Source organism: Mirounga angustirostris, unplaced genomic scaffold, assembly GCF_029215605.1.
Source record: "Mirounga angustirostris isolate CCGP_5_RB_7025 unplaced genomic scaffold, mMirAng1.0.hap1 SCAF_13, whole genome shotgun sequence".
In the NCBI taxonomy this organism is placed as follows: Eukaryota; Metazoa; Chordata; class Mammalia; order Carnivora; family Phocidae; genus Mirounga; species Mirounga angustirostris.
In genome coordinates this window covers 11,746,926-11,810,309 of record NW_026991721.1, presented here as the reverse complement: position 1 = coordinate 11,810,309, position 63,384 = coordinate 11,746,926, and the positions used below count along the sequence as shown (strand labels likewise).

Below are 63,384 nucleotides of genomic sequence, written 5' to 3'. Positions count from 1 at the left end.
CATGGAATAGGGAATTTGATTTTACTCTAGAAGCTGTGTTCCTCCCTGCATCAGCTTCACTGACCAGCAGAGGGCAGTGCAGACAGCGACATCATTGATCTGTGGTTTGTGCCCTGAAGGGACTTAAAAAAAAATTTTTTATCCCGATTGTGGTTAAAAAAAACAAAACAAACAAAACAAAAAACAAAACAAAACAAAACCCACACATAACATAAAATTTACCATTGTAACCATTTCTAATTGTATAGTTCATTAGTGTTAAGTCTATTCACATTGTTGTGCAAATAACCTCCAGAACTTTTTTAACTTACAGAACCGAAGCTGCATACCCCTTTAAGCCACTACTCCCCATTCTCTCCTCTCCACAGCTCCTGGCAAACCACCATTCTCCTTTCTGTCTCTGGGAATTTGACTGCTCTAGGTACCTTGGATAAGTGGAATCATCCAGTGCTTGTCTTGTTGACCGGCTCATTTCACTTAGGATGATATCTTCAAGGTTCGTCAACAGTGTGGTGAGTGTTGGGCTTTCCTTCCTTTTTGAAATGATTATTTTTGCCTTTTGCACAATATGCAAATGTCACAAATCTCCTCTTGCTTGATTTGAACTCTTCCTGGTATGTCATGTATCTGGAAATGGGGCATCAGTGTCCCCCTTCAAGTCCTGCCTGTGCCAGCCATGTATGCATGTTCACTGGACAGCTTGGTGCTCTGTGTATGGGGTTGACTGGAGGAGGGGAAGCCTGGTGCTCCGTGTGTGGGGTTGAGTGGAGGATGAGGAAGGAGCAGGACACCAGTACATTCACTCAGTGAGCTGTCCCTGCAAAGGGCATCTTGGCTGTGTGTATAAGACAGATATTTCTGCACACTTCCCTTTATTCAGGGTTTCCACGCCTGGGGATCCATTCGAAAGAAATGATTCAAATAGAAAGACAAATTCACATTCAGTACATTTAGAGCATCATCAGTGGTGGTGCACAGCTCACAGCTCACAGCTCACAGCTCCCTGCAAGAGGGAGTCTGCTGTGAGGCCTCCAGTTGCTGCCCATTTGGGGTCTGCTCCACTTTTGGGCCAAGTGTACACTCTTCTAGGGCATGGGAGGAGATGTCTCTTAGGAAGTGGGCTTTAAGCTAAACCCTGAAGGACAAATAGGACTTACTCAGACAAAGAATGGATAGAAGAGTATTTAGCAGAAAAGTTATTTATAGGTCAGGCTAATCACAGAATTTCACCCTTCCACCTTGGTTGCCAAGGTTCCCACAAATGGCCCCAAACATGCCCTCACCTTGAATCTGCAAATGCTGCTTCTAGTTAATGATGCTTAGCCAGTGAGGGACCTCTTGTAAATCCCCTGGGTGTTTAAAGATTTATTTATTTAAGAGAGAGAGAGAGGGAGCGGTGGTGGGGGCAGAGAGAGAATCTCAAACAGACTCTCTGAGCACAGAGTCTGACATGGGGCTTAATCTCACGACCCCGAAATCATGACCCGAGCTGAAATCAAGAATCGGACACTCAACGGACTGAGCCACCCAGGTGCCCCAATCCCCTGGATGGTGTAAATAAAATAAAATAAAATAAAATAAAATAAAATAGACTTGCTAAGTGTTGGTGTAGTGATCAAGGTCATATATCATCTCCCAGATGGGTTAGAAAAAGAAACAGAAATAGAATGGACTTGGGAACACTGGGGGAATCTATGCAAACACAAAACGTGTTCTTTTTAGCTCTGGCATAAATATCATAGAGAAATGAGCTAAGGTTCCAATAAAAGAACAGTCACTCCCTGCTCTTGTGGGCACAGGATGACTGTGTTAACCTTAGGCCACCTGTCCGCCAGCACCTGAAGCTCAAATGAGTCCCTCTGGTTTACATGGAAGATTGTACCATAAACTTGTAGCAGCCCAAATAATAGGGAGAGTCAGACATGGGGAACATCCCATGCCTGTGAATAAATCTTGAAATAAATTCATACACAGGCTGCTAGGGTTGGAGTCTGTGTACAGCATGTTCGCCACTGGAGACCCTTTCCACTTGGGCAAGGCTAGCAAACTGCCTTGGGAGTTCAGCTTCTGGTGTGTCCCCTTGGAGGAGTAGGATGGGAAGGCTGGAGGGGAGCTATGGTAGATAATCTTAACATAGGGACTTGGCTTGTTTACCATAGGACTTGTCTTTCTCAGGTCTAAATTGCCTGGAATAGGAGCTGCAGGCTTGGAAAACCTGCAAACAGGTGATGCACCTAAACCTTCCTGCCCTTCAAAGACACCCCACAGAGGCAGGAGGAGTGAGGGTAGCTCAGTAGTGCCACATTCTAGAGCATTCACCTTTGACTGTATCACAGTAAAGGAAACCGCCAGGACATTGGAAGTGGGATGGGATAAATAAAAGAAGAGTCACATGCCTGGCCCCATTCCATGCTCAGAGACATACATGCTTCAGGGCTGAGATAAAAGGCTAATTCCATATGGTTCCCTATCACGGGCAGGCTGGGAGCATGTCGCTCCACCCTGAGTCACCCCTCCTAGTCAGTGGCATTGTAGTCCGTCAGCCTTAGCCTGAAATCCGGCCACTGGACAAGCACTGGGCAGCTTGAGTTGTTAGTAAAAGGGTTATAAGCATCTCCTTCCCAACTGATCAAATGTGCTATGGGCAGGGAGTGGGGGAGTGTGTGCTCATGCCCCTGAGCTTCTGGAATGGGGGTTCTTTGATAACACATTTTGAAGTAGGCTGGGAACTTTGGTGTAAGACATCTGTTTTCAGACACAGTGGGGGTGCTAGGAGGAGCCTCTCTCCCTCTCTTTCTCCCTTGTTTGAAACAATTTTTTATAATGTGAACTCTCTACTGTTTACACTTCCTTAAACTCATATTCTGCCAACCATTCTAGAGACCAAACGCAAACAGGGCTAAAAACCAAGAGAACACAAGAGAACAGTTATGCCAAGTGAGAGCAGGTGTAAAACCAGAAATTGCTGTAAAATAGAGAAGAATAAATTAAAACGATGATATTAAAACAAAAGTTGTAAGCATCCTAAAATAAGAAGAGAAAAAATTTTTCATGAGTGCAAAATTTTTTTTAAAAGATTTATTTATTTGTTTCAGAGAGAAAGAGAGAGCAAGCAAAAGAGCGAGAACGCAAGCAGGAGGGGCACAGGGAGAGAGAGAGTCCCAAGCAGATTCTGTGCTGAGCGTGGAACCCGATGCGGGGTTGGATCTCATGACCCTGAGATCACGATCTGAGCAGAAACCAAGAGTCAGTCGCTTAACCGACTGCACCACTTAGGTGCCCCATGAGGGCAAAATTTAAATAAAATTCCTCAATAATAAGATTGAAAAAAAGGGAAATCAGGAAAATAATATTTATTCATGACAATAACTATAATTAGCCAAAAATGTCTCAGTCGTTATACGTGAGGTACTGTCTGAGCACTTCACGGGTCTCACACACTTCTCACAAGGACTCTGAGAGAATACAGATCAAACAACTCTTTCGGGGCCAGCTAAGCTAGTGAGTGCCGAAAATGGGATTCCAACCCAGGATGTGTGATTCCAACCCAGGATGTGTGATTCCAAAGCCTACACTCAAAATTGGATAAAAAGCTTCAGCTGTTTTTATTCACATTACTTCTGACATCAAATGAGAGTGTTTTCCTTTTCCTCCAACACCAACTATGTGGTATCTTTTCCAACGTCACTTCTCCAACCCTCTGAGGCCAACTGGATGTCCAACAGTTCAGTTCCATTCTGACACTGGCAATGAGCACAGACCGACAGATTAGAGGCTCAGGTCCACAGGACGGTCACAAGTCGGTCATAAGTCCGGGGCACCTGTAGTTCTGACAGATTTGCTATAAATCAGAGGATCCCATGACCCGCCCTCAGCCTCCATAATTTGCCAGAATGGCTCACAGAGCTCAGGAAAGCACTTTATGTTTACTGATTTCTTATAAAGAGTACAAATGAACAGCCAGATGAAAACGCACATAGGGAGTGGCCAGAAGTATCCTGAGCGCACAATCTCCTGTTCCTGTGGCATTGGGGTGAGCCACCCTTTGGGCATGTGGATATGTCAAAGAGGAAATTCTCCAAGTCCTATCATTTAGGGGTTTTTATGGAGGCTCCATTACATAGGCACAATTGATTAAATCATTGACCCATTGGTAACTCAACTCAATCTCCAGTTCCTTTCCCCTCCCCAGAGGTTCAAGAGTGAGGCTGAAAGTTCTGACCTGCTAATCACATGGCTGGCTCCTCTGGCAACCAGCTACCTTCCCCTTCCTGAAGCTATCTAGGGACCCACCTAGGGTCACCTTATTAGCATAGACTCAGGTATGTTTGAAAGGGGTTTGTTGTGAATAACAATAGATTCTTCTGTTACCCCATTGCTTAAGAAATTCCAAAGGTTTTAGGAGCTCAGTGCCAGGAACTGGGGGGCTCAGTTGGTTAAGCGACTGCCTTTGGCTCAGGTCTTGATCCTGGAGTCCCAGGATGGAGTCCCGCATCCGGCTCCTTGCTAAGCAGGGAGTCTGCTTCTCCCTCTGACCTTCCCCCTGTTCATGCTCTCTCTCTCAGATAAATAAATAAAATCTTAAAAAACAAAACAAAACAAAGCAGAGCAAAATTAAAAGAAGTATTGTGTCTTTGATTTGAATTTCCCTGATGGCTAATGATGATGAACATTTTTTCATGTGTCTGTTAGCCATTTGTATGTCTTCTTTGGAGAAGTGTCTGTTCATCTCTTCTGCCCATTTCTTGACTGGATTATTTGTTTTTTGGGTGTTGAGTTTGATAAGTTTTTTTATAGACCTTGGATACTAGCCTTTATCTGATAAGTCATTTGCAAATATCTTCTCCCATTCCGTAGGTTGCCTTTTAGTTTTGTTGACTGTTTCTTTTGCTGTGCAGAATCTTTTTATGTTGATGAAGTCCCAATAAATTTTCTACAAAAATCACTAAGCTGAAGCTCTTAATGTAGACCTTGCCCTTTTAAAAAGCTGGAGGTGTGGATAAGTTTCTATTAGCTAGTATAGGAACCAGAGGCATTCAGTTTCTCCCTCTGGGTCAAAGGTTCAGAGAACTGGTTCTGCAAGTTTGGAATTCTGGTTGTGTATCAGGGTTTGGATCCTGAGGCTACCATTTACCAGTTATGTGTCTTTGGCCAGTTATCTAATCTCTCTATGCTTTAGTTTCCTCTTCTGTAGGTGGGGTTAATAATACTACCCACTGTTACTAGTTGTTGTTTTTTTTTTTAATTAAATAGGCTAACATTAGTGAAATGCTTAGACAAGTTCCTGACGAATATAAAATATATATTGTGTTTCTTTTCTTTTTTTTTCTTTTCTTTTTATTTTTTTAAAGATTTTATTTATTTATTTGAGAGAGAGAATGAGAGACAGAGAGCACGAGAGGGAAGAGGGCAGAGGGAGAAGCAGACCCCCTGCTGAGCAGGGAGTCCGATGTGGGACTCGATCCCTGGACTCCAGGATCATGACCTGAGCCGAAGGCAGTCGCTTAACCAACTGAGCCACCCAGGCGCCCTTTTTTTTTTTTTAAAGATTTTATTTATTTGACAGAGAGAGATAGTGAGAGCAGGAACACAAGCAGGGGGAGTGGGAGAGGGAGAGGGAGAAGAGGCTCTCCGCGGAGCAGGGGGACCGATGCGGGGCTCGATCCCAGGACCCCGGGATCATGACCTGAGCTGAAGGCAGACGCCCAACGACTGAGCCACCCAGGCGCCCCTATATTGTGTTTCTTAAGTGAAACAAAACAAAACAAAATTACCCTAATGTAGGTTAGGTTGCCTATGTAAATGTGTCTCTCAAAATACTGAGTGAAATACTTTTCCCTGTGGTTGGAGATCCAAACCCTTTTTGATATGATCATGCTAATAAAGAGAAAAATGATGCAACGAAGAGAAGAATGTAAAAAAGAGATGATATGTTGTCCTACAGCACAGTCCTACACAGCCCAGATAACTGCGTGTTTTTCCTGTTAAACATCCTCATCAAATTCCTCATCCGTGTTGACTCAAGGCAACTATTCTTAACCAGCTCATTATATGTAAGTGGAAATGTTCAAGTCACAAAGTTAGATAACCCTTTGCCTTAATTTGAGACTCCTGGTATTGAAGAAAAGCAAAATCATGTTAAAACAATATCCAAATGTAACCAGATATCTTAGCAGACATGAAGTAACTTGAAAACAGATACAAGTATTGGAAGTTTGCTCCATCTCATAAGGGAACTAACTTAGGAGAGGAAGAAACCATTTGAAGTCAGGTAGGATTTTATTTCTCTTAGACTGGATTGTTCCAACTCACCTTTGGTGTTAATCCAGTGTGTTTGCAATGGCACAGATTCCTACCAGTTGGCCAAAGAAAATCCAAGCCTATTCTAGTACCCCTAACCCTGTGGGCTGAAGTACATGAGCTAATTTGATATTGCTATATGGCTTGACGAGTGCTACTTGTTATGAGAGACAATTGGAAGCACAGTAATAGATGACCACCTTGGGCTGTCCAGTTCCAGTTCTCAAGAGGTGTCTCATCAGCTAGCAGGTATAATTACAGGTGTACTTGACATTTTCAGACTCTTTGAAAGGACACATGGTCCACTGAGGGAGTTGGGGGAGAGATACACTGGAATGGCCTAAGATTCCCACAGTCCTGGCATGGCGTAAAAGAACGTGATTCCCTTAGAGGATAAGAAGACAAGAGACTTTCATGAGGTATGTTTAAGTTGCTAATGCTGTGGGGTTTGCATATCTTGGTTTTACAATGAACAAACAGTTTCTGATTCTCAGGAATATTTTATATGTCCATTTTTACAGCACAAGGACATGTCCTTCTATATATTGTATGAAAAGAGTATAATTATTGGTAAGATTAATGTAACAGTACTGTACCATCTTTAAACTTCTTTCTGTGTCTAAGAATTTGGAACCTTGTATTACTTTGTTAGGATAACTCAAAGTTTCAAATGTTTGAGTCCTTGTGGGGGGCGCCTGGGTGGCTCAGTCAGTTAAGCGTCCCACTCCTAGTTTCAGCTCAGGTTGTGATCTCATGGGTTGTGGGATCAAATCCCACGTGGGGCTCTGTGCTCAGCGGGGTGTCTGCCTGCAGATTCTCTCCCTCTGCCACTACCCCCCTATTCACTCGCTCTCCCAAATAAATAAAAAGCAAATGTTTGAGTCTTTGGGATCTGATTTGCAGTATTAATACCAAGAAAATACCTCTGAAAGCTCACAAAAAGCTAGTATGACCGAGTGTTGGAGTGATTCATGTGGTTAAGATTGAGTGATAATATTTGATAAGTTTTATCAAATTTGGTCAATTCTTGTCAACAAAACTTTACAAAAGTGTTGTTCCTGCAAACATTCCATGAATGTTTATCAATAGTATCTTTCTAATCTTCCTAAAGCCTAGTTGTTGACCAGAATATCATTGTTCAAAATTAAGTTCAATAGCATCAGTTGAATATATGTCCATTATTTGTGGGGTTTTCCCCAGGAGCGGCCATGTGTAGAAATTCTTTAAGTTGACTGCATTAGCAATAGCTTGAAAGAAATAAATTATAGAATTAAGATGGAACTGTCCTTAGAACCTAAACAAGTTGGGGTGCCTGGGTGGCTCAGTTGGTTAAGTGTCGGACTCTTGATTTTGATTCAGGTCTCGATCTCGAGCCCTACCTTGGGCTCCGGACTGGGCTGGAGCCTGCTTAAGATTCTCTCTCTCTTTGTCCTTCTGCTCCTCTCCCCCTGTGTTCTCTCTCTCTCTCTCAAAACAAAAAAAAGAACCTAAAGAAGTTAGTCAGCAGTTAAGGGGGATATTTGATAGAAAATCAGAATTGGATAACCTTAAGCTGGAAAAAAGGATAATACAGTCAAAAATCAAAACAAGAAAGGATATAAACATGTGAAGGAGAATGGGACTCTTAGTAAAATCTTGTTTCTGTGGTCTTTAGTGGAAGCTGAGAAATTTATCTGGATTTCTGGTTTTGTTTTTGTTTTTGTTTTGCTTGTTTTCAGGCAGTCATCTTCTGTGTACTATCTGCTTTCAGCGGTTCCCTGGAAAAACTGCTTTTACAACTTTTAATGGGTTAATTCTTCCAATTCTAATCATCTGGGGATAAGTCTTTGTGTAAGCTTACAGCTATATTGGCTATCAGGAAAACCCGATAGACTCTCTCACAGTGAGGGCCCAGGGCAGTCTTTTTTAGATTTCTTTTTCCAGAATCACCTGCTTTTTTTTTTTTTTTTTTCATTTTTGTTTAATTGACTGGAGGTGACACATCATGTTACATTAGTTTCAGATGTACAGGATAGTGGTTCAACATCTCTATACCTTATGCTGTGCTCATCACAAGTGTAGCTACCATCTGTCACCATTCAGCACTATTACAGTATCATTGACAATATTCCCTAGGAGGTACCTTTTATTCCCATGACCTAGTCATTCCCTACCAGAAGCCTGACTACAAAAAATCCTTCAGGTCAGATTTCCAACAGCCCAGGTAAATGGTCATGCTGGGCAACTCTTAGCACCCAAAGGTCTGTGTTTTTCCACAGAACAGTGTTCAATAGCTGAAGATACTCTTTCCTTTATTAAAAAATCATTCTCGGGGCGCCTGGGTGGCTCAGTTGGTTAAGCGACTGCCTTCGGCTCAGGTCATGATCCTGGAGTCCCAGGATCGAGTCCCGCATCGGGCTCCCTGCTCTGCGGGGAGTCTGCTTCTCCCTCTGACCCTCCTCCCTCTCATGCTCTCTGTCTCTCATTCTCTCTGTCTCAAATAAATAAATAAAATCTTTTAAAAAAATCATTCTCTAGTGAGCAGGTTTTATGGGGAAGTAGTGAAAGTATAGTGTGGTGTCTGCCTATTGCACTGTTTAATGACAATGTTTTAGAAGCTTTAGCAATTTATTTTTATTTCTTTATTATGTTATGTTAATCATACATTACATCATTAGTTTTTGATGTAGTGTTCCATGATTCATTGTTTGCGTATAACACCCAGTGCTCATTGCAACACGTGCCCTCCTTAATAATGAAATAATATTATCAATTCGAATGTAAATTTACATTATACCTACAAAAGTAAAACAGTATGCCTAAGTAGTGTGCAGTATGAATTTTCAACTATGGCTCTAGGACATAATATGTTCTATTATTTCTCTAAACCAATGGTTCTCAAAGTCTGGTTCGTGGACCAGCAGCATCAGGATCACCTGGAAACTTGTTAGAAATTTAAATTCTGGGGCTCTACCCAAAATCTACTGAATCAGAAACCTACGAGTTAGGCTACAGTCTGTGTTTTAACAGGCCTGACAGTTAAATCACAGTCTGTGATTCTGATGCAGGCTCAAGTTTGAGAATCCTTTATCTAGACCGGTGTCTCTCAGTCACAGGTACTTTGCCTGCAGTGCACACTTATCGATACCTGGAGACATTTTTAGTTGTCATAACTAGGATGGAGGATGCTCCTGGCATCAGTGGGTAGAGCCAGGGGTCCTGCTAAGCATTCTACAAAAGCACAGGACAGTCCCTACCCCACAACAGAGAATTGTCCAGCCTAAAATATCCACTGTGCCAAGGTTGAGAAACATTGACTGGCCAAGAAATTAAACCTCAGTCAATTTCTGTGTGGGTGGGTGGGTGGGGCATTTCATCCCCCATTCCATAGCCTAATGCCACGCTTGGGTGGACCAGAAGGAAACAGGTTCTTAATCCAGGTGATTTGCTGGGGCAAAGGAACCCTCCCAGCTCATGTGTCCCTACCAGGAAGAATAACCTGCCACACTCCCAACCAGATTCTCCCATGAACTTCATAGAATTCAGGCATCCTGAAATAACATGCTGAGGGCAAGTGGGGCAATACATATCCATACCCTCCCTATCATCTTCTGTCTCTTCTCAATAAATATCCACTCCCTGGTTGCTCCCACTTCCCTCTCTCCATAAACTCACCCATGCTCTCCCCATCATGAACCGCTTCATTTCACCTTATGCAGTAAAACACAAAATCTCTTTATTGTTTGGGGTTCAGGTGGGTTTAGGGAAGTGTGGGAGTGAGGAGAGGACAGGCTAACATATGTCTTTTTCTTATTAACTCTCTCTGCTATATCATGTGTACTATGTTTAACCTAACATCTCATATATATTTGTATGTATTTAATGTACTTCTAAAGCAGCAATCAGAAGATAAGATAATCTCTACAAACCTAATGAGCAGAACACACTAGCTGATAACTAAGGAAACAGCCGTAGAAAGGAGGAGAAATAAATCATAATGCCCAGAAAATATTACCCCTCCCCGGAAAATTTGTCAGGGCTCTACTAATATAATCCATGTCCTAGGAATTCCAGGAGGAGCGATTTGGGGCAACATGGAGCTGATGAAGGAGTGTCACAGAGATCCCAGAAGTGGGGGGGGCTCAATTATGTGGGGGCCACATCGGGAATACCTGGGGCTGCTTCCTACTGATAAATCTAAAGAAGCCCACCAGCAATTTTTGTGCAGGGACCAGGGTGGTCATGTTGACCCATCATGCTGCTTCCCCAGAGCCCAAGTAGTGCCATTCCCTTAGTGATGGTTACATTTACAGTTTCTTATTTCCCTCTGTCCACCCAGGCGCAGGCCCCTCTGACATGGTCTTGTGTTCAGGGCTGCTTCACAGGGGCACACAGTGCCACTGGTTCCAGTCACAGGGCATGGGGACGTAATGCAGCCTGTAACACATCTTCTGCATGATTCTGTTATTCTTGTCTGTGTGAGAATACAGGGGGAAGCCAAGTTTGTCTAGAGCCTGGGTCTGGGAATAGACGATGTGAGAGATAAGGCCTTGGTCCCGGTACTCAGGCACGGTCCCCGCCATCCGCATCTCTCCTGTCTGGTCCATCAGGTCCCAGGACACAGGGGTCCCCTGGGGCCCCAGCAGGCAGAAGGTGGGGAAGGTCCGGATGCAGCGCTCGATGAATCTCTGGCTCCTCTCATTGCCACCGAAATGCCAGAATTTATTCACCAAGGGAGCGTGGGTAGCGTCCAGGGAGGAGAGTTTAAACATCTCTTGGTTGCTATTGGAGGTCCAGGAGAAAAACAAAGTCCATGAGTATGGAGGTTTGTGTTTGTTCTTACCTCTATTGTCTCGAGAGACAGAGTAGTCAGGGGAAATAGCAGATGCAAAGTCCCTGAGTGTCGGTGAGCTTGCGGTGACAGAAGGACAGAAAAAGGCCACTGTTGTTGGAGCAAGCTCGCAGGAAGGACAGGATAGATCAAAGAAGTGGGCAGAAGTTTGACAGATTCCAGATGAGAGAGGAAATGGTGGAGTATTTTCAGCAGAGGAGGAACATGGTCTGAATTACATTTTTTTTTTTTTTAATTACTCTGGCCACATTGAAGAATACTGATTGCAGATGGGCCAGAGTGGAAGCAGGGAGCGAAAACGGGAGGCTACATCACAGTGGGAGTTGTGAGTAATGCCGAGTGACTTGTAGCAAACTCACATGGCCTTGGGTTTGCCACCGCTGGGTGATAACTTCTTTACGTCCAGCAGGGAAGGAACCAGTTTCTTTACTGCTTTAGCCATCATATAGAGAAAGCACCGTGTTTGCTTGACTTGGACAGATTTAGTGGCTGCCAGGTTTTGTATCACCTCATTTAGGCTGGGCTGTGAACCTGGATGGGATTATAAGGAGAGACGGTGGCTTAAGTACATTCTGTGGAGAAGCACTCCAGTGGAGTAGGAAGTGTCTGGGATTTACAGAGAACCTAGGCTTAGTGCTGCTGCAGGATTTGGGCAATTTTCCCCATTTTCCGTACGTGAACATGGGCCCAGAAATTCATTAAGCCATTAGTGGCAAAGCAAGACTGGAATCAGTTTTCTGGACTTCATAATCACGTAGTTTTGATAATGAAAGGAGAGGAGTATTTTAGAAAAATAGTAGCCCATATCCATTGTGCACTTACTGTGTCCTCAGTGTAGTAGATTGTTGCAGGAATGGCCTACAATCGCCCACATGTCCTTGTATCCATTCCCTGGAGGAGTCATCTCCTGCACTGCATCAAACCTTGGCCATATGATTTGCTCTTGCCAGTGGGGAAGAATAAATTTGAGGCAGGGGAAAAACTTAAAAATGCTTGACCACTGGGGCTAGCCCTCTCCTTGTGATCTCGATTACCTTGAAACCAATACCATATGAATAGGCCTCGGCTAGCCTGCGGAGGTCACGGGCTCCTAACATGCCATCACCATGGCAGCCAACCCTGACAGCCAGAACCATGATTCCAACATGTGCCTGAGGCTGTGCTGTGGCAGTTGGCCCATAGTCCACCCACCGACTGACTGTAACTGCATGAGTAAACCCAAGTGAGACCAGCCCAAACTGTTGATTCGCAGAATTATGCGGCTTGCTACACAGCAAAAGTTAACAGACCCATCCAGGTATTGTAGTAAGAAATTCCTATTCAAGATTTCATTTAATCTTTCCAATGCCCCTGTGTTCTAGAAACTATCACTATCCTCATTTTTGTACATGAAAGTCATAGTCTCAGAGAGGTTAAGTCATGTGACTAGAATCACGTAGCAAGTAACAGGCAGATGCCATTCTAGGGAGTCTGACTCTGGGGGCATGTCCACAACCATGACAGTTGCCCTTCGTGATATGGGAGGTACTTTATAGCACAAGTTGTCATTCCTATTCCAGGAATGGAAGGCCCTAGGGGAAGCTCTGCTTTGGTATCCAGTCATTAAAGGGATCCTAGATATGTCTGCAAAATATGCCATAAATCCTTGGCTATCAAGAAATTATATTATGGTTCTTTATAAAACCCATTCTTTGCAAGCTTTGAGGGTATTTTTTACTCCCTTTATGAGTGAGTTAAAAATTTGGCAGCAGGCTGAGGGTCTAGAGCTCAGGGGGTAGGAGATATGACTCATAGGGAAAATTGTTCGGGACAGAGAAGTGAGTCTGCACGCATCCCATTTCTCTTACTTTGGATCTGCAAATGCTGTTTCCAGTTGATGACTTCCGGCGAGCCAAGGAATTCCTGACAGTTGTCGAGGTCCTTGGAGTAGATTTGGTAAGTATTGGTGTAGTGATCAAAATCATCTATCATCTCCTATTGTCATTGGGAAAAGGGGAATAAAACAAATTCTTAATATTTCATGATTGCAGTACTTTTTTCTAAATCCCACTCTACTGTGAGTTTTTAAAATTGAAGTATAGTTGACACACAATGTTACATTAGTTTCAGGTGTACAACATAATGATCCAACAAGTCTATAGTCTATGCTGTCCTCACCACAGGTATAGCTACCGTCTCTCACATACAACGCCATGACACCACCACTGACTGTATTCCCTACGCTGGAGCTTTTATCCCCATGACTTACTCATGCCGTAACAGGAAGCCTGTACAAAAGGGAATCATCAGTTCTCCGTATTTATGGATTTGTTTCTGATTTTTTTTAAAGATTTTTATTTATTTTTGACAGAGAGCGTGTATAAGCAGGGAAAGCAGCAGGCAGAGGCAGAGGGAGAAGCAGGCTCCCACTCGGCAAGGAGCCCAACTCAGGGGCTCCATCCCAGGACCCTGGGATCATGACCTGAGCCGAAGACAGATGCTTAACTGACTGAGCCACCCAGGTGCCCCTTGTTTCTGATTTTTGTTTTTTGCTTGTTTGTTTTTTAGATTCCACATATGAGGGAAATCATACAGTATTTGTCCTTCTCTGTCTGACTTATTTCACTTAGCATTATACACTTAAGGTCCATCCATGTTGTCACAAATGGCAAGATATCATTCTTTTTATGGCTGAGTAATAACTCCACAAACACTAAATTTTTTTAATCCATTCTTCTATTGATGGACACTTGGGTTGCTTCCCTATCTTGGCTATTATGAATAATGCTGCTATAGACATCAGGGTGCATCTATCTTTTCATATTTGTGTTTTCATTTTCTTTGGGTAAATACCCAGTAATGCAATTATTGGATCATATGGTATTTCTATTTTTAGTTTTTTGAGGAACGTCCTTACTGTTTTCCACAGTGACTGTACCAGTTTACATTTCCACCAACAGTGCATGAGGGTCCTTTTTCTCCATATCCACACCAACGCTTGTTATTTCTTATCTTTTTGATTGTAGCCTTTCTGACAGCTGTAAGGTGATATCTCATTGTGGTTTTGATTTGTGTTTCCCTGATGATGAGTCATGTTGAGCATTTTTTCATGTGTCTATAGGCCATGTGTATGTTTCTTTGGAAAAGTATCTAATTCAGGTCCTCTGCCCACTTTTAAATTGGATTATTTGTTTTTTGGTATTGAGTTGTGTAAATTCTTTATGGATTTTGGATATTAAGCCCTTATGGTGAAAAACTGAGAACTTTTCCTCTAAAGTCGGGAAGAAGACAAGGATGTCCACTCTTGCCATTTTTTTTTCTAAAGATTTATCTATTTATTTCAGAAAGAGAGAGCACATGAGTGGGAAGGGCAGAAGGAGAGGAAAAGAGAATCTCAAGCAGACTCCACACCGAGTGCTGAGCCGGACGCAGGGCTGGATCCCATGACTATGGGATCACAACCTGAGCCAAAACCAAGAGTCGGACACTTAACCGACTGCACCACCCAGGTGCCCCCCACTCTTGCCACTTTTATTCAACATAGTACTAGAAGTCCTAACCACAGCAATCTAACAAGAAAAAGAAATAAAATTCATCCAAATTGTTAAAGAAGTTAAACTGTCACTATTTGCAGAAGACATGATACTGTACATAGAAAGCCCTAAGACTCCATTCAAAAAAAAATTTTTTTTTAAAGATTTTATTTATTGAGACAGAGAGAATGAGATACAGAGAGCATGAGAGGGAGGAGGGTCAGAGGGAGAAGCAGACTCCCCGCCTAGCAGGGAGCCCGACGTGGGACTCGATCCCGGGACTCCAGGACCATGACCTGAGCTGAAGGCAGTCGCTTAACCAACTGAGCCACCCAGGCGCCCTGCATTCAAAAAATTTTAAAAGTAATAAATAAACTCAGTATAGTTGCAGGATACAAAATACAAAGAATACAAAATACAAAGAAATTGGTTGTTTCTATACACTTATAATGAAGTAATAGAGAAATTAAGAAAACAATTCCATTTATAATTGCATCAGCAAGAATAAAATACATAGGAATAAACTTAACCTATGAACTGAAAGACCTGTACTCTGAAAACTACAAAACACTGATGAAAGAAATTGAAGATGACACAAACAAAGGGAAAGATATTTCATGCTCATGGGTTGGAAGAATTAATAATGTCAAAATGTCCATACTACTCAAAGTACAGATTCAGTGAAAACCCTATCAAAATACCAACAGCATTTTTCATAGATCTAGGACAAATAACATTAAAATTTGTATGGAACCACCAAGACCCTGGATAGCAAAAGTAATCTTGAGAAAGAAAAATAAAGACGGAGATATCACAATTCCAGATTTCAAGATATATTACAAAGCTGTAGTAGTCAAAACAATATGATATTGGCACAAAAATAAATACACAAATCAATGAAACAGAATAGAGAGCCAGAAATAAACTCCTGTTTATATAGTCCATTATTCTATGACAAGAGAACAGGAAAGAATATCCATGGAAAAAAGACTCTCTTCAATAAATGGTGTTGGAAAAACTGGACAGCTACATGGAAAAGAATGAAACTGGACCACTTTCTACACCATACATGGAATACATTCAAAATATACTAAGGACCAAAATGTGAGATATACTGTGATATTTTTAAGTACTAAATTGTTGGTATTTTTATTGGTGCATTACAATTATTCCTAAATCATTTAAATAATGAGATCAAGAGGAGAGAGTCAAGTATTCAATTTATGATATAAAATTGTATAACAATATACTCTCTACCTACATATTGCATTAAAATTTCAAATCAAGCAAAGACAATTTAGAAAGCATTCTTCTTCATACTTCTGTTATTCTCAGTGGGAAGAAGAGGAAAACAATTGATAAGGAAAAATGTTGCAAGAATAAATTTTACTACAGTTCAAATACTTACAGAACACACCATTTATGAATGTGACAGTATTAAATTTGGTTGTAGCTAGTTCTGGATTAAAATTGCCACATATACTTAAGCCAAAGAAGATGAAAATTAGAAATGCTTTCTTAAAATAATGCTAGAGTTAAACAAAAGTGTAGTTCCAAAAAGAAAGAAACCACTTATTTAGGAAGATCATCTCAAATTATTAAATAACAGATGAGATTATTATTTATTTATTTATTTATTTTTTAAAGATTTTATTTATTTATTTATTTGAGAGAGAGAATGAGAGAGAGAGAGAGAGAGCACATGAGAGGGGGGAGGGTCAGAGGGAGAAGCAGACTCCCTGCCGAGCAGGGAGCCTGATGCGGGACTCGATCCAGGGACTCCAGGATCATGACCTGAGCTGAAGGCAGTCGCTTAACCAACTGAGCCACCAAGGCGCCAGAGATTATTATTTTTTTTGATTTGCTTTCTATTTTTTATTTTTTTAAATTATTCTTAAAATTTTTTTTTTTTACTTAAATTCAATTTGGTTAACATGTAGTGTATTTTTAGTTCCAGGGGTAGAATTTAGTGATTCATCAGTTGCATGTAACACCAAGTGCTCATTACCTCAAGCGCCCTCCTTAATGCTCATCACCCAGTTACCCCATCCCTCCACTCCCCTCCCCTCCAGCTACAGTCAGTTGGTTCCCTATTGTTAAAGAGTCTCTTGTGGTTTGCCCCCCCTCTGTTTTTATCTTTTTTCCCCCTTCCCTTTCCCTATGTTCATCTGTTTTATTTTTAAATTACACATATGAGTGAAATCATATGGTATTTGTCTTTCTCTAACTGACTTATTTCGCTTAGCATAATATCCTCTAGTTCCATCCATGTTATTGCAAATGGCAAGATTTCATTCTTTTTGATGACTGAGTAATATTCCATTGTATATATATAAACCACATCTTCTTTATCAATTCATCTGTCAGTGGACATCTGGGCTCTTTCCATATTTTGGCTACTGTAGACGTTGCTGCTATAAACATTGGGGTGCAGGTGCCCCTTCAAATCACTGTTTGTATTCTTTGGATAAATACCTAGTAATGCAATTGCTGAGTTGCAGGGTAACTCTATTTTTAACTTTTTTTAAGAACCTCCATACTGTTTTCCAGAGTGGCTACACCAGTTTGCATTCCCACCAACAGTGTAAGAGGGTTCCCCTTTCTCAGCATCCTCACCAACATATGTTGTTTCCTGCATTGTTAAGTTTAGCCATTCTGACTGATGTGGGTGGTATCTCATTGTGCTTTTGATTTGTATTTCCCTGATACCAAGTGATGTGGAACATTTTTTCATGTGTCTGTTGGCCATTTGTATGTGTTCTGTGGAGAAATGTCTGTTAATGTCTTCTGCCCATTTCTTTCTTTCTTTCTTTCTTTCTTTCTTTCTTTCTTTCTTTCTTTCTTTCTTTCTTTCTTTCTTTCTTCTTTCTTCTTTCTTTCTTTCTTTTTAAGATTTTATTTATTTAACAGAGAGAGAGAAAAAGGGCACAAGCAAGGGGAGGGGCAGAGGGAGAAGCAGGCTCCCTGCTGAGCAGGGATTCTGCCCATTTCTTGACTGGATTTTTTGTTTTTTGGGTATTGAGTTTGTGCTTAGTTCTTCATAGATTTTGGATACTAGCCTGTTACCAGATATGTCATTTGTGAATATCTTCTCCCATTCTGTAGGTTGCCTTTTAGTTTTATTGATTGTTTCCTTTGCTGTGCAAAAGCTTTTTATCCCGATGAAGTCCCAATAGTTCATTTTTGCTTTTGTTTCCCTTGCCTTTGGAGATGTGTCTAGCCAGAAGTTGCTGTGGCAGAGGTCAAAGAGGTTGCTGCCTGTGTTCTCCTCTAGGATTTGGATGGATTCCTGTCTCACATTGAGGTCTTTCATCTATTTTAAGTTTATTTTTGTGTATGGTGTAAGAAATTGGTCCAGTTTCATTCTTCTCCATGTGACTGTCCAATTTTCCCAGCACAATTTATTGAACAGACTGTCTTTTTTTCATTAGATATTCTTTCCTGCTTTGCTGAAGTTTACTTGACCATAGAGTTGAGGGTCCATTTCTGGGTTCTCTATCCTGTTCCCCTTTCCGCCTCTCTTCTTCTGGGACTACTGTAATACAGATATTATTTTGTTCTGTGGAATTGCTGAGTTCCCTAAGTCTACCTTCATGATCTAATAGTTTTCTTTCTCTCTCTTTTCAGCTTCCTTATTTTCCATCATTTCATCTTCTATATCACTGATTCTTTCTTTTGCTTCATTCATACTCATTTTTATGGCCTACACTTGGGGCTGCATCTCGGTAATAGCAGTTTTAATTTTGGCTTGACTAGATTTTAGTTCTTTTATCTCTATAGTAAGGGATTCTTTAGTGTCTTCTATGCTTTTTTCAAGCCCACGTAGTTTCTTTATAATCGTTGTTTTAAATTCTAGTTTGGACATCTTACTTACATCCATATTGATTAAATCCCTGGCTGTGAGTACTACCTCCTGTTCTTTCTTTTGGGGTGAATTTTTCTGTCTTATCATTTTGTTCAGAAAAGAATAGAAGAAAGAAACAACAACAACAATGAAAAGACCCCCTAGGTCCTGGGTGTGTTTTGGTCTGCTTGTTAAAAAAAACTAGATCCCAAAATAAGAAAGAAAGAAAATATATATGTATATAATATACATACATATATGTGTATATATATAAAACACAATACAATGATATATATATAATGTGTATATATATAAAATACAATACAATGAAAGGAAACAAAAAATGAAACAATAAAGATATAAAGTATGTATAAAAATAAAAATAAAAAGAATAAAAAATAATTGAAAAAATAAGGAAATAACTGAAAAAATAATACTAAAAGACTAAAAGATAAAAATACAAAGAATGCTATATACTGTTTTCCCCAACAGCTGAAGCTTTGCAGGCCTCTATGATCAGTTAACTTGATGTGAGCGAGTTGTTTGCGCTGGTGGGAGGCACCAGTTTTGCTGCTTCTTAGGTGGACTCGTCCTAGTGGAAATGCTCCCCCAGTGTGCAGAGGCCGAGCTCAGTGTAAGCAGCTCCAGACTCCACTAGGTGGTGCTGTTTTGCTCCCTGAAGGCTTTCAGCCCTGAAGCAGGGTTGAAAATGGGGGAGCCAGGCTCTCTAGCCCTGGAGCTGAAAATTCTCGGCGCCCACTCATCAGTGAGCCCTCAGAGAAAAGCAATCAATCACTTTTGTCTCCTTGGCTTTTGTCAGGATTCTGTGTTCACCCTACATGTATCCAAGCATTTTTATCTCAGGCACATGACTGAGTTTCAAAACTCCAAAATTTTAGGGACTCCTGTGGTGGGAACCTGGGCTGTTCCTCCCAGGGAGGGTCTCAATATGCTTCTGCTTTTTGTTGGACCTGTTTGCAAGAAAGCTTCACACAACCACGCAGCCATTTGCAGTTTATAGCAACACAGAGCAGAAAGCCAGCAACTACACTCCCTGTTCTCAGCAGTCTTCCCCGTTCCTACACTTGGAAACTCTGCCGCACTTAGGCACCACCCTTTCTTCTTGCAACCCAGGGGATCCTGAGACCATGCTGTCACACCTGGGATTCTGCCCCGATTAGCCACCTGAGCCGCTTCGCCACCTGAACACCTTTAAGCCGGGCACATCCCCCACTGTAGCAGACTACTAAAAGTTCCAATTCTGCACTCCACTGCTTATAATACTTCGCAGTAGTCTCCTTAAGTAGGCTCCCTCCCTGCCTCTGTATCCTCAACTGTATCACCCCAGATTCAAGTCTCTGTACCTCTTACCTTCCAAACAGTGGTTGCTTTTCCACTTGTAGACTTGTATTTGTTTTTTCAGACCTTGGATTGGTTTCTTGGGTGTTTAGAATGATTTGATAACTATCTAGTTGTTTTGGAGGGATGAGACAAACTTAGGGTCCCCCTACTCCTCCATCATCTTAACTCCTTCCGATAACAGATAAGATTATTGGGCAAAGGGAGGCACGGGAAGATATTACCACAGCTCAGTGCAGAATTAGAAAGCTTCTTAAAAAATAATTGGAAAATATGCCCAAAAATACACTGACAAGTCAGCAAGGATACCCACTAATACATTTTGGCCTTAAGATCACATTTAACATAAAAGATTAAATAATTTTATTTCAGTTCAGTTTTTATTACTAATACAAATTTCTTTATATATTATTTAATTTAGTGGTTTTCAAATAATTTTATTTCTATGAAAGATATAATATTTGCATTTTTATAAATTTATGATTTTACTGGGTGTTTAAAGATAAGCTTAGGAATTTTTGTCTGAAATGTATTAACTGTTTAGTTTCTCTAGTTTTTAAGTATTTCTCCAAAATGTGGGCACCTGGGTGGTACAGTTGGTTAAGTGTCCAACTCTTGGTTTTGGCTCAGGTCATGATCTCAGTGTTATAAGATCTAGCCCTGCATCAGGTTCCACGCTCAGTGCGGAGTCAGCTTGAGATTCTCTCCCTCTCCCTCTGCTCCTCCCCCGACTTATGCTCTCTCTCTCTTTCTATCTCTAAAATAAAAATAAACAAATCTTTAAATGTTTCCCCCAAATGCATATGGAAATTATAGTTTTATAAATTTACTTTTTATAATCATTCTATTCATCGTTCTCTCACACCTTCCTATCTTGGCCCTTGGCATTTTCTCTGGTTAGAATGGCCTCTTTTTCTTGTCAGCCTAACACTATCTACAAAATATGCACAAAATCCAGTGCAGATGAAACCTCTTATCAGGAAGTGTCTCTGGCCTTATCCTGTAACCTCCATCTCCAACCTTCATAGTTGAATCAGCTTTCATCTGGGCTATTTCTGTGTTGTACATCTTCTGTTCTTGCATACTTCACACTGTTGTTTTATTTGCTTATTGATTTTTTCTTCTAGGCTGTGAGTTCCTTGAAGACAGAGACTTGCCCACCATCACACAATTCATTTCTGTATCCCCTGGGGCTGCCACACTACCAGCCCCTTGGCAGGCACACGGCAAAAATGAACACAGAGGCATATTCATTCCACATCTGGCACCTTACCTCCTCCTGAGGGCGGATAACCACAGTTGTAAAATCAGGCCACTTGTCCACCAGGGCCTTCAGCTTGAATGGATTTCCCTGGTTCATGTGGAAAACAGTCCCGTAAACCTACAGCATCCCAAGTAAGGGAGAGAGGGTTGGCTTGTTAGGAAGGGACAGTAAAGTGCCTTCTTTGATCCAGACAAGGATTATTTCTATGAAATCATGGAATTTCATATTAGAATAAAGCCAAATAGGGCATCTAGGTCAAACAATCTCCATGTACTACATTTTTTTTTTAACCCTCTAATAAGGAGAGCTTTTCCTCCCCATCCAATATAAATCACACATGCATACAGTAAAATGTTTGGACAGATAAAATTTGATGATTTTAAGAATACCACTTCATTTTAGGATTTAAAATGATCTCTTCCAAGACTTTCTTCTATCCATACACATAGAAATACACAATTTTGCAAACATAAAATGATCTGCTATATCGTGTTTTTCCCCACTGAATGCATTGTGGGCATATTTCTGTGTTCGTAAACAGAAAAATTTTCAATTATTTTATAATGGCTGCATAGGATTCCATCGTATGGCTGTATCACAGTTCAATTTATTTGTGTATTGGTGGTAATTTTAGCAATTTCCAACTTTTCACTTTGACAAATAATTCTTCACAGAACGTGCTTGCACAGAAATCCTTGTGTGGACACCTATTTTCTTAGAATATCCAGCAGAGTAGTTGCTGGATCAAAGATTTTGCACATGTTTAAAACTCCTTAACATAAATGACCACATTATTCTCTGGAGAGATTAAATGAACCTCCTCCAACAAGCAGAGGCTACAGCAAAGTGCTCAAGAGAATAGGCTGTGAGGTCCCATGGCTTGGGGTCCAGTCTTGGATCCCCACCCTCATCCTGTTGTATGAGCTGTTCAGAGAGTAGGAGGAGGAGAGAATGAATGAGACCTAACCTGTTGACACTGTGTTTTTGTGGTTTGGGGATTGGGGAATGCAGCTGTGGGTACCAGCATGGACCTCATGGCACCTGTAAACACGAAGCCTCTGCAGATAGCAGCATGGAAATATGCCAATGCCCAAGGTCAAAAAGATGGTGTATACTTTAATAATTTCCACCATGGATAGATGATGACCAAGGACCATACCAGTATCATTCCCCCCTGCTCTCCACCCCACATAAACTATTGATGTTAGACCAGGGAGAAAGAGAAGGGAAAAAAACTCCATTGAGGGGTGCCTGGGTGGCTCAGTCGGTTAAGCATGCGACTCTTGGTTTTGGCTCAGGTCATGATCTTAGGGTCATGGGATCAAGCCCTGCATCAGGCTCTGCACTTAGTGGGGAGTCTTCTTCTCTGTCTCTCCCTCTCCCTCTCCCTCTGTTCCTGCCCCTGCTTGAGCATGCTCTCTCTCTCTCTAAAATAAATAAATAAATCTTTTTAAAAAGTCTCAGTTGACTGAGTTTATCTAAATTTATTTTGCTTTTAACCATAAGTGGAGTCTTGATATAGAAATTCAGTATAGTTTGGCAAAATATAGATGTTATCTTTTTACACATTTGCATTTGGGGCCTGTAAAGTTGATTTGCACTACAATATTATCCATTATGGGATCTGAAAACATGTAGAACCCTTACTCTTTGTTATTCCATGGCCTAATTAATTAAAAATTTTTTTTTCTTGGGGTGCCTGGGTGGCTCAGTCGTTGGGCGTCTGCCTTCGGCTCGGGTCATGATCCCAGGGTCCTGAGATCGAGCCCCGCATCGGGCTCCCTGCTCAGCCAGGAGCCTGCTTCTCCCTCTCCCACTCCCCCTGCTTGTGTTCCCTCTCTAGCTGTCTCTCTCTCTCTGTCAAATAAATAAAATCTTTAAAAAAAAAAATTTTTTTTTTTCTTTTTTCCTGCTGAACTCAGAACATACCTGGCAGCTACTCTAAGTTGACTCAACTGGAGTTGACACAAGCACTACAATATATTTAATATCTAACACTTAGAGGAATGGCTGGACTTTTTCTCAACCGAGACTCAAGTAAGTTTTGAGTTTTAGGTTATACATCCGTTAAAAGTACCTGGCATACAAATATTCTAGATTTCAGTTAGGGGGAAATGTATATCTTTAATATGCAACCAAAGGAGAATGCTAATCCTTCATGAAAATTGAGGCAGTAAGAGGGCCACCTTATCCTACCACAGAGATATTCCAAGAAAGGACACTTGGGATGCACCAAGAGTTTTCTCAAAATAAATGGGGTCCATTTAACAGGAGAGGTAAAGAGAAATTAAAATGACAAAATTCTACACTAAAGCACAAAGAAAAACTTGTGACCTGAAGAATTTATAAAATAGCTACTCACCATAAAAATATCTTAGGCAACTGTTGGTAGAGTGTCTGACAAATGCAACATCCTCCCCCAAAATTGACTGTCTCTCTGCAAGGTTGCCTGAATCTTAAGGATTACCAAGGGAAAGGAGTCAAATATTAGGTAAAGAGATTAATGATAGTGAGAAACTACAAAAGTGGGTGACTTTAGTTTTGGATCACAGTTAGTCCTTGAACAACATGGGGGTTAGGGACACTGATTCCCCGCATGGTGGAAAACTGTGTATAACTTTTAATTCCCCCCAAACTTAACTATGAGTAACCTGCAATTGACCAGAAGCCCTACCAATGATATGAATAGTCGATTAAGAGTCGATTAAGATGCACTTTGTATGTTATATATTGTATTGTTACAATAAAGTAAGTTAGAAGAAAATGTTATTAATGAAATTACAAGGAAGAGAAAATACATTTACAGTAGTGTACTGTATTTATTGAAAAAAATCCACATAGAAGTGAACTCATATAGTTCAAACCCATGTTCTTCAAGGGTCAGCTGTGGCTCAAAGTCATTTTTTTTGTAGTAATTAAAGAATAGTGAAACTTGTTTCATGAGTCTGTTTCTAATAATTAAAAATTAAGCCATGTGATCTCCAAATAAAGTAATGCTAATATTTTTCTCCTTTATACTGAAAGAAGGGAGTAACAGACCTGTGAGGGAGTGAGGGAGGCAAATGCATTTATCTTATCTAAAATGTATGCATCTTATAGGGATGTCTTATAACAGTAAAAATCTAATTTCTATGTCTACAGAAATTTCTTTTTCAGGGAAAAACAATTGTCCTCTAAACACACATACACAATACGCAAAAATACACGGTTGTATTTTGGTTCCACTGGAGTGCACCCTATCCCTTTGGTGCTAAAGAAAAACACAAGCTGGGGCACCTGGGTGGCTCAGTCATTAAGTGTCTGCCTTCGGCTCAGGTCATGATCCCAGGGTCCTGGGATCGAGCCCCAAGTCGGGCTCCCTGCTCGGTGGGAAGCCTGCTTCTCCCTCTCAAACTCCCCCTGCTTGTGTTCCTGCTCTTGCTATCTCTCTCTCTGTCAAATAAATAAATAAAATCTTTAAATGAAGGGGGGGAAGTCAGAGGGAGAGACGAACAAACTGAGGGTTCTAGAGGGGAGGGGGGAGGGGGGATGGGTTAGCCTGGTGATGGGTATTAAGGAGGGCATGTACTGCATGGAGCACTGGGTGTTATATACAAACAATGAATCATGGAACACTACATCAAAAACTAATGATGTAATGTATGGTGACTAACATAACAAAATAAAATTAAAAAAGAAAAAAAGAGATAAGTAGAAAAAAAAATCTTAAAAAAAAAAAGAGTCCAGAGCATCAACCGAGCATGTCATTAGAGTTGCTCTTGCGCAGTTCTGGATGTAGGTATTTATGTGTACATCTTACTTAATCCTGAGATTTCTGATCAGTTGTACTAGGTTAAGGGAGATACTGGGAGTCAGTCACAAAATAGCCTGATATGCAGTCAGTTCAGTGAAACTGAGAAATTTAATTCAAAATAGGAACTGACTTCTTATGAATTTTAGAGGGGACATGATGGTTAACCTCTCACCTGGGAAGTGTTCTTCTCAGGAGAATAATTTAAACATTAATATGTAGTCTCAGTGAACTTTGGAAGAGAACTCTGGACAAAATTCCAATCTTATTACAGAATGGTTTTTTTGGAAAGGAGTAAGGGAGCACTTTTTTAAAAAATCTGTTTATCTGAGAGAGCGACAGAGAGAGTGAGAACATGAGCAGGGGGAGGGGCAGAGAGAGAAGCATACTCCCCACTGAGCAGGGAGCCTGACATGGGCCTGATCCCAGGACCCTGGGATCATGACCTGAGCCAAAGGCAGACGCTTAACCGACTGGGCCACCGAGGCGCCCTGGGGAACACTTTTGTAATTACAGAGCACAAAGCAAAAGGCAGTTAGGTTCCAAGCATACCTATGTTCATAACATAGCACTGAACTTACTATTTATGTTATATTAGGTAAATCACCTGAGCTCCATCTTCTCATCATTGACACAGACATGATAGCAAATATCTTGTCGAGAGGTAATGCAAACTCAGTGAGAGAAAACACCACTAGCAACTGTCACAGACCAGATGCTCTTTTCTTGTTTCACAGGAAGTTTCTATTCCTTACCTACCCCCCCCCCCCAATTTTCCACTATCACCTTTAAAGATTCAGGAAGGCTCTTCCTCAGGGCTTTCTCCAGTGTCTGCAGCATCTGGGCACCTTGCAATGGGAACATCGTGGAAGATACTTTAACCTAGAGGGAGAACCAAGAAACAGCAGGAATGAGAAGAAGCTGGAGGCAATTCAGAAAGATGAGTAGTAAGTTCTCTTCCAATGGGCAGGGCCCCCCTTCAGTGTCTCTTTATCCGTGGGACCTTCACTAAAATCTTCACCAACTCCAAGGAAGAATCAGACTGGTAGAAAGCACAGGACGTGCTTTCTACATTTTTTAGTTCGCTTGCTTACACTCCAGTGTATTCCAGCTATCAGTTTCACTTTAGATTAACAAGCACATTTTTAAGTATAAATAATATCTTTTGAAATTCATTTGCCATTAGTGATTCTCCTGACCCCACCAGGAAAAAGCTGTGTAACACTGGGGAATTTACTTACTCTTTCTGGGCCTTGGTTTCCTCTGTTAACCTAAAAAATAGAACTCTATTTTACTATCAAAAATGGCTTACTTGGGAATAGCAAGGAATTGCAATCCAGGATAAGGAAACTATAGAAAATTGTAGGCAAGTCTGGAGAACAAAGGAGAGGAACACTCTTTTATAGAAGGAACAGAGAAGTTGGGAAGGCTGTTCTAAACAAAAAGCCCATTGGCGGAAAGGAAGGGTTCCAAGTCTGGAGGCTTTTTATTGGCTGAGTTGTGACCATTGCTCATTGTCTGGCTGTTGCCAAGGGAGAAGGAAACCTTTCTTCCTGCTGCCTGTCCAGGTAGGAGCTAGAGTTAAGATGGACTTAGAAGGTGCTTACTTTTTTTTAAAAATTTAATTTAATTTTATTATATGATGTTAGTCACCATACAATATATCATTAGTTTTTGATGTAGTGTTCCACGATACATTGTTTTCATATAACACCCAGTGCTCCATGCAGTACGTGCCCTCCTTAATACCCATCACTGGGCTAACCCATCCCCCTACTCCCCTCCCCTCTAAAACCCTCAGTTTGTTTCTCAGAGTCCATAGTCCCTCATGGTTCATCTCTCTCTCCGATTCCCCCCCCCCTTCATTTTTCCCTTCCTTCTCCTAATGTCCTCCATGCTATTCCTTATATTCCACAAATAAGTGACACCATATGATAATTGACTTTCTCTGCTTGACTTATTTCACTTAGCATAATCTCCTCCAGTCCCATCCATGTTGATGTAAAAGTTGGGTATTCATCCTTTCTAATGGCTGAGTAATATTCCATTGTATATATATGGACCACATCTTCTTTATCCATTCATCTGTTGAAGGGCATCTTGGCTCTTTCCACAGTTTGGCTATTGCAGGTATTGCTGCTATGAACATTGGGGTGCATATGGCCCTTCTTTTCACTACATCTGTGTCTTTGTGGTAAGTATCCAGTAGTGCAATTGCTGGGTCATAGGGTAGCTCTATTTATAATTTTTTGAGGAACCTCCACACTGTTTTCCAAAGTGGCTGTACCACCTTGCATTCCCACCAACGAGGTAAGAGGGTTCCCCTTTCTCCACAACCTCTCCAACATTTGTTGTTTATTGTCTTGTAAATTTTTGCCCTTCTCACAGGTGTAAGGTGGTATCTCAGTGTGGTTTTGATTTTAATTTCCCTGATGGCTAATGATGATGAACATTTTTTCATGTGTCTGCTAGCCATTTGTATATCTTCTTTGGAGAAGTGTCTGTTCATGTCTTCTGCCCATTTTTTGACTTGATTATTTGTTTTTTTTCTAGTCCTCTGTCTCTCTCCACCCCCTCTGGGATTCCAATAATTCTGACATTGGAACGCTTCATGGTGTCACTTATTTCTCTGATTCTATTTTCATGGATTCTGTGTTGTTTTTCCCTGGCCTCCTCTTTTCCCTTTTTATCTATTAAATTGTCTTCCAGGTCACCAATTCTTTCTTCTGCCTCACTTACCTTAGCTGTTAGATTATCTAGATTAGATTGGATCTCATTGATAGCATTTTTAAGTTCTGCCAATTCAGCTTTCATTTCTGCCCTTAGAGACTCTATGTTGCCATTAATTGATTTCTCCATTCTAGCTATTGTCTTCACAATTGCCAGCCTGAATTCCATCTCCAACATCTTGGTTCTATCTGCATCCATTTATAAATCTGTGGCATAAGTCATAATCTCTGAGTCTTTCCTATTTTGGGGGTTCCTCCTCCTAGTCATTCTGTTGATTGGTGGTTGAGGGAATGTACAGAGTCCAAATTATTGACCACAACCCAAGCAAGACGCACCTGTTTTCTAGGGACCTTAGGGTCGCTGGCCTCTTGTTTTCCCAGCCTGTCTTTTGGGGGAGTGGTCTATTGCGCTGTTACTCAGGCAGCCCTGTTTGGGCAGAGTTGCCCTGCCCCCCTGTGGCAGGGGATGGGCTCACTATGAACTGCTTTTTGGGGCTTTTGTTCTCTGGTGGCTTTCCCTGGCAGCTTTTTGTGTCTCTTCCAAGAGTTAGAGCAGAAGAGACAGTTTACAACCCTCTGCCTCAGAGCAGAGAGATCGCAATCTGTTCTTCAGTGAGCTCTCCAGGCCACAGTCTCTCTGTTTCTGTCTGTGCTGCTATAAACTGCAGTCCTGGGTTGTGCGCTCCTCTACAGTGTTCCCAGCCCTGCCTCCAGGTTGGGGCACATCTCTGCCCTTCGTGCTTCTAAAACCGCCAGCCGCCCCCAGTTTGCACGCATGGCCCCACTGCTCCAGTTTCCGTCTAAAGTCCTTTCCCTGCTGCTACTGGTCTGCAAGTCTGTGCCCTGTTCCCAGAGCAGGAGGCTGTCACTCACTGGCGGTGTAGGATCCCCACAGCCAGTCTCCCTCCCACTGCTGTTTATCCTCTGATATCTGCCCGCGGAATCACGGCTCCCCGCTTCGTACCTCGAAACCAGCTGCCGGCGATCTTCTGTTTGTAGAGATCCAGCTCTATCTTCTTACATCTCAGGCTGATTTCTTGGGTTCTCGGAGTGGTCTGGTAGATATCTAGCTCAATTCTGGGGACCAGTTGGTACAGGGTCCCCTACTCATCCGCCATCTTTTCCCCTCCACATGTGATGCTGTTTGACAGCATTTTACCCACAGTAGAACTTTTTTTGGAAATTGGAGTCAATCCTCAGAAACCCCGCCTCTGTTCCATCAGTGAAGTTTATGTAATATTCATAAAATCGGGCAAGGAGCCTGATGCAGGACTCCATCCCAGGACCCGGGGATCATGACTGAGACAAAGGCAGATGCTTAACTGACTGAGCCATCCCGGCATCCCAAAGATTTTATTTATTTGTCAGAGAGAGAGAGCATGAGGATGTTAGAGCACAAGCAGGGGGAGCAGCAGGCAGAGGGAGAAGCAAGTTCCCTGCTGAGCAAGGAGCCTGATATGGGGCTTGGTCCCAGGATCCTGGGATCGTGACCTGAGCTGAAGGCAGATGCTTAACTGACTGAGCCACCCAGATGTCCTGATTTACCATAATTCTTAAGGGCCCTAGGATTTTCAGAATGTAAATGAACACTGGCTTTAACTTAAAGTCACCAGCTACATTAGTTCCTAACAGGAGAGTCAGCCTGTCCTTTGAAGCTTTGAAGCCAGGCATTGACTTCTCTCTAGCCATGAAATTCCTAGACAGCATCTTCTTTCAATAGAAGGCTGTTTCATCTACATTGAAAATCTGTTGTTTAGTGAGGCCACCGTCATTAACATCATAGCTAGATCTTGTGAATAACTTGCTGCAGATTCTCTCTCAGCACTTGCTGCCTCCCCCTGCACTTTGATGTTATGGAGACATCTTCTTTCCTCAAACCTCATTAACCAACCTCTGCTAGCTTCAGACTTTTCTTCTGAAGCTTCTTCACCTCTATCAGCCTTCATAGAATTGAAGAGAGGCCTTGCTCTGGATTAGGCTTTGATTTAAGGGAATGTTGTGGCTGGTTTAATCTTCTGTCCGGACAACTAAAATTTTCTATATCAGCAATGAGGTTGTTTTGCTTTCTTATTATTCTTATTATTGTCGTGTCTCAGGGAATAGAAAGGCCTGAGGAGAAGGAGAGAGACATCAGAAGGACAGTCAGAACACACAGCATTTAGTGATGAAGTTCATCATCTTATATGTGCACAGTTTGTGGCATCCCCCCAAAATTACAAATGTAACACCAAAGATCACTGATCACAGAGCACCGTAACAAATATAATAATAATGAAAAAGTTTGAAATACTGTAAGAATTACCAAAATGTGACACAGAGACACAAAGGAAACAAATGCTGTTGGAAAATGGTGCCCATAGACTTGCTTGATGTGGGTCACCTCAAACCTTCAATTTGAAAAAACACAATATCTGCAAAGCACAACATAGTGAAGCTCAGTCAGACAAGGCACACTTGTATCCATCTACTTCTTTCTTTTCTGACTTTAAGTATAGCAACCTTCTTAAGAGTCACATGCAGGGAAAAAAAACTACCTCCCTTGTAATATAACCAGAAGGATTAAATATGATATGTGCAGTCCCCACACATTAAGGGTTCCATTTACCCCCTGCTTCCAGAAAGTGTCCAATCTTTCCTCATTCATTTATTCGTTCAGATCAGAGACCTGCAAGAATTTTTCATATTACATAACAAGTTACCCTTCACAAACTAAGTGCCAGATACATGTTTCTTAAGTTATTCCTTTTCCTTAAGTATATTTGCCCTCATAGTCTGATCACATTTTGATTTGTCTCACTTAAGTGGAGATGAGGTCATAAAGCAATGGTTATCTTTTTTTTTTTTTTTAAGTATGAGTCCCCACCTGGAAAATTGTCTCCACACCAATCCTTGCAGGTGTCCCCAGGAACAAATGAAGAAGAGCAGACTCTTAGAGGATGAAATTTCCCTTTGATGCTGTCAGTTCGGCAGGGTTTTGCAGACTGCGTTTAGGTTTGTCTCCTTCAGAAATTACTGAGCAGAGGCCATATAGTGGACCTTGCATGTAAGCAAAAAAATCTGAGTGTCAGCTCTTGTGAAATGCAGCCCTTCTTCTCTGGAACTCTTGTTGAGGGAGCTAGCTCTGCTAGAGTGAGAGGCTGGCCATGTGCCACGTGAATTTCTTTTTCCAAAACACCAGGTTGCTCTTTGCCCCAACCAACCCTGTCATAATTCTGCAATCCTAAAGCTGTGTGATACCAAAAGACCAGGTACCAGGAGGGGCATGTTGCGTTCCCATTCTCAAGTACCTGCAATGAGGGCAAGGTGATAGGAAAGATAGGGATGAGGTCTGATTTGCAGAATCTGGTGTCTTTTCTTACACATACACAGAAAAGAAAATATTTGCATGGAGTGACTAGAGTTGTTAGGATCCTCCTTTTTAAGGATAAGCTGTGCCCTCTCCCTTGCCCATTTTGAAGGTGTGGTTAAACATCCCAGTGACTCAATGTGGGCACTTCTTAGTCTCACTATTATGGAGGAGGACACTGAGGCTCAGTGTGGCTGAATTAGATAGAATTTAAACCCAGAGCCTTTTCACTCTGAAGTGCCCACTACCCCAACATTATCACAGTCTTAGCACTTGCTTTCCCATTCTCAGGAAAGAAAGGATGGTTCATAGAAAAGATACTTTGAGTCTCAGCTCCTCTGTGTAAAACAACCAAGAAGGGAAGCTTGACACTCTCTGGGTCCTTGTCCTCATCACATTCATCCTTATTCACTGGGTTAGTGGTTGGTTTCATTATAATGGGAAGAAGAGTCATTCCCATCAGAGGAGCAGGGACAGAAGTGACTAGTGTTGAGAGAGAAAGTTGAAAAAGCTTGTGTGCTCCTTCAGTCTATGGACCAGCAGAGCACAGGTCTGCACATATTTCTCTCTGTCCTTTCTAGGAGTCTTGATTCCTAGAATACTAATTCTTAATTTTATCTCCTAAGGTTGAAATCATTACAATCATTCCTTATTCTTTCTCCAAGGCCAAAGGCCACTGAAACTGCTCTGTCCCTATCAGCAGAGTGGGCACCTTGGTCCCTGTAGAGTCCACATCTCACAAAGGCTGACTATAACAAAAGAGTAGTGTCCCCTGTGCCCCAGCCCCCGACACCAGAACCCTGATTCTCTGTCTCCTTCAGCCTTAACACTCAGTCAAGATTTGTGTCTCTACCACCTGTATCTTAAACTAGTCTTTTAACCTCTCTGGGTGGTTTCCTCAGCTGACAAAAATGTTGTATCAGGTAACCAAACATTTTTCATGCTCTTCCTTGACTCTGTGGTTATTATCCTTGCTCTGTTATATGAAATAACAGTTATAAATCTTCTCACACACTTTGGGGTCAAATACAAGGAGAAAGGTTCCGGAGCAGTGGCATTAGTTCTATCTATGTGTTTTCCTCTGGGTGCTGGGTGCAGGTCCAGGTAATGATGATAGAAGCTGCATTGCATAGTGGCTCAGAGGGAGGATGATGGGGCCAAACCAACAGGGTCGAGATCCTGACTGCACCACTTTCCTACTAGATGACCTAGGACAAATTATTTCCTCTTTCCATGGTTCTGTTCTTGTATCTAGAGAGAGGAGTAAATAATGGCACTTACTTGGCAGGGTTTTGAGGAAATATTAAGTCCTTCCCCTGTTCTGCCATAAGTGAGTCTGTGTTTCCTTTCTTACCGAAGAGGTGCCCTTCCTTAATTGGAATTCCAGCTGGTGGGTTGCCTTGTGCCTGCAGATCCTTAATGAGTTCCAGAAGAAGTATGATTTTAGTTTATCCAGCCTTCTCTTATCATTAGTGTGGGAACAATGCTTTTTCCAGCTTTCCAAACCCTAAATATAAGCAGAAATGAGATTACATCTTTCCTTCATTTAGATATATATAATTATAATGGCTTAGACAATAATTGCTCAAAGAAGTTCCTGATACATGGTAAGCATATATAAATGCTTTATTAAATAAAGAAAGGATAATTGAATATAATGCATTATGCATGTACAGATATTTAGTGGAAATAATTCTTTTCTGGTGTTCTAGGTTTAGTACTTTTCCATAAGGCTCATATTGATGAAATGACAGAGAGAAACATTTCTTTAAAAGTTTCCACTGGGGGGAGAGGGGAGGAGCAAGATGGCAGAGGAGTAGGAGACCTAAATTTCCTCTGGTCCCAGGAATTCAGCTAGATAGGAATCAAACCATTCTGAACATCTACGAACTCAACAGGAGATTGAGGAAAAGAATAGCAGCAACTCTCTGAACAGAAAAGCGACCACTTTCTGGAAGGTAGGACGTACAGAGAAGTGAATCTGAGGTGATATTCAGGAAGATAGCGTGGGCCTCCATCAGCTGCTACCAGCAAGTGATAGAGCAGCAGAGCACAAAATCGGAACTTTTAGTAGTCGGCTTTGCTGAGGGACGTCGCTCCAGTGGCTAAGTGGGGGTTGGAACACTCGCTGGGACAGTGTGGTCTCAGGACCCTCGGGGTCACAGAAAGACTGGGGGTGCCTGAGTGTGGCAAAGCTCCCAGGTATCGAAGCAGGGAAGCCAGCTGCAGAGACAGAGCCAAGGAGTGGGCTCTCAGCTCGGGGTTGCCATAAACTGTGATCCGCGGCACAGTCGGGCCACTGCTCCTCCAGCAGGGACCCAACAAGCGGCAGATCCGGGGAGACTCCCCTGCCTTAAAAAAAAAAAAGAAGTGAAACTCATAGAAACAGGGAATAGAAAAGTGGTTGCCAGGAGCTGTGGGGTAGGGGAAATAGGGAGACGTTGGTAAAAGGATACAAACATTCAGCTATCGGATGAGTAAGATCTGAGGAACTAATGTAAAACATGGTGACTGTAGTTAACAGTATTATGTAATTGAAATTTGCTGAGGGAGTAGAACTTAAATGTTCACACACATGTGATAAATATGTGAGGTGTTGGGTATGTTCATTAACTAGATAGTAGGAGCTCTTTCACAGTGTGGGTATCAAGTCACCATTATATACACTTTAAATATCTTAAAACTTTGCCAATTATACTTCAGTCGAGCTGGAAAAAAGAAAATTACAAACCTACAGAAAAATTGCAAGATGATATAATTAGAACTTGTCTATTCTTCACCTGGATTTATCTATTAAGATTTGGACACATTTGCTTTATATACAATTACATGTATAATTACTTTTAATATTTTTTGTTACTTCTTTTAAAAAATATTTTATTTATTTATTTGACAGAGAGAGAGCGAGAGCAGGAACACAAGCAGGGGGAGTGGGAGAGGGAGAAGCAGGCCTCCCGCCTGTCAGGGAGCCCGATGCGGGGCTCCATCCCAGGACCCCGGGATCATGACCCGAGTTGAAGGCAGATGCCTAACGACTGAGCCACCCAGGTGCCCCTTTTTGCTATATCTTTTAAAAGTAATACATTTCACAGCTTTTTCCCCTTAAATATTTCAAGGTGGTCAAATAAATAAATAAAATCTTTAAAAAAATATTTCAGGGTCTATATTTTATGTTTTTTTAAATTATTTTTTAAAAAGATTTTTATTTATTTGACAGAGAGAGAGCGCACACAAGCAGGGGGGAGCAGGAGGCAGAGGGAGAGGGAGAAGCAGGCTTCCCACAGAGCAGGGAGCCTGATGTGGGGCTTGATCCCAGGACCCTGGGATCATGACCTGAGCCAAAGGCAGACGCTTAACGACTGAGGCACCCAGGCGCCTCTATAAATAACTTTTAAATGAAACAATAAAATTCACAAGGAGACTAAGTAAATAAAGAATGTCAATAAATCCCAGAAGAACTGCATTAAGATGAGGACAGAAAACCCTGGGGTTTGTGGTTTAGATGGCAAATACCATCAAGCTATTATATACAGTAGGAGAACCTTCTCTTTCCTCTCCAGACCATGTCCATCTCCCTTAAATGTTTTCTACAGTGATGGTGAGCAAGACCATCTACACAAAAACATAGGATAGCCTAATGAATAATATAGAAGAATAAATGTGTAGATTATATATCTACAGAGGGAACATTATAAGGAAACCAACCTCTATAATAAAACAGTGCTGCATGTCATGGTTAAAGAAAAAAGACTCAGTAAAACTGAGGAAGAACTTAACATTACTTTTAAATAGCCTTTGTAAAGTTAGGTAACTTATGAAGACAGCATCCATATTCCCCTTCCTGCTGCACACCAGGAAGCAGTGTCTCAATCTCATGCATGACATGTAATCCTGTCTTTCCAACTGGTATCATGAGGAATCTTCTTCTCTCTCTGAGTGTCATGAGGTCTCCTATAATTACTTTAGTGACACAGTATCCCTCCTCCCTTGTTGACCACAGGGATGTCTTAGAGAGGGATCTTAGCTTGTACACCTATGGATGTGATGGCTGTTAGTTTGGTGTGTTAAGGAAATAGACTGTGATGGTCTACAATCTTGGTATGGAGAGCTCTTCCCCTCTTCCTTCTGGCAATTCAGATATACTAAAAAGTCTTAAATTCCAAGTCTCTTGTTTTTTCATGCCTTCCCAAAACAGTATCTTTGGGTATCTGGATTCAGCTAGATAGTAGGTCCAGAAAAAGGATATAAAACACAATCTTTTCTATTATTGTTGCAGGCATCATAAATGAGAGAAAGAGGCAGAAAGAAAACTTGGGCCCCCAGTTTGGGTCTCAGAGGTTTCTAATATTTAAGGACAGGCTAGGACACATATCCTCTCACTGTGGAACATCTAGCCAGCTCTAACATTTGATAATAGGACCAAGATTGCAGAATTGGTTAATGTCGATGTTAATTTCAGGGACTTTGGGGGTGCCTTAAAAATGGTTCAAGATGAGAAGTGCAGCAACTGTGCTATTGCTGAGTGGTGGAGATGGAGGATGTGATTCTAAATATGGGGCCACAAAGGACAGAAAGGTAGGTGGCAGTGTGGGGAAAATGATCTTTCAGGTAGAATTTCAAATAACTCTGGTGAATGTCCTTGCCAGGCATTTCTTGGTTTATGTCTTTCTGTGTTATTACATATCCTAGCTGAAAATATTCTTTCCTTTGCTATAAATCAATTTGGCTTTCAATAGTCAGCATGTTTAATAGGGATCATGAAAAGGGGTAATTTGTGTCTGCCTCGTAATTCAACTGGTGTCCATACTGGGACTCTAGCCAATAAAAATGTATATTTCCTTTTCCTGCCACTGACATTTCTGGCACAAGGACTACTGAACTTATATACGTGGTAAGTGCTAGATTTGTACCCAATTATTTTGAATCCAATTTATAAATTATACTCTGGACATCTTGTAGCTTGGTCTCACCCAATTTGCTAACCATTCCCTGCCCGCCCCTCCCCCCCACCTTATAAAGATAATCTTCAGTCCATATTGCACCTATCCTCGTGCTTAATACTAAAACTTACAACTTATGTTTTTGGAGTGCTTAATATGTGGCCAGACATTTTCCCAATTTGTTTATATTTTCTCATTCATTTGATTTGTGCAATACACCTATAATTTGGGAACTGTCATTTTCCCTCATTTTAAAGATGAGAATTCTGTGACACAGAGATCTTAAATAATTTCCCCCACTTTATAGAGCCAACAAAAGGCAGATCTGCGATTTTCATTCAGAGTCCAGCTCCACAGTATGTACTTTTAATCACTACACTACACTGCTCCACCCCCAGTGTTTATATAATATTATTGATGTGTTTTGTTTTATATTAATAGGTGATTACTAGAATGTAAGCTCCTCAAGGGATCTATGTTTCATTCAGTATGTGTCCAAATTCCTAGAATAGTCCCTGGCACACAGTAGGAACTTTAGTATTCCATATTAAGTAAAGGTTGTGTAAATGTGATATATTAGTACAATTGAATATTTGTCATTTGATATATATTGATCTCTTTATATATTGATCTATAAATATACACACACACATATAGAGAGAGATCTATAAAGATATTCACAAATATATATATAGATTCATCTATTATCTATAGACCTATAGACAGACTGTTTGTGCCCACTATCCCCTCTCAATGTCTTCCAACTGATGGACCCTCTAGTTTAACTTCCACAATCAAACACAAAATTTGTTTATAGCAGGGTGATTATCAGGATGGAAATTGACCCTTTTCAAGAAAGATAACACTGTTCTCACTCTCTTGGGGTTTCTGTGAGGAAAAATGTTACCACTAGTCAGTCTTTCTCTTAAGAACACCCTGAGGATCATATACACCTGATATCATATATTTATGTGCATAATATGTTAATATGATTATTAAACAGAGATCAAAGGTCTACTAGTGAAAGATTCACTTCACAACACCTACTGAAGTGATAGGACACACTTTGGTCAGTAAATAAAGGGGGTCAGGAGTGATGTCACCAAGATGGTGGGATGTGAGGCTCTTGACTTTCTCTCCTCCCAGGGACACGCTCAGAGGGGGCATTTCCCTCTGAGAGAAATCCAGAAACTTGCAGAGCAACTTGTACACATTAGGTGAATGAGAAGAGAGTCACAATGGAATGGATAGGAAGGGCTAAGATATGCTTGCCATAAACCCCACCCCAGCACAGCACCTTACAATTGGTAGGGAACCCCCAACTCCCAGTTTCTTCCTGAGAAGCAAAGGGTTAGACCACATATATAGTACCCAGTTTTAAGGCTACCACCCAAGGGATGGGCCCCCAAATCACCTTTCTCTGAGAGCCAGTGTGACTTGACATACATGAATCTCACAGGGCCACATCAAACAAAGAAGCAGTTTTAAAATGGGTGCATGAGCACTTTTTTTGCAGCTATCCCTTCCAGGCTCAGCACAGAAGGAGCAGGCAAAATGCCATCTCCCAGTTTCTCCCTGGAAAGGATTTGACCGTATACTTTCCCAGCTGCTGCCTTAGGTTCTGGCTTCTAATCAACTCACATGTGGGAGCTCACTGGGATATTCCCAGCAACCTAAAAGAGCTGGTGGATATATCTTCTGCTTTCTCTCCTGGGATAGCTGCAGTAATAAAACAAAGGCTCCAGCTTCTTCCTGAAAGGAGTTTGTCTACAAATCTACTACCTCATCATCTTCTCTCTATCCTTTTTTTTTTTTTTTTAGCACCTCATCTTCTAGGGCTGTCCTTTGAGGGACTGACTTCTAAATTACCTACCTTTGCGAACCAGTGAGGTTCAGCATTCATGAATCCCTCAGGAACACACAAAATAAAGAGGTAGCTTTTACAAAAGCTTTCCCAGAGGCTATCCCCTCTGGCTTAGCACAGAGTAAGTAGGCAAAAACACCCAGTTCCCAGTTTCTCTCTGATAGGGGCTAGATTGTAATATCTTGACTCTTCCAGGTGCTGCCTGGATGTTGGGCTTCTAATTAGCTTGCATTGGAAGCTGAAGGGGCTGGCACATAATGGCTCTCTGGGAGCCTAAACAGGCATGTGGGTAATTCCCATGCTGTTGGGACACCAACAGATCTTGACATACCCTAATCTCCTGGGAACCACAAAAAGCAAAGACAGTGGTTTGTGCAAACACAGAGGCTTGAGGAAAATAAAGGCTCAGGTCAAGCTTATTGACAAAGATTATTTCCTACATGAGGCAAGTCTGTCAAGATTGGGAGACATGGCTGTTTTATCTAATGTGCAAAAACCAGTACAGAGAGTTAAGGAAAATAAAGAACAGAGGAATATGTTCCAAACAAACAAACAAACAAAAAAACCAATCTTAATGAAACATAGATAAGTAATTTACCTGACAGAAAGTTTCAAATAATGGTCATAAAGATGCTCACCAAGGTCAGGAAAGCAGTGCATGAACAAAGTGAGCATTTCAATAAAAAGACAGAATATATTTTAAAAGTACCAAACAAATCACAATAACTAAACTGAAAAATTCAATAGAGTGGTTCAACAATAGTCAAGATCAGATGGAGAAAAGGATTAGCAAACTCAAAGATAGGTCAGTGGAAATAATCTAATCAGAGGAGCAAAAATAAAAAAATAAAAAGAGTGAAAATAGCTTAACCAATTTATGGAACACAATCAAGTGGACCAATATACCTATTATAGATGTCCCAGAAGGAGAAAAGAGAGAGAATAGCACAGAAATGTGTTCAAAATAATAATGGCTAAAAACTTCCCAAACTTGGGGAAAGAAATAGACACTAAAATCCAGGAAACCCAAAGAGAACCAAAAAAAAAAAAAAAAAATTTTAATCCAAAGAGACCCACACCAAGACACATTATAATTTAATTGTTAAAGAAAAAGTTACTTTTACATAGAAGGAAGCCCTAATAAGACTACAAGCAGATTTTTTTCAGCAGAAACCTTGCATGCTTGAAGGGAGTGGAATGATATATTCAAAGTGCTGAAAGAAAAACAACTGCCAGCCAAGAACTGCTTTACCCATGAAAGTTTCCTTCAGAACTTGAGGGGAGATAGATTTTCCCAGGCAAACAAAAGCTGAAGGAGTTCATTACCACTAGAGCAGCCTTACAACAAATGTTAAAAGAATTTCCTCAAGTTGAAAGATATTCAGTACAAATGGAAACCAAAAGAGAGTAGGAGTAGTTTTACTTATATCAGGCCAAATAGACTTTAAGTCAAAACTATAGCAAGAAAGAAAGGTCATTATATAATGATAAAAAGGTCAATTTATTCAAAGAATATAACACTTAAAAATGTATATGTACCAAACAGTGGAGTGCCTAAATATATAAAGCAGATATTGACAGATCTGAAATGAGAGATAGAAAACAATAAAAATAATAGTAAGGGACTTCAATATTCCACTTTCAACAATGAATAGATCACCCAGGCAGACAATCAGGAAAGAAACATTGGATTGTAGCTACCTATTAGACCAAATGGACCTAACAGATACATACACACATTCCATGATACAGTAACTGAGTACACATTTTTCTTAAGGGCACATGGAACATTCTCCAGGATAGGTTATATATTAGACCACAAAACAAGTCTTAACAAATTTTAAAAGATTGGAATCATACCCAGCATCTTCTCTGACCACAGTGACATACAACTAGAAATCAGTAACAAAGACAAAAACTGGAAAATACACAAGTATTTGGAGATTAAATAATATGTTCCTGAACAACAGTGAGTCAAAAAATTAATTAAAATTTTTTTCAGACAAATGAAAAAGGAAACACTATATGCCAAAATGTATACAATGCAGCAAAAGCAATTCAAAGATAAAAGTTTATGATGATAAATGCTTAACTTAAGAGAAAAAGATCTCAATCTAATCTCACACCTCAAAAAATTAAAAAAGAAGAAATAGGCACAAAATTAGTAAAAAGAAGAAAACTACTTGAGCATAAATATATAAAATAGAGACTTAAAAATAATAGAAAAGATAAAAGAGACTAAGGGATTTTTAAAAAAAATTTTTATTGTTATGTTAATCCCCATACATTACATCATTAGTTTTAGATGTAGTGTTCCATGATTCATTGTTTGTGCATAACACCCAGTGCTCCATGCAGAACGTGCCCTCCTCAATACCCATCACCAGGCTAACCCATCCTCCCACCCCCCTCCCCTCTAGAACCCTCAGTTTGTTTTTCAGAGTGAGACTAAGGGATTTTTTAAGGATAAACAAAATTGATTAACTTTTAGGTAGACCAACTAAGAAAAAAAGAGAAAAGACTCAAATGAATAAGACCAGACATGAAAGAAGAGAGATTACAAATGATGACACAAAAATGAGAAGAATCACAAGAGACCACTATGAACAATTATTAACCAACAAATAGGATAACCTAGAAGAGATTGATAAATTCTTAGAAACATGGGGCGCCTGGGTGGCTCAGTCATTAAGTGTCTGCCATCAGCTCAGGTCATAGTCTCAGGGACCTGGGATCGAGCCCCACATCGGGCTCCCTGCTCAGCGGGGAGCCTGCTTCTCCCTCTCCCACTCCCCGTGCTTGTGTTCCGTCTCTCGCTGTGTCTCTCTCTGTCAAATAAATAAAATCTTAAAAAAAAATTCTTAGAAACATGGAACCTATAAAAACTAAATTATAAAGAAGTATAAAATTTGATCAAACCAATTACTAGTAAGGAAGCTGAATAATCAAAAACTCCCAACAAAGAAAAGCTCAGGACCAGAGGACTTCATTGGTGAATTCTACCAAACATTTAAAGAAGAATTAATGCAAACCTTTCTCAAACCCTTCGAAAAAATTAAAGAGGAGGGTACACTTCCAAACTCATTTTATATGGCCGACATCACCCTGATACCAAAGTTAGACAAGGACACACAAGAAAACTAAAGATCAGTGTCCCTGATGAACATAGATGCAAAAATACTCAACAAAAAACTAGCAAGCCACATTCAACAACACTTTAGAAGAATCATACACCATGAGCAAGTGGATTTTATCCCTGTATATTAGCCCACAGCTAACATCATACTCAATGGTGAAAAGCTGAAAACTTTTCCTCTAAGATTAGGAAAAAGAGATGTCTACTCTTGCCACTTATCTTCAACATAGCACTGCAGGTTGGGAAAAGAGATAAAAGCCATCCAAGTTAAGAAAGAAGTGAAATTGTGTCTACTGGTGACATTATCTTATGTATAGAAAACCCTAAAGATTCTACCCCCCCCAAAAAAACCCTACTAAAACTAAGAAACAAATCAGTAGAGTTGCAGAATACAAAGTCAGGACACAAAAATGAGTTGATTTCTAGACTCTAACGATGAATTATCAGAAAGAGAAATTAAGAAAGTCCCATTTATAGTAACAACAAAAAGAATAAAATGCTTAGGAATAGTTTTAAACAGGGAGGTCAAAGATCTGTACACTGAAAACTATAAAACATTAATGAAAGAAATTTAAGAAGACACAAATGGAAAAGGATTCTGTGTTCATGGACTGAAAAAATTAATATCGTGCAGATGTCCATTCTACGAAAAGCAATCCTTATCAAGGCAATCCTTATCAAAATTCCAATAGAAATAGAAAAAACAATCCTAAAATTTGTATGGAACCACGAAAGACCCCAAATAGCCAAAAAGATTCTGGGAAAGAAGAAGAAAGCAGGAGACATTATACTTCCTGACTTCTGTGTTAGAAAACTATAATAATCAAAACAGTGTAATATTGGCATAAAAGCAGACACATAGATTACTGGAAGAGAATAGAGAGCCCAGAAATAAACCCATGCATATATGGTCAGGTAATTTTCAACAAAGGTTCCAGAAATACATAATAAAGAAATGACAGTCTCTTCAATATATGGTGTTGGGGAACCTGGATATCCACATGCAAAAGAGTGAAATTAGACCACTACCTTACACTATACACAAAATCAACTCAAAATGAATTAAAGACATACACATAAGACCAGAAACCATAAAACTCCCAGAAGAAGACTTAGGGGAAAAACTCCTTGACATTGGTGTTGGTAACAATTTTTTGGATTTGACACCAAAAGCAAACACAGTAAAAACAAAAATTAATGAGTGGGACTACATCAAGCTAAAAAGTTTCTGCACAGCAAAGGAAACCATCAACAAAATAAAAAGGCATAGTATGAAATGGGAGAAAATATTTGAAAACTATATATCTAATGAGAGATTAATATCCAAAATATATAAGGAACTCATATAGCTCAAGAGCAAAATAAAACAAAACCCCATATAATCCAACCAAAAAATGAGCAGAGGACCTGAAAAGACATTTTTTCTGAAGAAGACACACAAATGGCTAATAGGTACATGAAAAGATGCTCATCACTAATCATCAGGATAGGTAAATCAAAACCACAGTGAGATATTACCTTCACCTGTCAGGGTTTGTGTTACCAAAAAGACAAGAGATAACGAGGCTAGCAAGGATGTGGAGAAAAGGGAACCTTTGTGCACTGTTGGTAGGAATGTAAATCATTACAGCCACTATAGAAAACAGTGTGGAGGTTCTTCAAGAAATTAAAAATAGAACTTCATTATGACTCAGCAATCCTACTTCTGGGTATATAGATCCAAAGGAAATGAAATCACTACCTAGGAAAGATTTCTGCATTCCCACATTCACCACATTGTTCACAACAGCCAACTCATGGAAACAAGCTAAGTGTCCATTGACAGATGAATGGATAAAAATGATGTGATGCAAACACACACACACACACACACACACAATGGAATATTATTCATCCATAAAATAACAAGGAAATCCTGCCATTTGTGACAACATGGATGAATCTGGAGGGCATTATATTAGTGAAATGAGCCAGACAGATAAAGACAAATACTATGGTATCACTTATATGTGGAACCTCAAAAAAAAAAAAAAGTCGAACTCATAGAAATATGAGTGGTTTCTATGAGTTCGAAAAATGGTGGTTGCCAGGGGCTGGGATGTGGATGGCATAGGGAGAGGCTGGTAAAAGTGTTCAAACTTTCAGTCTTAAGATGAGTTAAGTGCTTAGGACCTAATATATAGCATGGTGATTATTGTTGATAATTCTGTGTCACTAAAATTTGCTAAGAGATTAGATCTTTTAAAAAATTTTTTATTGTTATGTTAATCACTTATACATTACATCATTAGTTTTTGATGTAATGTTCCATGACTCATTGTTTGTGTATAGCACCCAGTGCTCCATGCAGAACGTGCCCTCTTTAATACCCATCACCAGGCTAACACATCCTCCCACTCCCCTCCCCTCTAGAACCCTCAGTTTGTTTTTTAGAGTCCATCATCGCTAAGAGATTAGATCTTAAGTGTTCTCTCTCACACACACAAAAGTAAGTATATGAAATAATGAAAGTATTAACTTGGTTGCGGGAGGCCTTTCACAATGTATATGTGTATATATGTATATATTACCACGTTTTGTACTTTAAATATATTACAATTTCATTTGTCGATTATACCTCAGTGAAGCTAGTTGAGGGGGAGGAGAGGGAGGGTAAAGAAAAGAGAGAGGATAATTACACCATACCCTTAAGATAATGCCACATCTTGGCAAAAGTGTCGGGATATGCTCATTAGCAATACTCCGCTTGTAAGATAGGAGTTCCAGGAGAAGCATTAGGGCAGAATGCAGCTGAATAGTGTCACTGAGATCCAGAAGTATAGGAAACTGAGCAAGACCAGGGTCCACTACAGGAAGGTCTGGCCATGCCAGGTCTGCTGGACCCAAAGGGAAGTCCGTGAGTGGTTTAAGAGCAGCAAGGACTGTGTGATTCTGTTGACCATTTGTACTGCTTCCCAGAGCCCAGACAACACGTACCACCTTACTGCTAATTACAATTTATTCTTTCTCTCTGCCCACCCATCCACTCTTCCTGCCACATCAGCCCACCCAACACTGCTTTGTGTTCAGGGCTGCTTCACAGGGGCACACAGTGCCACTGGTTCCAGTCACAGGGCAAGGTGATATGATTCAGACTGTGACTCATTTTCTGTATGATTTTGTTGGTTACAAATGTATGGTAATAGGTAGGGTAGTCAAGTTTGTCCAGAGCATGGATGTGAACATCCATGAGATAGGAGATGAGACCCTTGTTCCGGTACTCAGGCAGAGTACCCCCCATCCGTATCTCGTCTGTCTGGTCCATCAGGCTCCAAGACACAGGGGTCCCCTGGGGCCCCAGCAGGCAGAAGGTGGGGAAGTTCTGGATACAGCGCTCGATGAATCTCTGGCTCCTGTCATTGCCACCGAAATGCCAGAATTTATTCACCAAGGCAGCATGAGTAACATCCATGGAGGAGAGTTTAAACATCTCTTGGTTGCTGTTGAGAACAAGGGAAAAGAACACCCCGTAATATCACACATACTGCGGAGTATTATATTTGTTTTCCCCAAAACTGTCTTCAGACAATGCAAATTGGAGTACAGTAAAGGCATAGATTCTGTAGCCAGATTGCCTGAATTCATAATCTTTTTATAAAATGGAGGTATTAACACAGTTGTGATATTAGTAGCACCCCTGTTAAATAGTATAAGAGCTATCACGTGATAAGTACCTAGGACTTGTGCCACACGAAAAATAAGAATTACACAAAAATAAAGCATTATTTTTGTCAACATTGCTGTTACTCTCCACTTAAGATGGGAGAATTGATAACATTCCTGTTCTACACATAAGAATAGGTAAGCAGAAAATAAGTAAGTGCCTCAAAGCATATGCTAGCAAGCTATAAAGCCAGAACTTGGTATCTTGTAATCCTGGAATCTTTGGATTCTCCTTGGCCACTGTGGGAGAGCTGAAGTCCAGGGAGAGGCAGGGATGTGGAGTGCAGGCAGCCCCCACCTTACAGAACATTGAAGTCTGAAGGCTGCTGCAGAGGTGGAGAAGTGTTGGGGAGGTGACCTGGAAAGAGCCCGCAATGTGGAAGCAGGAAATGTAGACATGAGCCCCAGTTATGCCCTTAACCATCCACGTGACCCGAACAAACTGTTTCATCAACTGGACCTGTTTTCCATCAGGAAGATGGGGATAATGTCTCCTACCTTCTCTATCTCATGGGATGGATAAGACAATCAAATGAGATTATAGATTTGGATGTGTCTTTCAGATGTAAGGTGCAATACAGTGTGAATAAGGCTTTTCCAGGCATATTAACACACAAGAGGGCCATAGGATTGGACATCTCCAGATCAAATCCCTGTATCAGTTTTAATTCTATTCAGGCATAAGTGGAGGGAAATATATAATATGTTTAAATTCTTTTTATTGGAAAACTTTTGCTCTGAGAAGTAAATTCATTGCATATTTATGAGGCATCTACTTTGTTTTCTGTTCTGGCTACTGAAAACTTATTGGTGAACAATATAAGGAGTGTCCCCTGATCTTGTGGAGTTTGAATTGTTGCAAGGGAAGAATCAAACAACAAATGGGTCAATAAATACACAAAAAAGCTGATTTCAGATAGTGATAAGTGCACTGAGGAAAATAAAAATTGGGTTTTGTGATGAAGAATTATGGGAAGGGGTGGTTTTAGGTTGCTCTGAGGAGAACTCTCTAAGGAAATGATATTTGAGAGAATGAATGGCAAGAAAGAAGCAACTATGCAAAGATCAGAGGGAAGGACATTTTAGGGAAGAACAGATGCAATGATCCAAAGGTATGTGTGAGTGTATGAAATCAAGTCACAGAAAAAAGGCCAAAGCTGCTGGTAGGAGGAAGCAAGAGGGACAAGATGAAGTCCAAGAGATGGTGGATTGCAGGTCTCATAGGACCCTAAATGTCTGTAATGGGCATGTGAGCTGAAAAAAAAAAACCAAAACACTGATGACTTTTAAGTGGATGAATTGATATAATCCAAGTACAAAAGGATCATCCTGGAAATTGATTGTAGGGAGGCAAGAGTGAACATAAGGAAAGAAGTTGGGAGGCCACTTCCATACAGAAAGATGAGAGTAATGCAGAGCATCTTTTTTCAAACTCACATGACTTTGCGTCTGCCAGATTTAAGAGGTAAGTTCTTTGCCTCCAGCAAGGAAGGGAGCAGTTTACTTGCTGTCTCGGGCAACATATACATAATGCCTTGTTTTTGCTTGATGTTGACCAATTTAGCAGCTGCAAGATTTTGTATCACTTCGTTCAGGCTGGACTGCGAACCTAGACAGGGGTAAGGTAACGTGAGAAATAATTGCCCATGTAGATTCTACAGAAGCTTGCTGGTGGAAATATACAGAATTTAAAGTCAGGCAGTATTGCTTCTGGTGTTGCCTTTAACCATGTGACCATGCCCAAGTCACTCTCGTATGCAAGCAGATAATACTAGACATCCTGACTACATCACTGTGAAATCAGTGGAGAAATGGTATCTTAAAAATAGTAGCCAACCTTGAGTGTGCACATAATTCATGCCCACGTATTGGTCTAATACCACATTTAATTCTTCCATTGACCCTATGTTTTAGGTATTTTACTACCCTCATTTTTTTTTTACATATGAGGAAACTGAATAATAGATAAGTTACATCACTTGCTCAAATCACAAAGCAAGTAACAGGAAGAGCAAGGATGCCACCCTAGAGAATCTGACTCTGGAGGGCATGCTCACACCCATGGTTGTTCTTGTGACCTGGAGGTTCTCCCTGGCACAAGGAACTGTCATTCTTATTCTAGGAATGGAAGGCCAGAGGGGGAGCTCTGCTTGCACACCTAATCACACTAAGGGACCCTGAATATGTCTGCAAAATATATCATGAATCCTCAGCTAACAAGAAATTCCATTACTCACAGTTCCTTGTGTCAAGGCTATAGTTTGCAATGTTTGAATTCTATTCCACTGAAGAGGGGGTAGCAGCTGATGCAAAGAATGAACATCAAGCTGAGTGGGGTTTCGTAGAGCTTCCTACCCCTACAAAGGCTGTAGGGGAATGTTCTCAGGATGAAAAGTGACCCTGCAGTTGTAGCCATGAACAGTCACAGAAGCCAGCACACATCCCAGATCCCTTACTTACTTTGGATTTGCAAATGTTGTTTCCAGTTGATGATACCTGATGCACCAAGGAATTCTTGACAGTTTTGGGGGTTCTTAGAATAAACTTGGTAGGTGTTGGTGTAGTGATCAAAATCATCTGTCATTTCCTGTTTGGTTAGGTAATGTGGAATAAATAAAATTGAATATACCCAGTGATTAGAATACTTGGCCTTTGTATTTCATTATACTGTGCTATTTTATAAACTTATAAATATTGATATTTTTCTTGATGTATTCTCATTATTCCTGAATCATTTACATCATGAGAGCAAGTCAGGGATTTAATCAATTATTCAATTTATGGTTAAGAAAAACTTGCTAAACTAGGTATTTATATGTTGTGTTACAATTTCAAATCAACCAAATGTGCACTGGTTTAGAAAGCATTCTTTTATAATTCTGTAATCCTCAGGAGAAAGAAATTACTGTCAAAGGCAAGCTTCCATTGCAAGAGTAAATCTTATTCTATTTAAAAGAGTCTCAAAAAAAAAAAAAGAGTCTCAGAACATATGGATTATAAACATAACAATATTGAAATTGGCACAGGTAACCTTGTATTGGAATTTTCACTTTTATGTGATACAGCTACACAAAATAAAGACACATGATGTCCTTATTTTTTCTTTTAAATTGTTTATTTAAGTGCAATCAATATACAACATTATATTAGTTCCAGGTGTACAATACAATGACTCAACACTTCTATACATTACTCAGTGCTCATCATGATAAATGCACTCTTAATCCTCTTCACCTACTTCACCCATTCCCCCCACCCCCACCCCCCGCCTCTGGCAACCACCAGTTTTTTTTTCTGTATTTAAGAATCTATTTTTTGTCCCTTTTTTCTTTGTTTGTTCATTTGTTTTGTTTCTTAAATTCCACATATGAGTGAAATCATGTGGTATTTGTCTTTCTCTGACTGACTTATTTAACATTATACCCTCTAAGTCCATTCACATTGTTGTAAATGACAAGGTTTCATTCTTTCTTATGGCTGAGTAGTATTTCATTATATATATATGTATATATAATATATCCATACATATATAAAAAACACTTTTTCTTTATCCATTCATATATTGGTGGAGAATTGGATTACTTCAATATCTTGGTTATTGTAATAATCCTGCAATAAACATAGGGGCACATATATCTTTTCAAATTATTATTTTCACTTACTTTGGGTAAATACCCAATAGTAGAATTATTGGATCATATGGTAATTTAATTTTTAAGTTTTTGAGGAACCTCCTTATTGTTTCCGTAGAGACTGCACTAATATACATTCCCAACAGTGTACAAGGGTTCCTTTTGCTCCACAACCTCATCAACACTTACTTCTTGTGTTTTTCATTTGAGCCATTCTGATAGGTATAAAGTGATATCTAATTGTGGTTTTAATTTGCATTTCCCTGATGATTAGTGATATTGAGCATCTTTCATTGTGTCTGTTGGCCATCTGTATGTCTTCTTTGGATAAATGTCCGTTCAGGTCCTCTGCCTATTTTTTAATTGGGTTATTTGGTTTTTTGGTGTTGAGTTGTATAAGTTCTTCATATATTTTGGATATTAACCCCTTATTGGACACATGATGTCTTTAAAATGTAAACCACAGAAGACATGAACAGACACTTCTCAAAAGAAGACATACAAATGGCTAACAGACACATGAAAAAATGTTCATCATCATTAGCCATCAGGGAAATTCAAATCAAAACCACATTGAGATACCACCTTACACCAGTCAGAATGGCAAAAATTGACAAGGCAAGAAACAACAAATGTTGGAGAGGTTGTGGAGAAAGGGGAACCCTCTTACACTGTTGGTGGGAATGCAAGTTGGTACAGCCACTTTGGAAAACAGTGTGGAGGTTCCTCAAAAAATTAAAAATAGAGCTACCCTATGACCCAGAAATTGCACTCCTGGGTATTTTTACACCAAAGACACAGATGTAGTGAAAAGAAGGGCCACATGCACCCCAGTGTTCATAGCAGCAATGTCCACAATAGCCAAACTGTGGAAAGAGCTGAGATGACCTTCAACAGATGAATGGATAAAGAAGATGTGGTCCATATGTACAATGGAATATTACTCAGCCATCAGACAGGATGAATACCCAACTTTTACATCAACATGGATGGGACTGGAGGAGATTATGCTAAGTGAAATAAGTCAAGCAGAGAAAGTCAATTATCATATGGTTTCACTTATTTGTGGAACATAAGGAATAGCATGGAGGACATTAGGAGAAGGAAGGGAAAAATGAAGGGGGGGAATCAGAGGGGGAGATGAACCATAAGAGACTATGGGCTCTGAGAAACAAACTGAGGGTTTTAGAGGGGAGGAGGGTTGGGGGATGGGTTAGCCCAGTGATGGGTATTAAGGAGGGCACGTGCTGCATGGAGCACTGGGTGTTATATGAAAACAATGAATCGTGGATCACTACATCAAAAACTAATGATGTATGGTGACTAACATAATAAAATTAAATTAAATTAAAAAAATAAAGTGTAAACCAAAATGCACTATTATTTAAAAAAAATAATTTGCATTCCCCCAAAAATTGAAACACAAAATTTGTTCAAAAATATCTTCTCAAATTTAACAGATGAGAGTTGAGTTTATTTGAAGATGAAGGAAGGAGTCAGGAAACAACTACCCAACAAGGGTAGAATAGCTAGAAAGTGCTTCACAGAAATGCACTCATAGCTTCATCTTTTATATCAATAATTAATGTAAATGTCTTCATTTTTATAGTCTGTTTAGTTCAGTGTTTTTGAAAAGCACTATATATATTTAAATTTTATTTGAAAATTTTATATTAAAATGATATTATATGATTACATATTTTGCATGCATAAATTTTTACTTTATATTTTCCAATATGCTTATAACATATTTGTATTTGAAATGTATTAAATACTTAGTTTGAGTGATCTTTAAAAGTTGGCACTGAAAATATATTCCTAAATAAAGGCATTGCAATTTGTTCTTTATATTTTCTTAACATTCTTCATATTTATCTCTACATATTTTTAGGTGTTATTTTTTCTGTTTAGAATGCAGCTTCTATTCTTGTTAGCCTGCCAAAAACCTATTTATCTTCAAAATCCAGTCTTGGGGAAATGTCTACCTGGAAGGCCCTCTGATCCTTTACTTGCATACCCTGACATCTGTGGTTTTAATCATCTCTTGGACAGTACTGCTTGTATCTTGTATGTTGTATGTTCTTATATGTTTTTGTACATTTTCACTCCATGTTGTAATTTATTCACTTATCTGTCTTTTCCTCCAGGCTGTGAGCTTCTTGAGGACAAGGACTTGCTTACCATCACACAATTCATTTCTATATCACCTAGGTCTACCACATTGCCAGGTGCTTGGTAGGCACATAGCAAATAAGAAAACAAAAATGTACTCATTCCACATCTGGCACCTTACCTCCTCCTGAGGGCAGATAACCACTGTTGTAAAATCAGGCCACTTGTCCACCAGGGCCTTCAGCTTGAATGGGTCTCCCTGGTTCATGTGGAAGACAGTCCCATAAACCTGTGCCATCCCAAGAAAATCGGGGGGTCAGCTTATTGGGAAAGGATGGTACAGTGCCTTGTTTGATCAGGGCAAGGATTATTTCTATGAAATCAAGGTGATAATTGATAGGGCATGTGGTTTAAATCACCTTCAGATTCCACTTTATTACTCCAAATAGAAAGAGGTTTGGGGGTCAAACCATGAGAACAGTATATGAATACAGTTAAACATTCAGATAAATAAATTAATTAAAAATCATCCACTATCACATTGTAGAACTTAGTGTTGTATCTTTCCATTTTATTTCATTTATTGACAAATACACATACAATTTTTAAGCAGTGAAATTAACTAATATATATTAGTTTAACACGTGTTCCCCCCCACACACACACACTATACTATGGGCATATTTCCGTGTCAAAAAACACAAATTTATATAATCATTTTTAAAGACTGCATAATATCCATCATATGAAAGAACTCCAGTTCAGTTTTTTTCTGCACCTATTAAGAGAAGATCATCTGGCTTTTTTTCTTTAATCTATTGATACAATGATATACACTGATTGATCTTTGATTGTTGAACCTGCCTTGCAGTCTCATGATAAATTCCCCTTGGTTATAATGTATTATCCTTTTGATATATTGATGGATTTGACTTGATAGTATTTTGCTGAGGATTTTTTGCATCTATGTTCATGAGGAATATTGTTCTCTAGTTCTCTCTCTTTTTCTTTAATAAAATCTACCTCTGGTTTTGATATTAGGGTAATTCTCAACTCATAAAATGAGTTGGGAAGTGTTTCCTCCTCTGATCTTTTCTGCAAGAGTATGCATAGAATTGATATTATTTCTTCCTTCCATGTGTGGTAGAAATTGCCATGAAAGCCATCTAAGCAATGGTATTTTCTTTGTTGGAAAGTTTTAAATTATGAAATCAATCTCTGCAGTAGATACAGGATGATAAAGGTTATATTTTTCTTCTTCAGTGACTGTTGGTAATTTTTACTTTCCACAGAACATAAATTGTGAAATCTATGGGCACAGTGTTGATAATGATATGTCTTTATTATCCTTATATTGTTTATGGGGTTGGTATTAATATCCCCTATTTCATTCCTGATTTGATTTGTGTCTTCCCTATGCATCTCGGAGTCAGAAGTTTATCAATATTATTGATCTTTTCAATGAGCCAGATTTGATTCATTTTCTTGATTGGTTTTCTCCTCTCAAATTCATTGGTTTCTGCTCTTATCTTTTATAATTTCCTTAATTCTGTTTGCTTTGGAGTTAATTTATTCTTTTTCTGGTTTTTCAGGTGGAGACTTAAAACACTGATTTGAGACCATTATTTTTTTCAGGAAAGCACTTAATGCTATATATTTCCCACTTATCACTGCTTTAGCTGCATCCCAAAACTTTTGATATGTTGTGCTTTCATCTTTATTCAACTCAGATATTTTCTAATTTTCCTTATGACTTTGAAGTATGGTTTATTTAGAAATGTGTTGTATATTTCTAAAATTTGAGTGTTTTTCTAGATACCTGCCAGTGTTTTTTAAAGTTTAATATCGTATTACTGAAGGACATACTTGTTATGATTTCAGTTCTTTAAAAAGTCTTGAAAATGTGATCTATCTTTGTATACATTCCATGTGCACTTGGAAAGAATGTGTATTCTGCTATTGTTGAGGGATGTATTCTGTAAATGTCAATTAAGTTGGTTCATAGTATTTTTCAGGTCTTCTATATAGGTTATAAGTTTTCTGCCTATTCTATAAATTACTTAGGAGTGTTAAAATCTTCAATCACACATATGGGTTTATCTATTTGTTCTTTCAGTTCTATTGGTTTTTGTCCGATGTCCTTTGAACCTCTGTTGTTACATGTATACATTTCAGCATTTTTGATGTCTTCATCATGAATTTATACCTTTATTAAAATGGAGTGGCACTCTTTATCCCTGTAATATTCTAGTCCCTTTGCAATATATATTATTGCCCCCCCAATAAAACCCCACCTCTTTATATACAAGATCATTGATCCATTTCTAAAATAAAATTTCTATCTCGTCCCATATTAAACATAAGCTTTTGGAGTTTGACAAAATAGAAATTGGCCTATCATTAATTTCAAAGAATTATAATGGTTAACTTTTGTCAGGCACTCGATTGTTTAGAAAGAATAAGTTAAACATTAATGTGTTATTTCAGTCAACTGTGAAATTCTGGGAAGTCTTCCAGTGTTACATAATACAATTCTTGGAATGGCACAAAGATGTTTTTGGATCATCACACAGCAAAGATCACAGTGGATTTAAATCATATGAGTGCCACTCGCTAGTGGTGTGATCTTGGTCAAGTCTTAAAACTGAGCTTGCATTTCCTCTTTGGTTATATAGATATAACAGACTTGCCTTCCAGTGAGGTGATGTAAGCTAAATGAGATGTAAGACGAGTGAGTGCCTGGCACAGAGTAGGTGCTCAGAGAATGCTTGTTTTCCTTCCTACTTCTTTCATAGGCAGTTGCTAGTCCTTTTTCCCCCCTAAGAATGTTCTGTCACCTTTAAGGACTCTGGGAGGCTCTTCCTCAAGGATTTCTCTAGCATCTGCAGCACTTGTGGGCCTTGTAAGTGGAACATCTTGGCCTTAACCTAAAGAGAAGATCAAGAAATATTAAGGAATGTGAAGCAATGGAAAACATACAAAGACACAAAACAGATACAACAGGCAGTTCTAACTAATGGTCAGACCTTTATTATTGTTGTTTTATTGGTGCCCTATTCACTGAACTCCTCACTAGCTCCTGGGAAGAATAAGACTGGCAGAAATCACAGGTGCATCTTTCTAAAACTACTTTTTAATATTTTCTAAACTTTTAAAAATCTTTATGAAATTTTTATTTTAATTTTTATATCACCCAGCATACCAATAATTAAGGATGCACTAAGATGACCATATATACTATCTAAATATGCATGAACATCTTTGAGATTAAGTTCACATCCATGACAAGCCTGAGTCTGCCATTTAGAAGCTATGTGATGTTGGGCAAATTACTTAACTCCTCTGTGCCTTGGTTTCATTTATAAAATGGCAATGACTATAGTGCCTGTCTCATAAAGTAGTTGTGCCAGTTAAATAAATCAATACATGTGAGGTGCTTTGACCAGTGCATTTGAGCAAACACTTTTATTCCTCTTGAGTAAATATGTAGAAGTGCATTTACATGGTCATATAGTAAGCATATGTTTAACTTTATAAAAAACTGCCAGACTGCTTTTCCAAAGTGGCTGAACTATTTTATATTCCCTTAGCAGTGTTTGAGTTCCATTTGCTTCTCATTCTCTCCAGCACTTCTCCAGATGACTTTCTTATGTAGCCATTTTCAGGAATCATTGCTATAATAGGTAACAGATAAATCTGCAACAATACCCTTCAGGGGTCAGAGAGAGGAAGATAACTAGGCTCACCTCATCCCACAAACACAACTATGTAAATATCAAATCATCCTAAATACCCCAGAAATCGACCTGAAGACTGGCAGAACAAACTCCACAACTAGAGAGAGAAAAGGCCACACCAAGGAAGGTAGAAGTGTGGAGATGGGGTTTGGGGGAGAAATGGATCAAGGGTGCTGTATAAGGGAGGTAGGTATGGTCTCAGAGAAAGGTGAGAGAGAGAGAGAGGAACACATGGGTATGTACAAGGAGAATGTCCAAAGCTATTGGCTTGAAAAATGAGAGGAGCTAATTTTTGTGAGCTCTTGCAACCAGCAGGGCTTAAAGCCTAGAGTTTTAAAGATCAGCAGGCTCAGCTGGCACCATTTACCTCCCCCATGCTCAGCACAAACACAAAAACAACTGCGGGAAGCAACTCAGCACAGACACTGGCTGCATGCTTACACCAAGGCCCACCCCCCTGCACTCTGGCAGGACTGCCCTTCTCAGTCAAATTTGCCTTGGTCCCAACATGACAGTCCCGTCCTCCAGAAGGCCAGCACAAACCCCTGCCCACACTACATCTCCTGACCAGAGAGTTCTGCAGGGTCTCAGTTCTGGAGTAGGTGTCAGGTCTCATTTCACAAGCAGACCAGAGCACACCTATTTAAAACTCACCACATTCAGGCTGGGGACCAAACAATACCCACTGCATGCAAGGACTCTCTGCAGATGACTGGCCTGAAGCATAGAGCAGCTAAAACAACAGCAGAACACATGCAGCACACTAGAAGTCAACCACAAGAAAAAAAGACCACAAATACATGGAGGCTAAACAACATGCTACTAAACAATGAATGGATCAACCAGGAAATCAAATAAGAAATTTTAAAAATACATGGAAAAAATATAAATGAAAATACAGTAGTCCAGGAGAAGAGGCAAGATGGTGGAGGAGTAGAGGACCCTGTTTCAACCAGTCCCCTGAATTTAGCTGGATGTCTACCAAACCATTCTGAACACCCATGAAATCAGCCTGAGATGTAAGAATATATACTTGGATCTTTGCAAGCAGAAAGGCCTCCCTGGTGGAGAGGTATGAAGGGTGGAGTGTGAATCTGTGGGCAGATATCAGAAGATAAACAGAAGGGGAGGAAGCTTCCATAAGCTGATGCATGGAAAGTGATATAACACTGGAGCGCAAAAGCATACCACATTGGGGACCAGGCACAAACTTGCAGAGCGGTAACGGCTGGGAAGGGCTGTACAGCAGCCCCCAGACAGGATCCAGGAGTTGCGGGTGCATCCACGCAAACCAGGGGCAGCTCATGGTTTTAGAAGCACAAAGGGCAGAGACATGCCCTGGCCCTGGGATCGACCTCTGGGAGAGTTGCTGTGGGCGCACACCATCCCGGGAGGCTGTGGTTTTTAGCAGGGCAGACAGAAACGGAGACTGTGTGTCTTGGAGGGCTCAGTGAAGAGCAGACTACGATTTCTCTGCCCTGGGACAGAGGTTTGGGTGCGGCCATTTTTGCTCTGACTCTCAGCCGCCAGAGAACAAAAGCTCAAAAAATCAGTTTTCACTGAGCCCATCCCCCCCAACAGGGGGCAGGGCAACTCTGCCCAAACAGAGTTGCCTGAGTAACAGTGCAGCAGGCCCCTCCCCCAGAACGCAGGCTGGAGGAACAAGAGGATGACAACCCTAAGGTCCCTATAAAACGGGTGCATCTTGCTTGGGTTGTGGTTAATACTTTGGACTCTGTACATTCCCTCAACCACCTTTCAACAGAATGACTAAGAGGAGGAACCCCCAACAAAGAAAAGAACCAGAGACTATGGCCTCTGCCACAGACCTAATGGCTATGGATATAAGCAAGATGTCAGAGATAGACTTCAGAGTAGCAATTATGAAGTCGATATCTAGGTTTGAGAAAAATATTAGCAACAATATAGAATCTCTAAGGGCAGAAATGATATCTAATCAGGACAAACTTAAAAATGCTATGAATTAAATGCAATCCAAACTGGATACCCTGACAGCCAGGGTAAATGAGGCAGAAGAACAAATTAGTGAGCTAGAAGATAAGATGATAGAAAGGAAGGAAGCCGAGGAGGCCTGGGATAAACAGCTAGAAACCCATGAGAACAGACTTAGATCAGTGATGCCATGAAACGTTCCAATGTCAGAATTATTGGGATCCCTGAGGGGGTGGAGAGACATAGAGGAAGAGAAGGTATATTTGAGCAAATCATAGCTGAGAACTTCCCTAATCTGGGGAATGAAACAAGCATTCATGTCCAAGAGGCAGAGAGGATCCCTCCCAAGATCAATAAGAACGGACCATCACCCTGGCATATAATAGTAAAACTTGCTAATCTAAGAACCAAGGAAGCTATCTTGAGAGCAGCTAGGGGGAAGAGATCTCTTACGTATGGAGGGAGGAACATCAGAATAACATCAGACCTGTCCACAGAGATCTGGCAAGCCAGAAAGGGCTGGCAAGACATATTCAGGTACTAAATGAGAAGAACATGCAGCCAAGGATACTTTATCCAGCAAGGCTGTTGTTCAGAATGGATAGAGAGACAAAGAACTTCCTGGACTGGCAGAAACTGAAAGAATATGTGACCACCAAGCCGGCCCTGCAAGAAATATTAAAGGGGATTCTATAAAAGAAGAAAGACCCCAAGAGTAATATAGACCAGAAATTTACAGAGACAATCCATAGAAACAGGGACTTCACAGGCAATATGGTGGCACTAAAATCATATCTTTCAATAGTCACTCTCAATGTGAATGGCCAAAATGCTCCCATGAAACAGCACGGGGTTGCAGATTGGATAAAAAGACATGACCCATCCATATGCTGTCTACAAGAGACTCATTTTGAACCTAAAGATACCTCCAGATTGAAAGTGAGGGGATAGAGAACCATTTATCATGCCAACGGACTTCAAAAGAAAGCTGGGGTAGCAATTCTCATCAGATAAATTAGATTTTAAGCTAAAGACTGTAGTAAGAGATGTAGAGGGACACTATATCATACTTAAAGGGTCTATCCAACATGAAGATCTAACAATTGTAAATATCTATGCCCCCAACATGGGAGCAGCCATCTACATAAGCCAACTGTTAACCAAAATAAAGAATCATATTGATAATAATACTTTAATAGTAGGAGACCTCAACACTCCACTCTCAGCAATGGACAGATCATCTAAGCAGAAGATCAACAAAGAAACAAGAGCTTTGTATGACATATTGGACCAGATGGACTTCATAGATATATACAGAACATTCCACCCTAAAACAATGGAATACTCATTTTTCTTGAATGCACATGGAACTTTCTCCAGAATAGACCACATACTGGTTCACAAATCAGGTCTCAACCAATACCAAAAGATTGAGAGTATTCCCTGCATATTTTCAGGCCACAATGCTTTGAAACTGGAACTCAATCACAAGAAAAGATTTGGAAGAAATTCAAACACTTGGAAGTTAAAGAGCATCCTGCTCAAGAATGTTTGTGTCAACCAGGAAATTAAAGAAGAACTTAAACAAGTCATGGAAACCAAAGAGAATGAAAACACATTGGTCCAAAACCTATGGGATACCGCAAAGATGGTCCTAAGAAGGAAATACAAGCCTCACTCAAAAAAGTAGAAAAATCCTGAATGCACAAGCTAAACTTACACCTAAAAGAGTTGGAGAAAGAACAGCAAATAAAACTTAAACCAAGCAGGAGAAGAGAAATACTAATGATTAGAGCAGAAAGCAATGAAATAGAAATCAGAAAAACAGTAGAACAGATCAATGAAACTAGAAGCTAGTTCTTTGAAACAATAAGATCGATAAACCTCTGGCCAGCCTTATCCAAAAGAAAAGGTAAAGGACCCAAATTAATAAAATCATGAATAAAAGGGGAGAGATCACAACTAACACCAAGGAAATAGAAACAATTATTAGAAATTACTATCAGCAATATATGCCTGGAACAAATTAAGCAGCCTGGAAGAAATGGATGCCTTCCTGGAAACTTATAAACTACCAAGACTAAAACAGGAAGGAATAGACAATCTGAATAGACCAATAACCAGTAACAAAATTGAAGCAGTAATCAAAAACCGCCCAAAAAACAAGAGTCCAGACCAGATGGCTTCCCAGGGGAATTCTCTCAAACATTTTAAGAAGAAATAATACCTAGTCTTCTGAAGCTGTTTCAAAAAATAGAAACAGAAGGGAAACTTCCAAACTCTTTCTATGAGGCCAGCATTACCCTGATCCCAAAACCAGGCAAAGACCCCATCAAAAAGGAGAATTATAGACCAATATCCCTGATGAACATGGATGCCAAAATACTCAACAAGATCCTAGACAGTAGGATCCAACAGTACATTAAAAGGATTATCCCTCAAGACCAGGTGGGATTTATTCCTGGGATGCAAGGGTGGTTCAACATTCACAAATCAATCAACGTGATAGAGCACATTAATAAATGAAAAGACAAGAACCATATGGTCTTCTCAATTGATGCAGAAAAAGCATTTGACAAAATACAGCATCCTTTCCTGATTAAAACTCTTCAGGGTGTAGAGATAGAGGGTGCATTCCTCAATTTCATAAAAACCATCTACGAAAAGCCCACAGCAAATATCATTCTTAATGGGGAAAAGCTGAGAGCTTTTCCCTTAAGATCAGAAACATGACAGGGATGCCCACTCTTGCCACTATTGTTCAACATAGTATTAGAAGTCCTAGCATCAGCAATCAGACAACAAAAAGAAATAAAAGACATTCAGATTGACAAAGAAGTCAAACTCTCTCTCTTTGCAGATGACATGATACTTTATGTGGAGAACCCAAAAGACTCCACCCCCAAATTACTAGAACTCATCCAGCAATTCACTAATGTGGCAGGATACAAATCAATGCACAGAAATCAGTTGCTTTTCTATACACTAACATTATACCTGTAGAAAGAGAAATTAGGGAATCGATTCCATTTACAATAGCCCAAAAACCATAAGATACTTAAGAATAAACCTAATCAAAGAGGTAAAGGATCTATACTCTAGAAACTACAGAACACTTATGAAGGAAATTGAAGAGGACACAAAAAGATGGAAAAACATTCCATGCTCGGGGATCGGAAAAATAAACATTGTTAAAATGTCTATGCTTCCCAGAACAATCTACACTTTCCTTGCCATCCCTGTTAAAATACCATTGGCATTTTTCAAAGAGCTGGAACAAACAATCCTAAAATTTGTATGGAACCAGAAAAGATCCCAAATTGCCAAAGGAATGTTGAAAAAGAAAAACAAAGCTGGGGACATCACATTGCCTGACTTCATGCTATATTACAAAGCTGTGATTACCAAGACAGGATGGTATTCGCACAAAAACAGACACATAGATCAGTGGTACAGAATAGAGTCTCCAGAAATGGACCTTCAACTCTATGGTCAACTAATCTTCCACAAATCAGGAAAGAATATCCAATAGAAAAAAGACAATCTCTTCAATAAATGGTGCTGGGAAAATTGGACAGCTATATACAGAAGAATGAAACTGGACCATTCTCTTACACCCTACACAAAGATATAAATCCATCAAAATGGATGAAAGACCTCAGTGTGAGACAGGAATCTATCAAAATCCTAGAGGAGAACATAGGCAGTAACCTCTTTGACATCAGCCACAGCAACTTCTTTCATGATAAGTCTCCAAAGGCAAGGGAAACAAAAGCAAAAATGAACTTTTGGGACTTCATCAAGATAAAAAGCTCCTGCACAGCAAAGGAAACAGTCAACAAAACAAAGAGACAACCCACGGAATTGGAGAAGATATTTGCAAATAACATTACAGATAAAGGGCTGGTATCCAAAATCTATAAAGTACTTCTCAAACTCAACATCTGAAACACAAATAATCCAGTTAAAAATGGGCAGAAGACATGAACAGACACTTCTCCAAAAAAGACATACAAATGGCTAACAGACACATGAAAAAATGTTCATCATCATTAGCCATCAGGGAAATTCAAATCAAAACCACATTGAGATACCTTCTTACACCAGTGAGAATGGCAAAAGTTGACAAGACAAGAAACAACAAATGTTGGAGAGGTTGTGGAGAAAGGGGAACCCTCCTACACTGTTGGTGGGAATGCAAGTTGGTACAGCCACTTTGGAAAACAGTGTGGAGGTTCCTCAAAAAATTAAAAATAGAGCTACCCTACAACCCAGCAATTGCACTCCTGGGCATTTACCCCAAAGATATAGATGTCGTGAAAAGAAGGGGCACCTGCACCCCAATGTTCATAGCAGCAATGTCCACAATAGCCAAACTGTGGAAGGAGCCAAGATGCCCTTCAACAGACAAATGGCTAAAGAAGATGTGGTTCATATATACAATGAAATATTACTTAGCCATCAGAAAGGATGACTACACACCATTTGCATCGACATGGATGGAACTCGAGGAGATTATGCTAAGTGAAATAAGTCATGCAGAGAAAGAGAAGTATCATATGGTTTCACTCATAATTGGAACATAAGGAATAGCATGGAGGACATTAGGGGAAGGAAGGGAAAACTGAAGGGGAGGAAATCAGAGGGAGAGATGAACCATGAGAGATTATGGACCCTGGGAAACAATCTGAGGGTTTCAAATGGGGGGGAGTGGTCCGGGGGATGGGGTAGCTGGGTGATGGGTATTAAGAAGGGCATGTGTTGTAATGAGCTCTGGGTTTTATACGGAACTAATGAAGCATTGAACACTACATCAAAAACTAATGATGTACTGTATGGTGACTAACATAACATAATAAAAAATAGCCTAGAGATAAGGAAAATAAATTATTTATTTTAGTAAAAAAAAAAAAAGTAGTCCAAAACCTTTGGGATGTAGCAAAACAATCCTAAGAGGGAAGAATATAGCAATACAGGCCTATCTCAAAAGCAAGAAAAATCTCAAATAAACAACCTAACTTTACATCTAAGGAGCTAGAAAAAGAATAGCAAAGCCTAAAGCCAGCAGAAGGAAGGAAATAATAAAAACTAGGGCAGAAATAAATGATATAAAAACTAAAAAAACAGTAGAACAGATCACTGAAGCCAGGAGCTGGTTCTTTGAAAAAATTTATAATTTCCTTCATACATTAAACTATTAATAAGCATAAAAAAGAAAAAATTAATAAAATTGATAAACCCCTTGCCAGACTTGTCAAAAAGAAAAGAGAAATGACCCAAATAAATAATATCATAAATGAGAGAGGAGGGATAACAACCAACACCACCGAAATACCAACAATTGTAAGAGAATCTTATGAAAAACTATATGCTAATAAATCGGACAACCTAGAAGAAATGGATAAATTCCTACAAACATATAAACTACCAAATTTGAAACAGGAAGAAATAGAAAACCTGAGCAGACCCATAAGCAGCAAAGAAATTGAATCAGTAATAAACTCCCAGCAAACAAAAGTCCAGAATCCAATGGCTTCACAGGTGAATTCTACCAAATATTTAAAGAGTTGATACTTATTCTTCTCAAACTATTCCAAAAAATAGAAAAGAAAACTTCCAAGTTCATTCTATGAGGCCAGCATTACCCTGATACCAAATCCAGATAAAGATGACAATAAGTAAGAGATCTCCAGGCCAATATACCTGATGAACATGGATGCAAAAATTCTCAATAAAATACTAGCAAACTGAATCCAACGACATTTAAAAAATCATTCACCACAATCGAGTGGAATTTATTCCTGGGATGCAAGAATGGTTTAAACAAATCAATCAGTGTGATACACCACATTAATAAAAGAAAGGATAAGAACTGTATGGTCCAATAGGTGCAGAAAAAGCATTTGACAAAGTACAACATCCATTCATGATTTTAAAAAAACCCCACAAGAAAGTAGGGTTAGAGGAAACATATCTCAACATAGTAAAGGCCATATATGGAAAACTCACAGCTAATATCATCCTCAGTGGTGAAAAACTGAGAGCTTTTCCTCTATGGTCAGGAACAAGACAGGGATGTCCACTCTCACCACTGTTATTTAACATATTACTGGATGTCCTAGCCACAGCAATCAGACAACAAAAAGAAATTAAGGCATCCAAATCATCAAGGAAAAATTAAAACTCACTCTTTGCAGATGACATGTTACTATATATAGAAAACCCAAAAGACCACCGAAAACCTTCTAGAACTGATACATGAATTCAGGAAAGTCACAGGATACAAAATCAATGTATAGAAATCTGTTGCATTTCTACACACCAATAATAAAGCAATAGGAAGAGAAATTAAGGAATCCATCTCACTTACAATTGCACCAAAAACAGTAAGATACCTAGGAATAAGCCTAGCCAAAGAGGTGAAAGACCTGTACTCTGAAAATTATAAAATGCTGATGAAAGAAATTGAATGGCACCTGGGTGGCTCAGTCGGTTAAGCGTCTGCCTTTGACTCAGGTCATGATCCCCAGGGTCCTGGAATCCAGCCCCACATCGGGTTCCCTGCTCAGCGTAGAGTCTGCTCCCCACTCTCCCCCTGCCCCTCCCCCCCACTTGTGCTCTCTCTCTCTCAAATAAATAAATAAAATCTTAAAAAAAAAAAAGAAATTGAAGGGGACACAAAAAAATGGAAAAATATTCCTTGCTCATGGATTGGAAGAAGAAATATTGTTAAAATGTTTATACTACCCTAGGTAATCTATACATTTAATGCAATCCCTATCAAAATACCAACAACATTTTTCACAGAGCTAGAATAAACAATTCTAAAATTTGTATGGAACCACAAAAGACCTAGCCAAAGCAACCTTGAAAAAAAAAAGCAAAGTGAGAGGCATCACAATCTCTACTTCAAGTTATGTCACAAAGCTGTAGTGATGAAGACAGTATGGTACTGGCACAAAAGTAGACACACAGATCAATAGAAGACAATAGAAAACCAAGAAATGAACCCACAACTATATGGTCAATTAATCTTTACCAAAACAGGACAGAATATCCAGTGGGGAAAAGACAGTCTCTTCAACAAACAGTGTTGGGAAAACTGGACAGCAACATGCAAAATAATGAAACTGGATCACTTTCTTACATCATACACAAAGATAAATTCAAAGTGGATTAAATACCTAAATGTGAGACTTGAAACCAGAAAAATCCTAGAAGAGAAGACAGGCAGTAGCTTGACATCGGCCATAGCAACTTCTTTCTAGATATGTCCCCAGAGGCAAGAGAAACAAAAGCAAAAATGAACTATTCGGACTTCATAAAAATAAAA

The 63,384-nt window shown here is 39.8% G+C and overlaps 2 protein-coding genes across 2 annotated transcripts; both read right to left on the bottom strand.

Annotated features, from left to right (window-relative positions):
- Positions 1 to 10,017: 10,017 nt before the first annotated feature.
- LOC123857966 (glycine N-acyltransferase-like) lies at positions 10,018 to 25,764 on the bottom strand. Its single transcript, XM_045895250.1, has 5 exons — positions 25,687 to 25,764; positions 21,120 to 21,227; positions 12,979 to 13,105; positions 11,491 to 11,662; positions 10,018 to 11,061 (listed from the first exon to the last, which is right to left on the bottom strand). Exons 1-5 carry the CDS (start codon positions 25,762 to 25,764, stop codon positions 10,659 to 10,661), a joined length of 888 nt encoding a protein of 295 aa, XP_045751206.1. The 3' UTR covers positions 10,018 to 10,658.
- Positions 25,765 to 43,991: 18,227 nt separating this feature from the next.
- On the bottom strand, positions 43,992 to 61,765 carry LOC123857965 (glycine N-phenylacetyltransferase-like). Its single transcript, XM_064576612.1, has 8 exons — positions 61,697 to 61,765; positions 54,781 to 54,831; positions 53,199 to 53,288; positions 50,543 to 50,650; positions 47,078 to 47,204; positions 46,122 to 46,226; positions 44,921 to 44,975; positions 43,992 to 44,394 (listed from the first exon to the last, which is right to left on the bottom strand). The coding sequence occupies exons 1-8, from the start codon at positions 61,763 to 61,765 to the stop codon at positions 43,992 to 43,994; spliced, it is 1,008 nt and encodes a 335-aa protein (XP_064432682.1).
- Between the last annotated feature and the right edge of the window lie 1,619 nt (positions 61,766 to 63,384).

What these genes read in the sequence shown, in the direction of transcription:
- LOC123857966 (XM_045895250.1), bottom strand. Translation starts at nt 25,764, where the DNA reads ATGTTCCCATTGCAAGGTGCCCAGATGCTGCAGACACTGGAGAAAGCC. An exon ending in GCCTTCCTGAATCTTTAAAG is followed by an intron (nt 21,228 to 25,686) that starts GTGATAGTGGAA and finishes GGGATGCTGTAG; the next exon opens with GTTTACGGGACTGTTTTCCA. An exon ending in GGTGGCAAACCCAAGGCCAT is followed by an intron (nt 11,062 to 11,490) that starts GTGAGTTTGCTA and finishes GACCTCCAATAG; the next exon opens with CAACCAAGAGATGTTTAAAC.
- LOC123857965 (XM_064576612.1), bottom strand. Translation starts at nt 61,765, where the DNA reads ATGTTCATCAGGTATATTGGCCTGGAGATCTCTTACTTATTGTCATCT. An exon ending in TATCTGGATTTGGTATCAGG is followed by an intron (nt 54,832 to 61,696) that starts GTAATGCTGGCC and finishes CTGTTGTTTTAG; the next exon opens with CTGCTCTATGCTTCAGGCCA. An exon ending in AGAGTCCTTGCATGCAGTGG is followed by an intron (nt 53,289 to 54,780) that starts GTATTGTTTGGT and finishes TCTTCTCTTTAG; the next exon opens with GTTAAGGCCAAGATGTTCCA.